Source organism: Rhinichthys klamathensis, unplaced genomic scaffold, assembly GCF_029890125.1.
Source record: "Rhinichthys klamathensis goyatoka isolate OS25496 unplaced genomic scaffold, OSU_Roscu_1.1 h1tg000006l_1, whole genome shotgun sequence".
Lineage (NCBI taxonomy): Eukaryota > Metazoa > Chordata > Actinopteri > Cypriniformes > Leuciscidae > Rhinichthys > Rhinichthys klamathensis.
Genome location: NW_026606559.1, coordinates 3,807,185 through 3,879,273, shown reverse-complemented (window position 1 = coordinate 3,879,273; position 72,089 = coordinate 3,807,185). Strand labels below are relative to the sequence as shown.

The 72,089-nt window shown below is 43.3% G+C and overlaps 2 protein-coding genes across 3 annotated transcripts; both read left to right on the top strand.

Moving 5' to 3' along the window:
• Positions 1-33,619: 33,619 nt before the first annotated feature.
• colec10 (collectin sub-family member 10 (C-type lectin)) lies at positions 33,620-39,990 on the top strand. Its single transcript, XM_056257711.1, has 6 exons — positions 33,620-33,895; positions 35,017-35,088; positions 37,482-37,553; positions 38,454-38,507; positions 38,624-38,719; positions 39,368-39,990. Exons 1-6 carry the CDS (start codon positions 33,781-33,783, stop codon positions 39,763-39,765), a joined length of 807 nt encoding a protein of 268 aa, XP_056113686.1. The 5' UTR covers positions 33,620-33,780; the 3' UTR covers positions 39,766-39,990.
• Positions 39,991-46,509: 6,519 nt separating this feature from the next.
• Positions 46,510-61,467, top strand: mal2 (mal, T cell differentiation protein 2). Of its 2 annotated transcripts, none has more exons than XM_056257710.1 (4): positions 46,510-46,760; positions 47,109-47,216; positions 53,666-53,839; positions 61,160-61,467. In XM_056257710.1, exons 1-4 carry the CDS (start codon positions 46,647-46,649, stop codon positions 61,229-61,231), a joined length of 468 nt encoding a protein of 155 aa, XP_056113685.1. In that variant the 5' UTR covers positions 46,510-46,646; the 3' UTR covers positions 61,232-61,467. The 2 variants fall into 2 exon arrangements, with proteins under 2 accessions (XP_056113685.1, XP_056113684.1); XM_056257709.1 differs by having other exon boundaries at positions 46,518-46,760; positions 47,046-47,216.
• Positions 61,468-72,089: the final 10,622 nt, after the last annotated feature.

Genomic DNA, 72,089 nt, shown 5'->3' with positions numbered 1-72,089 from the left:
TCCTGAGCTGATTAAGACTTTTTATCAATGTTCCATCGAGAGCGTTTTAACATACTGTATGACTGCATGGTATGCCAACTGTACAGAGAAGGACAGGAAATCCCTCAACCGAATAACAAAATCTGCTGAAAAAATCATTGGACTTCCACTGCATCCACTGGACGATATCTTTAAGATCCGATAGCTACGCAGAGCACATAATATTCTGCAGGATGAGACACACCCCTCAAACCATCTTTTCTCCCTGCTTCCATCTGGCAGGCGGTATCGGGCTCTTGGAGCACGCACTTCCAGGCTGAAGAACAGTTTTTTCCTCAGGGCCATCACAGAACTGAACAATCATGCTCCTCCACCCCCCCAGTCGCACAGCCGCACTTTCTAGATAGGGATTTTATGCAATGGAACGTGTTTTAATATATTTTTATTTATTTACTTTTTGAGTGTGTTTATGAAAGTGAGTGTTGTTTTAGAGGTTGCACAAGCAAATTTCGTTGTATGGTACAACTGTACAATGACAATTAAAGTCTATCTATCAAATATACAGCTGAGTATCATCGGCATAACAGTGAAAACTAATTCCATGTTTCCTAATGATATCTCCTAATGGTAGCATGTACAGAGTGAACAGCAACGGTCCTAGTACTGAGCCTTGTGGTACGCTATACTGAACTTGTGATCGATAAGACATCTCTTCATTTATTGCTACAAACTGATAACGGTCAGATAAGTATGATTTAAACCATGCTAATGCAATTCCACTAATGCCAACATAATTTTCGAGTCTATTTAAAAGAATGTTGATCAAGCAACACTAATAGAGAGATACAACCGCGATCGGATGATAAGAGCAAATCATTTGTAACTCTGAGAGTTAGTGTAACTCTGAGAGCTGTATCGGTACTACACGGTCTGAATCCTGACTGAAAATCCTCGCAGATATCATTTCTTTCAAGAAAGCAACACAGTTTTGAGGATACTGCTTTTTCTAATATCTTTGATAGAAAATGCAGATTCGAGATCGGCCTGTAATTGACTAATTTTGTATGATCAAGTTGCGTTTTTTTAACAAGCGGTTTTATCATAGCCAGCTTAAAGGTTTTTGGTACATATCCTAGAGACAAAGACGAATTAATGATAGTAAGAAGAGGATCTATGACATCTGGAAGCATCTCTTTCAGTAGCTTAGTCGGTATAGGGTCTAACATACAAGTTGTCAATTTAGATGAATTATCGAGTTTAGAAAATTCTTCCTCTCCTATGGCAACAAATGAATCAAATTTTTCCTCAGGGAGACTACAATGAACTGCCTGATGCGATACTTTGGTAGATGGTTGCATAGTTATAATTTTGTCCCTGACATTATCGATCTTATAAGTGAAGTTCATAAAGTCATTACTGCTGTGCTGCTTGGACACTTCTGGGCTTGAAGCTTTCTTTTTCGTTAGTTTAGCCACTGTTTCAAATAAATACCTAGGATTATGTTTATTTTCTTCTAATAGGGTTGAAAAATAAGCAGATCTAGCAGCTTTTAAGGCCTCTCTGTAAGCAAAAGATTTCACGGATAGATTAAATGATTCACTACATTTAATAGATTAAATGATTCACTACATTTAATGAACAACCGACATGAGTCAATTTTATTTGTGCAAGCCCTGTACTGTGTTTGCGTGTAGAAATGAACACTGGGCTGTGGGCATTTTTATTACACTCATAACACCATCAGCTGTGGCCGGAATACCAGAAATTACACTCTTTATGTGATTTATCTGGGTCGCCGTAAAAACGGTGTTTGTGTGCAGGCAAGCGGGCCGTGGTACCGGCTTGTTTACTGCAGAATAAACGGGAACAGTCGCATTTTCTGGAACCCCACGAAAAGTTTCGGTGGAAGTCTGGCCGCGGAGAGACTTGAACACCGTCGTTTTCCTAGGAGGGCTAGGAAGACTTTGAGGCCTCGGGCTTTATCTCAATCTTCGGCCGGGGCCCACGCAGAGGGGGGCGGCGGCCGGCAGAGCGAGAGCGTGGTCTCTGGTCCCGGGCTTGACGGCGCTGTGAAGCGGCGGCGGGCGGAGGCTGTGGCTGAGAGCTTCGAGCAGACGGCTGTTTTGGGCGACTTGCTGCGGAGCTAGAGCGCTTCGGAAGGAAGTGCTTCATAGCCTGTGACGTCTTCTGAACCTCGGCGAATCTATCCGTGAAATCTTTGACGGATGATCCGAAGAGGCCAGCTGGGGAGATGGGCGCGTCGAGGAACACAGAGCGCTCCGAGTCCGGCATCTCAGATAGCGTCAGCCAAAGGTGTCTCTCAGCAGCGGTGAGAGAAGTCATGGTCTGCCCAATGGCCTGTGCAGCGGATTTCGCGGCGCGAAGAGCCAGGTCCATAGCGCTCCTTAAATCCAGGACTTCGTGACTTCTTCGTGGAGCTCAGGAAGAAAAGGCGGGGCCTAGAAGGCGGTGGGGCGCGGTCCCTTTGCAGGAAACATCCATCCAGCCGGTTGCGCGCGGGCTGCTTGGGCGCCTCCCACTCAAGGCCGAGGCTCGCCACGGCCTGTGAGAGCAGACGCATCACTTCCCTGACGATTCTCGGGCAGAGGGGGGGAGTTCCATAGAGCTCGCCCAATCCTCACTGTCCGACGCCAGGATAGAGCAGCTGGACTCCTCCAGAGATGCAGCTGCCTCGTCGTCGTCAATGGCGGAAGCGGCGGCGGACGGCGGCCGTTGTTTGTCCGTGAGCGACCCGAGTGAAGCTGGCGGGTGAACCGGCGAGCTGTTGCGGGCTGGAGAAGGCTCGGGGACCCGCTGAGTACGGCGCTTTTTACGGCGCGGCACTGTAGCGGGTGGAAGTGCAGTCTCGGCGAAGGATGCCAGGCGAGTCCTCAGAGTCACCATTGGTAGTAGCTTGCAGTGATGGCAGCCGCCGTCAGCGAGGAAACGCAAATGACATGCCGGTCCCCGCCGCTGATTGGGGCTCGGCACGAGCCGCAGGAAAGAGGCATCATAAAAAGACGCTAGCTCTTTTAGAGAGGATAGTAAGAGAGAGAGAGTGTGAGTCGCAGCGGCGAACACACACTAGGCAGAGTAAAAGGATATAACGCCGGAAAGCGTAGCAGGTACGGCGACTGAAGGCGGCGAGATGAAGGCCAGCGGCTTCAGATGCAGAGGCTCGTCCCGCAGAAGGCTTTTCTCAGACGGCACGGCTTCTTCACTCCGGATCCAGCGATGCGTGAGCTTCGCTGAAGAGATGAAAAATCAGATTATATCAGCCCATCGAGCTATATTTATCGGCCCAGGCCACGCCTGCTTTGGCGGGAGGTGACGTAGTGGGCGCAAAGCTCCCCCATTGGATCTGACGTCACCAAGGGCCTCTCTCGATAGGCTGCTGCAGTTGCCGCAGGACAGCTAATAGGCACGCGAGCCGTCTTGCCTATGTCTGCATGCTGCCGCAACGCGTTTTACATTAATTCAAAATTAAAGATAATTTTTGGCTTCAATATCTCGTAGAAAAGAGGTTTTCACCTAGCATAAGATATTACGCAGTACGGGAGAACCTCTCGTAAGAGAACAAAAATATTCGCAATAAAATATCGTTTTACTGAATAATTAAGTAAACCTAATTTCTTAATTTATCTTTGTAAAGAAACCTCATTGCTTAACTGGCTACTCTCTGCTGTCTCAGACGACAACATCTTTTCCTGTTGGCCACCGTGTCACGATTCCTGTCTTGTGTTTTCCTTGTCTTGTGTGGACTTTTGTTATTTCCTGTTCTGTGCCATGTTTTGTAGTCCTTTGTAGTTTTTCTTGTTTATTAGTCTCTCCATGTGTTTCTAATTAGCCCCGTCCCCTTGTTATCTTGTTTAGCTTGTTTGTCTGTGTATTTAAACCTCTGTGCTTCAGTTGTTGGTTGTCGGTCATTATTGTGTGTAGCTGTTTCTTGCTCCTGTCCTGAGTTCCGTGTCCTGAGTTCATGTTCTGTTGGTTTGCCCTGGATTACCTGTTTGTTTATTAAATTAATGCTTGCACTTGGATTCTCTACGCTTCACTCCTGCCTCAACGTTACATAGCGTAACTTCTGTTGGTTGCAATTCGCAACCAACAATCATAATTGTTTTCAATCATTTGAAAACAATCATAGTTTTAATATTAATTTGAAAATAATTAAACTGTTGTGTAATCTATTATAATAGACACAGCCAATTTTACTAGGAATAATTATCTCAATTTAATTGGAGTCATACACACATTACGTAAAGTTTGTCTGAGTTGTGCATTAATTTGAATGGTGACAGCTATTATGCAGGTGGTTTGATGCAGCCTACTTTTCAAATCTCAAAATGCTTTTATGATGCAAAATTAATTTAAAAACAGTAAATTATGTCTTAAGGGATTAAGAAACTTTAATTAATGTTGTCTCGTAAAGCAAATCTGCTTAAGGTAAAATTAAATGAATTGCTAATTACATTACTCTTGACATTGAAAAGTGTAAAGCCTGCACAAATACTAGAAATGGTGAGAAATCATTATTATATCTATTAGAACTTTACATTGACATTAAATTGCTCTTTTGCGCCAGCCAATCGCTTTATTGCTGATCATGGTTTTGAGTACTGATATATTTGCCCTTTCCAATGAACATGAGAACGAGCAGTTAATCTCAGACAACCTAATCCAGATATTTTGGACTTGTTTCAGTTTGATTATTAAACATACTCTTTTGTATGGCACTTAAATCTTCGCCGTTGCCTGCTCACTCCCTACATTACACTTGGATAATTTATTAAGTGTTCACGAGTTTACATGTTAATGAAATCTGATGTAATATTATAATGCGTATTTGGCTTGCTGTCCGGAGGGAGGGCTCCGAGCTCAGAATTCGGCCCGACCCCAGAGTACTCCCCCCATGACCTTAGAGATCATAGGTATCTATGAGCGGACCCAGCCGAATGTGGGGTGAAGGGGTGGTGGTGGGATGCTGAGAAATTAGTCATGAGACAGGAGGTAAGGGAAGGCTTTATTTATACTGGCTTCTTCTTGTGCTGATTGGATGATTACCTGAACATGCTCCTCCCGAACTTTGTTACATAAAACTTCATTTAATGTAAAATACTGCCTCATCAATGAAGCTTTTTCCCCCGCAAATTTCTTCTCCCATATAGATGTTTTGAATGTGCTAAACAATAAGTTTGTATGATATAATATATAGACTTTAGACACTGTACTGTGCAATTTTTTTTCCAAATTTTCTATTTTTATTTATACAGATGTGAGATACCAGCCCACATGGACTAATATTCTACATGAATGTGGTGAAGGGGAGCTCACTGACTGGAAGCAGGTTTTTTTCCCTCCAGTGCTAAAAAAAACCCCATCAAACACCTTGGAAATGGATGTGATGTTCACTTATTAATTTGAACAGGATTTGTTTCCAGGTGTGACTTTCAAAATGTGCCTTTGACCCTCATCTATATTTGGATTATATTGCTAACTATACTGTAAATAAACAAACAAACAAAAATGTTGTCCTCACATTCTTTTTTGTAGTTCCCTTTCAGTCACATTCCTCATTGAAATGCCAATTAGGGGAGGGCTCTTTACAGGCCCGTCGCCAAGGGGAGACATTGATGACAAAACGTGCCCCCCTAATCGTATGGTAATTTAGCAAACCAACGATTGAGAGCAAAAGAGCGTAATTCTGTTAATTTGGCCATTCACGTATTCCATAAAAAAACATCTTCAGCAGCATTTAGCTCACAGGAACACTACCCAGATAGTAGGGATGTCCCGATACGATCACGCGATCGGAAATCGGGCCCGATCACGTGGTTTCAGACTCGATCGGAATCGGACGTTACCTCCCGATCAGGACTCGGATATATGTAAATTAGGGGTGTAACGGTACATGTATTCGTAATTATTGAACTTGTTGCTTCCGAGGCTTTGAACGAGGCTTCCGGTTCGGTACGCATACAAACCGAACGATTCCTAGGACCATTTTTCCTGCAGACAAAATCTGCGCTGGCGCGATCACCACAACGTTGCGCAACATCAAATGGCAAACGTAATGAAAGCGGAACGAAACTGCGCTACTCATTATATTTTGCTTAACGGACCATTTATCAGTTCGGACCAGCAACATCTGTGCAGCGCGAGATCAAGCGACACTGTGCTAAGAGATCCAGTGAAGAAAACATTTGAATTCGCCACTGAAGTAATAACATCGCTGCGAGATCTAGTGAGAAGCATTCAAATTTCTCCGTTATTAACCGTAGATCTCTATTAGATCAAACAGCACTGACGTGGGAACCAGGAGAAACATTGTGCCGTGAATGAACATGGATTTAATGTTGCACTTCAAAACTCAAATATTATATAAATATATATTTAAATGTTATGTTTAATGTGATGACCAAAACATTATTTGTTCATCCTTCAAAGATTACCCTCATTTATAAACCTGAAAGTTTCAAGATGTAGGAAAATATTTAAAATATTTATTTTATTAAAATATTTAAACTTATTTAAAAATAGTTTTTCTTTTAATAAATAGGACATTTCTCTGGCATTTCTTTCTTTTTGCTGTATCATATCGAACCGCAAATTTTGTGAACTGTTACACCCCTAATGTATATATATATTCTCATTCTTTTTTTATACACTTTTAATACATTTTTATTTTTTGTTTACATGCCTGCCGGGTATTTTAAGTTGAGGTGCTATTTGTTTTTATATTAGACTTTTTCTATATTCACTGTTGCACTAAAGTCCAAAAGTGAAGATTTTATGTTATTTATTACTTAATTGTTCAAGCTACCTCACAGAAGTGCTCTGTTTGTTAACAGAGTTGTTGAATGTTAAAATAAGGTGAATTAAATTAAAAATAAGGAACATCCTGGATCTGTTTTTTCTCTCTTCTTTATTCTTTTTTTATGTATTATATAAGTATCGGATCGGGACTCGGTATCGGTAGATACTCAAAATCAAATGACTCGGATTCGGACTCGAGGGCAAAAAAACCTGATCGGGACATCCCTACCAGATAGCATGTAATCATTGAAACAATGTTGAGTCAGTGATGATGCGTCAACGCTAATTGCATTGAATTAATGTTAGAAAGTGATGTTGCTTTAGTATCACATCTTGCACGCTCAGTTGATGGTGAGGCTATGTTGAGATTTCAACCAAAAATCAATGGTAATAGTATTCAACATTACAAAGTGATATTTTATCAACATCACTTTTGCACCCTCAGTTAATGTTGAAACAATGGTGAATAAAAAAATCAATGGTAATGCTATTGAATCAACATTACACTATGGTTGATTCTACATCACCGATGCTGAATTATTATTGAAATAAAAAATAATCAATGGTAATATTGATGAATCAACGTTACACTATGATTTATTTTACATCACCGATGCGGAATCAATATTGAAATTAACAATAATAATCAATGGTAATATCAACGTTACACTATGATGTTGAATCTAATGTACATCACTGCTGCTGAATCAACACTGAAATTGACAAAAATAATCTTTGGTAATATTGTTTGATTAATGTTACAATGATTCTAAATCACTTTTGTTGAAACACTGAAAATACAACTGAAAAGGAATGTCAAACAATGTTGCCATCTGATGTACCAAGTTAACGTTGAAACAACATTATTATTTCAACTACACTTCAATGGTGAGTCAACAAATTTCTGACCATTTCAAAGTTTGGGGAAAACCTTTTAAAATATAAATGACACCTTTCCAGCAGTTGAGTCAATTTATTTTATTGAATTAATCAATGACAAAAATATATTAAAAGATCATTCTTTAAAAAAGAAAGGGGGAGAAATAAGACAAAAGCATTTCAACCTTTAAAAATAAAATTGGCTGCAAAAGTCTGATCTCATAACTACAGGTGGTCCAACGGTTCAGGTTTTTAAAAATCTATCTTGCATCAGACTACTGCCTCTTTTCCTTTAGGTTCTCTGAAATCTGAAAAAGAAAGCATGATGTTACTTAAGAACAAGTCAATTCATGTTAATATACTAAACACAATATGAATCACTTTAAAAAAAAAGTTGCTGAACACAAAATAATCTAACTACGATTATAGTATTGTTAATTTCTGTTTATGTAATTAATTTTTCTAAAATCTATTAATGCTCCAATATCAAAAGAAAGCATGGCAGGGGTGTCCGATTTTATCTCCAGTCCAAATTAAATTAAAAGCTAAACTCTTCATGAAGAGGAACAAACACCTCCGAGCTATAGCCATTAACTACATCTCAGTTCATTTTCTGTGAAACTACATAGCATTCAAGTAACAAGTTTATCTTGTAGAATAAAAGAGTTTAGGTTTTTTCAATGAAAATATCTTTAAAGGGATAGTTCACTATGAAATGAAAATTCTGTCATCATTTACTCACCCTCAAGTTGTTCCAAACCTGTATGAGTTTATTTCTTCTGTTGAACACAAAAGAAGATGTTTTAAAGAATGTTGGTAACCAGGTGGCCATTGTTCACTTTCGAGCGAACTCACGATGCGTCGATGGCGCTTTGGGAACGCCTCCAGTGTGAATGCGTCTGAAGCATCTATGTCAACTAGTCCAATGGAAAGAATGAGCGTCACGGGCGGGTGACGTCATGACCAGGAAGAGATAAAGCTTATCCGGTGCAAACCGGCATTAGCTTCTGTTGGCTCAGCAAGCGATCTGTGTCAATCTGTCTGTTATATTTACTGTTGTCTGTCTGTTATATATATATCTAACACTATGGCGAAACAATTGCACAGACTCTGTGTTTCTCCCTGCTCGCGTTATTTAACGAGTGGGGACACACACAAGCTTTGTGTGATTTGTTTGGGAGTAGAGCATGCGGTGTCAGCCTTCGAGGGGGCTGATTGCCAACATTGTGAGAAGCTGGCCCCGTCCAGGCTGCAGTGCATACGCATTCTGAATTGCATAGTCGACTGGCTGATTCTAGCGGAATCAGAACAGTTAGCGGTTCGGCATCGAGGTGTCGTCCTCGCTCATATGCAAAGGTTGGGGTTGAGGCTCAATACCAAGAAGGGTGTGCTTCCTCCAGTACAGAGGACCACTTTTCTTGGAGTGGTTTGGGATTCAGTTACGATGCGAGCCGTTCTGTCGCCCGCTCGTGCAGCTGTTATCCTTACTGCCACAAAAGAGCTAAGGCTAGGCCAGTCACGCACTGTGAAACAGTCCTAGGGACTGTTAGGCCTCAGGGCAGCAGCGTCCAATGTGATACCCTTTGGCCTGCTGTACGTGAGACCTTTGCAGTGGTGGCTCAGGACCAGAGGGTTCTCCCCGAGGGGAAACCCACTCCGTACGATCAAGATCACGCGGCAGTATCCCCGCGCCTTGGTTATTATGGAGAAAACACTGGTTCTTGTCCCAGGTTCCGGTGTCGGGAGCTCTTTGCCATTGAGTTGCTATCTCGACAGATGCTTCCCTCCCCGGCTGGGGAGCGGTATTGGAAGGCCGCTCAGCTCAGGGCTTGTGGAGGAGTCATCATCTCTCTTGACACATGAATTGCCTAGAGATGATGGTCGTCTTCAATGCGTTGAGACATCTCCTCCCAGACCTAAGAGGCCATCATGTGTTGCTCTGGACAGACAACACGCTGGTGGCCTCTTATTTTTGGCCCCTCAGGAAAATACGCTCTCTGAGGGCAGTGTATATTCCAGGGGGCCAGAAAAAGGGAGCAGACACCCTGTCGAGGCAGGGGCTGAGGCCAGGGGACTGGCTCCACCCCGAGGCGGTGGAGCAAATATAGGAGATTTATTACCAGGCACAAGTGGATCGGTTTGCGTCTCAGTACACGACGCGCTGTCCACTTTGGTTCTCCCTCACTCAACCAGCCCCCTTGGGGCTGGATGCTATGGTGCAGACGTGGCAGAGGCTGCGTCTGTACATAATTTCCCCTGTTGCTCTGCTCCCAGAAGTTCTGGAGATAATCCGTCAGGATGGAATAAGCCTACTGCTAGTAGCACCACGCTGGCCGAGCCAAATTTGGTTTGCGGACCTAATTCTTCTCCTCGACGGCCCTCCCTTGGAGGTCCCGGTCAGGAGAGACCTTCCCTCTCAGGCAGGGGGCGCAATATCGCACCCCCGGCAGGGGATTTGGAAACTGTGGGTTTGGTCCCTGAGGGGGCTCAACTCATAGAGAGTGGTCTCTCAACCAAGGTTGTTGAGCTCCCGCTACGAGGAAACTTTATGCACTAAAATGGAGAGTTTTCACTTCTTGGTGTCACCAGCATCAGTGGGATCCAGTTAACTGTTCAGTGAACACAGTACTTGAGTTTCTGCAAGAGCGCTTTACGTCAGGTTTATGTCCATCCACGCTCAAGGTATACGTGGCGGCCATAGCGGCTTTCCACGCCCTGGTGGGTGGTACATCGTTGGGTCGAGACCCCCTGATCACACGTTTCCTTCGTGGCACATTGAGGCTGAGGCCTGCAATTCGCACTAGGGTGCTGGCTTTGGAGCTTGCAATAGTTTTAGAAGGCCTGTCTAGGGCTCCATTCGAACCCTTAGATTCAGTGTCAGAGAAATTTCTTACTTTTAAGACTATCTTTCTGCTAGCTATTTCGTCCCTCAAAAGAGTCGGAGACCTTCAGGCCCTTTCGGTTTCCCCCACTTGCCTTGAGTTTGCACCGGGGATGGTCAAGGCATTTTTATATCCAAAACAGGGATACGTCCCTAAGGTGCCGACCATGATTCCGAGGCCTATTGTGCTGCAGGCTTTCTGTCCTCCTTCTTTTACCTCTTCGGACCAGGAAAAGCTGAACCTCTTGTGTCCAGTGCGAGCACTAGACACTTATGTTCATCGGACTTCTTCGTGGAGAAAATCCGACCAGCTATTTGTTTGCTTTGGATCACCCAAGAAAGGTCTTCCTGCTTCTAAGCAGATGGTCAGTAAGTGGATAGTCGAGGCTATTTCACTTGCTTACGAGTACTCTGACCAGCCGTGTCCTTTGGCGGTCAGAGCTCACTCTACGAAGGGTATGGCGGCCTCTAAAGCCTTATTATTTGGGGTTTCTCTCCAAGACGTTTGTGACGCGGCGGGCTGGTCCTCACCGCTCACATTCGTGAGGTTTTACAGCTTGGACCTGGATGCTGCCCCAGGGTCCCAGGTGCTTAGTGTTTAGTTGACAACAGGCTGAGACTCAGGTACTTGAAAGTTTGGCGTTTCGGGTATTCTCGTTCCCAAAGCGTCATCGACGCATCGCGAGATCCCTTGAAAGGGAACGTCTCAGGTTACGTCTGTAACCATAGTTCCCTGAGACAGGGAACGAGACGATGCGTCGCCCTGCCATACTTCCTGCATCCCTGCGATCGACTTGCTTCGGCAATTTTCAAAGCTAATACTGGTTTGCACCGGATGCGCTTTATCTCTTCCTGGTCATGACGTCACCTGCCTTCACTCCTACTAAAAGAGCAATGTGCTCTGTAAGCACGGATGGATGCAAGACATGGGCTCTGTTTGCAGTGTAACATTCTTGCTCATGTTCATGTCTCATGCACTTCAAGAAATCTGTTAATGATGTTAGAACTTTATTCAGGAAATTCCTAATAAACTTTACTAAAGCAAGATGCATTTTTTTAAGAATGTAGAAAAATAGATGCTTAATTCAAACACTTTAATAACGTTTTAATGTATCTAATTACAGTCAGTAACAACACAAATCAAATGCAAATAAGCATGCAAAACAAAGGAACAGCAGATAAATAAGTTAGATATCAGCCAGCAGCCATATCACCCTGTAGCCCAAGACTGGTTGCCCACTGAAGCTAAGCAGGGCTGAGCCTGGTTAGTACCTGAATGGGAGACCTTCTGAGAAAACCAGGTTGCTGCTGGAAGAGGTGTTAGTGAGGCCAGCAGGGGGTGCTCACCCTGTGGTCTGTGTGGGTCCTAATGCCCCAGTATAGTGACGGGGACACTATACTGTCAAAGAGCACCGTCCTTCGGATGAGACGTTAAACCGAGGTCCTGACTCTCTGTGGTCATTAAAAATCCCGGCATCCTGGCCAAATTTGACAGTGGCCTCTGTCCATCATGGCCTCCTAATAATCCCCATATATATATATACACTGATTGGCTTCATCACTCTGTCTCCTCTCCACCAGTAATCTGGTGTGTGGTGAGCGTTCTGGCGCAATATGGCTGCCGTCGCATCATCCAAGTGGATGCTGCACATTGATGGTGGTTGAGGAGATTCCCCTTTCCATGTGAAGCGCTTTGAGTGCCTAGAAAAGCGCTATATAAATGTAATTAATTATTATTATTATTATTATTAGACGCACCATTGTTTGAAACTGCTAGAGAAGTACTGTATGTCAGGTGATTCAAGACTACTGTATAGGATGCACCTTTGTTTCCCCTAATGAGGAAGCATCAATTAGACTACTGTGAAGTGCACATGCAAAACCAAAATGGGCTTTTACCAATCAGTGGCCAATTTCATTTTTCCACAGACTTGCTAAAATCATGAAGGCCCACCCCTAAACCAAGCCCCCAGTGTATTAAAGCAAATCGGGTAAAGCGGTTGAAAATGCCCATTGTGGTTTGAAAAAGCCCCACTGACTGAAAAACACCCACTAGTGTTCTGCAGAGATATATGCCTGAATGATCTTGTGCTCATCAACTACAAATCACTGTTAGTTCAATGTCACTAGGGGCTTTCGCACCGAAGGAACCTTTTCATAGTTCCTAGAACTATTGGCGGAAGTTTCTGGTTTTTGGCGTGTTCGCACAGCAGGAACTAGGAACAATTTTAGTTCTAGGAACTCCTTTTAGAGGAACTAATTTAGCTCCTACTTCAGAGTAGGGTCTAAACCAGCACCATAGGAACTATCTGTGAAGTTAGTGTATGCTGATTGGCTGCACGCACGTGAATTGCATTAGCATGGTTTAAATCATAAGAACTCGGAGAGATCCTGTTGAACAAAGTCGGGGAAGATCGAAGGAAAGCCTGGAAGGAGCTGTTAGAAAAGACCAATATGACCAACAACTACAGGAAGGCATGGGCCACAATCCGCCGCCTCGGCGAAGACCATACCACACCGCCCACACTCACAACAGTCACAGCAAACTCAGTTGCAGCACAGCTGGTGGCAAACGGCCGCAGCCAAAAACGGCGCAGACCCACAGGAGAATACCGCTGGACAGCGGTACCGGACCACCCACAACCAGCCAGAGCACTCACCAAGCCTTTCGATCCACAAGAACTTGAAGCTGCAATGAGCATGCTGAAACCTGGAAAAGCAGCAGGAATCGATGATGTACTGGCGGAAATGATACATCACCTGGGACCTAAAGCAAAGACTTGGCTCCTAGAAATGCTGAACTCATGCATGGCAGAGAAAATAATCCCACCGGTATGGAGAAAGGCCAAGACTGTCACAATTCTCAAACCTGGAAAGGTTCCATCATCCCCAAAGAGCTACAGACAAATTTCCCTCCTCTGCATCACCTACAAGCTCTACAAGAGGCTATTACTCCAACGCCTTATGCCACTTATACTGTAGACTCTAAGCTTACTAAAGATCAATCTGGTTTCCGTACTGGCCGCTCCTGTACTGGACAGCTACTGAACCTCACCCAACACATTGAGGATGGTTTTGAGTGCAAACTCATCACCGGAGCAGCTTTCATAGACCTCACTGCTGCCTACGATACTGTCCAGCACCGCACCATGATTAGGAAACTTTTTGACATGACTGGTGACCTCGACCTCTGTCAAATCATCAAAAGCCTCCTCAACAACAGGCGCTTCTTTGTACAACTAAATGACAAGAAGAGCAAATGGAAAGCCCAAAAGAATGCTCTTCCACAAGGCAGCATACTGGCCGCCCTTCTCTTCAACATATACACTAATGACCAACCACTTCACTCACAATGCCGCCATTTTATCTATGCGGACGATCTCTGCATCACCACCTAACAGGAGAACTTCCAGAAGATTGAGCCTGTCATGGAAAGTGCCCTCCAAGAGACGACAACCTACAACAATAACAACCACCTGAAACCCAACCCATCAAAAACCCAACTATGCAGCTTCCATCTTAAAAATCGAGATGCAAAAAAAGAACTGAGCATCTCATGGGATGGATACAAACTCTCCAACCACCCTCACCCCTTGTACCTGGGAGTCACACTCGACAGGACACTTTCTTTCAAGACTCACCTTCAGAACACCAAAGCCAAAATCAACACTCGTAATAACATCCTGCGCGAACTGGTAAACTCTAATTGGGGCGCCGATCCACCAACCATCCATGCAACTGCCCTAGCCCTGTGCTTCTCCACAGCCGAATACGCATGCTCAAGCTGGAGCCACTCCCACCATACCAAACTACCAAACACAGCCCTCAACGACACCTGCCGCATTATCATGGGGTGTATAAAGACAACACCAGTCCGGTGCCTCTACGCCCCCCCCCCCCCCCCCCCCCCCCCCAGATGATCCATCGTCGGCCAAGACGAGAGGAGAGCACAGGAGTTAGACACCAGGCACCCCTGCAAGCTCTAGCTAGCTACACATTGCACCCCCACCCCGTCTGAAATCGAGAGCCAGTTTCCTGCTGACAGTCCCACCTCTCCAGACAACCAAAGAAATAGCAAGGACCAACATTTGGAAAGATGAATGGAACCAGCTAAACACACGAGCCCTGGACTGGATGGAGAGAGGAATCACCCCGACTGAATGTCTTGCCAGCGGGCACGACCTCCCATGGCTAACCTGGAAGACCCTCAACAGATTACGAGTGGAACAGGGGAGGTGCAAAGCACTTATGAAAACATGGAACCACCAAACAGACGACACATGTAGCTGCGGAGCAGTACAGACAATGTCCCATCTACTGGAGTGTGAAAACGCCCCTCAGCTCAGTGCAGCGCCCAGGACCTGGCTGAACCGACCAAATCAGCTGTGACCTGCGCCAGATATTGGCAGAACGATATCTGAAATTGCAACGGACTCGAAGAAGAAGACCACAAGGATCACTACTTAAACCGTTGCTGTTCACTCTGTACATGCTACCCTTGGGAGATATCATTAGGAAGCATGGCATTAGTTTTCACTGTTATGCTAATAATACTCAGCTCTATATTTCTTCATGCCCTGACGAAACTTACCAATTAACAAACTTAACAAAATTAACGGAATGCATAGCTGATATAAAAAACTGGATGACTAGTCATTTTCTACTACTTAACTCTGAAAAAACAGAGATTCTAATTATTGGACGAAAAACTTCCTCACATAATAACCTAGAATACTGTCTAACAATTGATGGCTGCTCTGTCAAACCTTTGTCGTCGGTTAGGAACCTGGGTGTGCTCTTTGATACCAATCTTTTACATTTGAAAGTCACGTTTCTAGTATCTCTAAAACCGCATTCTTCCATAAAAATATATCTAAATTACGTCAAATGCTCTCAATGACAAATGCGGAACAATTAGTTCATGACATCAAGGCTAGATTATTGTAATGTTCTTATAGGTGGTTGCCCTGCACGCTTAATAAATAAACTACAGCTGGTCCAAAACGCAGCAGATAGAGTTCTTACTAGAACCAGGAAGTATGACCATATTAGCCCCGGTTCTATCAACACTGCATTGGCTCCCTATTAAACATCGTATACATTTTAAAATATTGCTGATTATTTACAAAGCACTAAATGGTTTAGCTCCCCAGTACTTGAGCGAGCTCTTAACGCATTATAGTCCTTCACGTCTATTGCAATCTCAAAATTCCGGCCAGTTGATAATACCAAGAATATCAAAATCGACTGTTGGCGGTAGATCCTTTTCCTATTTAGCACCAAAACTCTGGAACGTCTTCCTAACATTGTCCGGGAAGCAGACACACTCTGTCAGTTCAAATTTAGACTAAAAACACATCTCTTTGACCTAGCATGCACATTAACACATTATAAACTTCTATAATTCAATGTTAGGCTGCATAGATTAGGCCAGCCGGAACCGGCTGATGTACTCGTTACATCATAAGAAGAATGGCGTCTCCGCTAATATTAGTCTCTCTGAGGGGGCCAAGATTGCGTTCATCTGTGCAGACACGTTTTGAGCGTGTCGTCAGGCAACTAAGAGATTAACATGAAACTACTTCTGAAAACCCCGATAAATTTGATCGATTATTAGTTTAGTTGTTCTTCATCTACTGTGTGGTTTGTCAGGCCCATATGGGTAAGAAAAGAAACAGAGATAAGACTCAGGTTAGTACAGACATGGCGACTGACAAATGCAAAAGTGTCGACGAGATGGACACAGAAGAAGAATTTGCGACATCTTTTCCATGCACTCCGAGTAAAAGTCCACCGGGAAAAAAGGGGAAATTAAAGATGAACATTGATGAGAAAATTGATTCACTCATTACTGCTGTCGCTGAACTTACATCGAAGTGTGACGGCACATTTCAGAGAGTTGAGTCCATGGAGAAGGTCTTGGAAAGTACGGCTTCTTCTATTACCTCTCTTTCTACCATCTGTTACGTGAGAGCATGTCCCACAAAGAGAAGATTCTAAAACTCGAAAAAAAATGTTGCTGCATTGCAGCAAGAACATAAGCAACTGAAGGAGGTGTGTATGGGGATGCAGAACTACAAAAGAAGATGGGATCTCAGGATTTACGGGTTAAAGGAAAGTAATCCGGACAAGGAGAGTAACACACGAGATGTTGTTATCAAGATCCTCTCCAAAGTGTCTCCAAAGATTGCGCACAAACTTCCAGATGTCGTGGATTCGGTTCATAGACTGGGACAGGGAAGAGGTGATGGTCGCCCCAGAGTGATAATTATTCAGTTCGCCATGCGTCTTTATCGAGATACAGTGTGGAGAGATGCCAAAGACAACCACTAGAAAAAAAGCATGCCCACAGGTGAAACGTGCGAGAGAAGAGGGTAAGAAGGCCAGCTTTCGAGGAGGATTTGCCTACATTGAAGAGGTGCGCATCAGTGTTCCTGACATTACCTGAGCGGATGGTGCCCGTCAGCAGTTATGGATACATATCGGGGTCAACGCAAGTGTTGTGATTGATGTAATGTTTCATGCTTTCTCAGTTTTCACTTTCTCCAAAGGTACTTGTTCTATACTGGTTAATTAGTACATTTTTTGTAACGGCTGATTACAAGTTTGGTAAGTTCAAATTAATTTCTTTAAATGTTCGAGGCATTCGTGATGCTGTTAAAAGAAAAGCTATATTTATTTTTGGAAGACATACAGAAGCTCAAATGCTTTTTTTTCAAGAGACTCATTCTTGTGACTCTGATTCGAATTTTTGGAAAACCCAATGGGGAGATTATGCAACTTTTAGTCATGGATCCAATCACTCAGCAGGTCTTTAACAAATTCAAAGGGAATGTTTTGGAGTCTATTCGTTCAGATAATGGAAGATGGATTATACTGACTGTTAAACTGGACAATTCCACTTTAATAGTTTGCAATGTCTATGGATTTAATACTCGAGTACACAATTTAGAAATGTTTAAGAAGATTTGTGATACAATAACAGGTTTAAAGAAGAAGTATGTGGATAAGATGGATATGTAATTATTGGTGGTGATTTCAACGATGCTCCAGACGATTCTGTTGACCGCTTTCCACCCAAACATAGTTCACGAATTTCAGATTTATTTGATTTTATAACTGACATATTACAAGTTTTTGATGTGTGGAGATATTTGAATCCAAATTGCTGTGACTATACTTGGAATAAGAGCACTTTTTCTTTAAAATCAATAATAGATTACTGGTTGATTTCTTATGACTTATTCAACTATGTCTCAGAAACAAAAATTACTTGTGCCCCTCCATCAGATCACAAATTGATATCAATCTTTTTTGATGGGTGTAAGAGTAGTATTGTCACAGTGTCTGGTTGGTGTTCCCTTGTTGTCCACTTGAGGTCTCTTTTCCCTTACCGTCACTATTTCAGTATGAACTACAAGTCCCATCTTCCTGTGTTGTCACTGATTGTTCACTGTCCTCAGCTGTTTCTCGTCACCTTGTTTGTATCTGTGTATTTATACCCTGTCTGGTTCAGTGTTGTGCACGGAGTCCTTGTATTATGTCCCCACACTTCCGTACTCTGTTCTGCCTTGTTTCCTGTGTGTTTCTTATATTTTTGGATTGCCTTATTGGACTTTTGACCCCGGCCTTGACTGTTTGTGAGTACGGATTACCCCTTAATAAATATTACTTTTGGATCTCTCATTTTCTGTGTGTGTGTCGTGACAGAAGGACTCCGTCACCTTAAGATCCAGCATGATGGGGGTTCGTATCCTTCCTCCTAACACGGAGAAGGAGAGGAAGGGGCGAGTCCAAAATTTGATGGGCCTACGCCAGCAGGGCCAGCCGGTGGGTTCTCTGGCTCAGACTTTTTGGACTTTTTCGACAGGTTTGGACTACAATGATTCTGCATTGAAGGATTTTTTTAATGTCTGCCTTGATGACCCATTACCTGGGTGGGAGATGAAGGGGCTGGAGATTCTGGACTTTTGGGGATTCACCAGGTACCTTCATCATCGGAGCCAGTGGGATACGCCAGTTACGCCTGTGTCTCGTGATGAGATGGCCGCCATGCCCTTGCCGGAGGTTGTAACTCCTTCGGAGGCAGTGGGCTCGATGCCACCGTCTCGCCATCATAGGAGGAGGAGGAAAGGGGCTGTTAATGTCACGTCTGCCGATCCGGAGACTGTTCACGTCACGTCTGCCGGTCCGGAGACTGTTCACGTCACGTCTGCCGATCCGGAGACTGTTCACGTCACGTCTGCCGATCCGGAGATTGTTCACGTCCTGGAGGCCGTCCCCCGAGCAACCTGATCTGCCAGCCCCGCTTAAGCTGTTCGCCCTGCCGACCCCGCTCGAGCCCGAGCTGCTCGCCCTGCCGGCTCCGCCCGAGCTGCTCGCCCTGCTGGTTCCGTGGCCGCCCGAAGGGTCTTCTCCGCCGTGGCCGCCCGAAAGGTCTGCTTCGCTCTGGCCGACGGCTAAGTCGTCACCCCTTGTTCCGGTTCCCATTCATGGACCTGGACCCCCATCCCTCCTCCGGATCCTCCACCGTTCCACCTCCCTCCTGGACTCTTGTTTTGTTTTCTGTCGTGGAGCGTCTGGTAGCCGCTCCGTAGAGGGGGGGTTATGTCACAGTGTCTGGTTGGTGTTCCCTTGTTGTCCACTTGAGGTCTCTTTTCCCTTACCGTCACTATTTCAGTATGAACTACAAGTCCCATCTTCCTGTGTTGTCACTGATTGTTCACTGTCCTCAGCTGTTTCTCGTCACCTTGTTTGTATCTGTGTATTTATACCCTGTCTGGTTCAGTGTTGTGCACGGAGTCCTTGTATTATGTCCCCACACTTCCGTAATCTGTTCTGCCTTGTTTCCCTTGTGTTTCTTATGTTTTTGGATTGCCTTATTGGACATTTGACCCTGACCTGGACTGTTTGTGAGTACGGATTATCCCTTAATAAATATTGCTTTTGGATCTCTCATTTTCTGTGTGTGTGTCGTGACATTATTCGTGGATACTGGACATTTAACAACAGTCTACTTTCTGACAATTGTTTTGTGGAACAAATTAAATTGATAGCAAATATTTTTGAAAATAATAATTAAAATTTTGTCTAAAAGTGGGAGTTATTTAAGTTTAAAGTCAGGGTAATTGCTATGAGAAGAGGTAAAGAATTAAAGAAAAATAAACTTAGGAAGATTACAGAGATAACAGAGCAAACAAAATACTCTATCCGAAGATGACAAGTCTAAATTAGATCTTCTTAATTTAGAAATAGATAATCTATATATAGAATTAGCTAAGGTTGCTTATGTGAGATCAAGAGCCAAATGGTTTGAGGAAGGGGAAAGAAATACTAGTTATTTCTTTTCTCTTGAAAAAAGAAATTATCCAAGAAACGTCTCGGTTACGTATGTAACCCTCGTTCCCTGAGTACAGGGAACGGAGACGTGTCGTCGGGGAGTTCCCTGACGAATTGGGATCACGCTAGGGAGCCTATTGCCTTCGAGAGAATTAAAAACAAGCCAATGGAATTGGCATGCAAGATTTGCATTCCGCGACCCGCCTACCAGCGCGGGTATAAAAGGTGGAAGTAAACATTGCGCAATGCTTTTCGCTGAGGAGCCGAACAGTGTTCAGACCTCCGCGAAGGTACAACAACATGGCGAGGGGACGACACGTCACCGTTCCCTGTACTCAGGGAACGAGGGTTACATACGTAACCGAGACGTTCCCTTTCGTCCTGGGAACTCCGACGTGTCATCGGGGAGTTCCCTGACGAATTGGGATCCCTAACAAAACGCCATGGTGCTGGCCCCTTCCAGCGCCCAGCTAAGCTACCCAAAACAGTTTCACAAATACGGGAGCTAGCAAGGGAGTCACACTGCTGTTCCGCAAGATCCACACAGTGGAGATAGGATAACACTGGGAAAGCGTGCCCAACCCGTAAAAAAGGGGAAGGGAACGCTGCGGAAGCCAGGTACCTGATGAAGGCCTGGAATACACATATGTACTAGCCCAGGGGGATAGTGAAACATATGTCAGTCCCTGAGGTAGTCCCCTCCAAGGGGAGTGGGAGTGTACTCAACAGGGACGACAGAACAAGTCTGTCAAGGGGAAGACACGGCTGGACTGCACGTGGCCGAAGAGACCACTGGACATAACACCCACTCTACACAACAACTCCCTAGAGGTAGTAGACCTGGTGCCGGCGGTCCGCCACGCCTGAGGGGTGATGGAGGAACTCACAAGGCTAACCAACGTAGGGCGCCAACGGAGCGAAAGACGCACGAGTCCGGCTGAGGCACGGAGTGGCGTAGCAAGCCGACACAACCTATTCCCTCGCACCACTGGCCGTAGCGAGTACTCGGGAGGAAACAGGTTCCACACGTAGGCTATAGAATCTAGCGAACGTGTTCGGTGTCGCCCAGCCCGCAGCTCTACAAATGTCTGTCAGCGAGGTGCCTTGAGCCAACGCCCAGGAGGCGGCAACACCTCTCGTAGAGTGAGCACGCAACCTGGGAGGACAAGGCTCACCCGTAGCTTCATACACTTGGGTGATAGCATCCACTAACCAGTGAGCTAACATCTGCTTGGAGACGGCCTTCCCCTTCTGCTGGCCTCCGTAACAGACATAGAGCTGATCTGAGGTCCTGAAGCTTTGCGTTCTGTCAATGTAAACCCGCAGGGTGTGGACTGGACAGAGAAAAGCCAGGGCTGGGTCTGCCTCCTCCTGGGGCAGCGCTTGCAGGTTCACTACCTGATCCACGAAGGGAGTGGTAGGAACCTTGGGCACATATCCGAGCCAGGGTCTCAATATCACGTGAAAAAAGCCCGGCCCGAACTCTAGGCACGATTCGTCGACCGAAAAAGCCTGCAGATCCCCGACCCTCTTAAAAGAGGCCAATGCCAATAGGAGCGCTGTCTTAATGGACAGGATATTAAACTCCACTGTCAGCAAAGGCTCAAAGGGAGGACTTTGAAGAGCTCTCAGTACCAGAGCTAGGTCCCAAGAGGGTACAGAGTGCAAAACACGAGGTGTATTTAACCTCCTAGCACCCTTAAGGAATCTGATGACCAGGTCGTGCTTCCCCATGGACTTACCTTCTACTACATCGTGATGTGCGGCTATTGCGGCAACATACACCTTGAGGGTGGAGGGAGACAGCCTTCGCTCCAACCCATCTTGCAGGAAGGTAAGCACGACTCTGATCGGGCAACTTCGGGGGTCCTCCTGACGGGAGGAACACCACTCGACGAATAGGTTCCACTTCAACGCATAGAGGCGCCTCGTAGAGGTTTCCAGAGGTCTGGACGCGGGTGCCATAGAGTGCCCCGTCTCTGAGAAAGGAGGTCCTTCCTCAGAGGAATCGGCCAAGGAGGGGCTGTCGCGAGGAGCATGAGTTCTGTGAACCAAGTCCTGGTGGGCCAATACGGCGCCACTAACAGGACCTGCTCCTCGTCCTCCCTGACTTTGCACAGTGTCTGTGCAAGAAGGCTCACTGGGGGAAACGCATACTTGCGCAGGCTCCGGGGCCAGCTGTGAGCCAGGACGTCCGTGCCGAGGGTCTGTGCCGCTCTGCCACGCCCACCTCGGGACTCGATCGTGAAGACAGTGCTGGAGCGGTCTCATATGTAACAGGCCGAGCGGCGTTACTGCGGCTGCGGCTGCCATATGCCCCAGGAGCCTCTGAAATTGTTTCAGTGGAACTGCTGTCCTGCCTCGAAAAGACCTTAGGCAGGTGAGCACTGACTGGACGCGCTCCTCCGTGAGGCGCTCGGTCTGGGCGACCGAGTCCAACTCCATACCGAGATAAGAGATCCTCTGCACGGGGTAGAGTTTGCTCTTGTCCCAGTTGACCTGAAGCCCCAACCGGCTGAGGTGCCGGAGCACCATGTCCCTGTGATCGCACAACACCTCCCGCGAGTGAGCTAGAATGAGCCAGTCGTCGAGATAGTTGAGAATGCGAACGCCTTGTTCTCTCATGGGAACAATGGCCGCCTCCGCGACTTTCGTAAAGACACGGGGCGACAGGGCCAGCCCGAAGGGTAGGACCTTGTACTGATACGCTCGACCCTCGAAAGCAAACCGTAGAAACGGTCTGTGACGAGGAAGAATCGAGACGTGAAAGTACGCGTCCTTCTGGTCGATCGCTGCAAACCAATCCTGGGGACGGATGCACTCGAAAATGCGCTTCTGCGTTAGCATTTTGAACGGGAGTTTGTGCAGGGCCCGATTCAAAACTCGCAGGTCCAGGATTGGCCGTAACCCACCGCCTTTCTTGGGTACAATGAAGTAGGGGCTGTAAAACCCGGACCTCATCTCGGGCAGGAGGGACCGGCTCAATTGCGTCCTTCGCCAGCAGGACATCGATCTCTTTCCGCAGGACAGGGGCATCCAGTGACCGCACACGGGTGAAGTGGACGCCCCTGAACCTGGGAGGCCGGCGTGCAAACCGAACCAAATGGTGCGGATGAGCCATCGGGACGGACCCGGAAGCGCTAGCCAGGCTTCCAGGTACCGTCCCAAAAGGCCCACCCGAACCACCGGCGTACCCGCGGAGGGGCAGCGAGGTGGAAGGCAGGGACCCGGCTCCAGTGGCAATGTAGCCACTGGAAGCGGGGTCTGGGCGAGCTCGCCAGAGACCACACCACACGGTGATCCTCATTCGGCAGAGAGAGCTCGTAGGCTTTCTGCTGCGGGCTGCCCCGTGGCGAGGGGAGGGGAAGAGACGAGGCACGAGGCCCTGCCTCCTCGTGAGCTGGTCTCTGCCCCTCTGGGCCCAGCCGCCGACCGGAGCGACACAACCGGGGTAGTGTCGCTGCTATCCGCAGACTGGGAAGAGGGGAACGAGAGCGATGCTGCTCGGAGACAGCATCCACCGTCGTTCGGACCCTCTTGGGTGGAGGAGGCTGAGTGCCCGTCAGTCTCGACCGAGGATACTGCTCTTTTATTGACTCTTTGGGTACCGCGGAACAAAAACAGAACGAAACAAAATATTCTCCCGCCGGCCCTCCCCCGGGGGAAGGAGGTGTGCAGGGGCACACCTCCTTCGCGGCCGCCCGTTCGAGCATAGCGGCCATTTCCGGATCCGGCTCAGCCTGAACCACCACACCCGAAGGGGGCAGTCCCGCCGAGTCATCACCAGAAGATGACCGCTCTTCCTCCGATGCCGCGATCCACATCTGATCCTCAGGTGGCGCCCCGAAGGAGACAACTGGAACCGCCCGAGGGGGCTCCGGCCGCCCCACCGGAAGCGCCGATGGCAACGTGCAACTAGAGGCGTGAGGCGCCCGACAGTCTCTTTCACCAGTCGGAGCGTTCCTCACGGTGATCCTCATTCGCTCACCAACAGGAATCACCGAAGTAGCCGCCTGCCGAACTGAACCGGCAGACGAACTAGATCGAGGATTATCTGAAGGGACTCCCCCGTGTTTCAGGGTTCTCAGTCTCGAACGTAGCATCGCCAGAGTCATATTCCCGCAATGAGAACATGACTCGTCCACCAATGCTGCCTCAGCGTGCGCCAAGCCCAGACACGTGAAGCAGTGTTTGTGCCCATCAGCCTGAGGGAGAAGTCGACCGCATCCAGAAACGCACGGGTGAGACGACATCCTGAAAAGGACGCGAACACACCGTGATGCTCTTTTAGCAAGTTTTATTGGAAAGAAAAAATAAAATAAAAGAGAAGAAGAAGCACTCTGAAGCACCGAAGCACTGAGGGATCAGCGCGGCAGACACCTCTGGGAGAAACTGCAAGCCCTCCTGCTGCACTCAGTCGCGTCGATCACACAAGCGCCGTCACACCAGCAGCCACCAGAGAATCTTCTTCCACTCAGCTCGTCTCTCTCTCCAAAGGTAAGGAACAGCAGTATACAACTGAGAGGCTCCGAAGAAAAAAGCATTGCGCAATGTTTACTTCCGCCTTTTATACCCGCGCTGGTAGGCGGGTCGCGGAATGCAAATCTTGCATGCCAATTCCATTGGCTCGTTTTTAATTCTCTCGAAGGCAATAGGCTCCCTAGCGTGATCCCAATTCGTCAGGGAACTCCCCGACGACACGTCGGAGTTCCCAGGACGAAAGGGAACTCTATTTCATCTTTGACTATAAATTAAAGAATCTCTAATAATCCTTCAGATATAGCATCTTTTGTGTATTCCTTTTATGAAAAACTTTACACTTCCCATTCTGACAATGAAAAAATAAGCACTTATATACAAACAGTTAAACATTTTGTTCTAATGATTATAGTGAATATTGTGAAGATGATATTTCCAAAGCTGAGATCTCTAAAGCTCTTTTTTCAATGAAGAAAGGAAAATCCCCTGGATCAGACGGGTTAACTGTTGAATTTTATTGTGCCTTTTGGGATCTGAGAGAAAAGCCTTTATTTAGCATGTATAAAGAATATTTAGAACAGAAAGAAATGAGCACAACAATGAAACAAGGTATTATCAGTTTAATTCCAAAACCAGACAAAGACCTCTTGATCATTGACAACTGGAGACCAATAACTTTATTAAACATTGATTACAAAATTTTAGCCTTAGTTTATGCTACTAGATTAAAGAGTGGTTTAAATAAAATAATTGGAGAATCTCAAACTGGTTTTATGGCAAAGCGTCATATTAGTTCAAATATTAGGCTTATATTGGACCTGTTAGATTATAACCAATTTGTTAATTCAGATGCACTCATTTTATTCCTTGACTTTTACAAGGCGTTTAACACAATTGATCACCAATTTTTATTACAGAGTTTACATGCATTTGGTTTTGGAAATAAATTCATTCAGACTGTTAAAATGTTTTACAAAGGCATTAATAGTTCCGTTTTATTACAGAACAATACTTCTAGAAGATTCTCCATCAACAGAGGAGTGAGGCAGGATTGCCCAATTTCCCCATTTTTGTTTTTAATTGTTGTGGAACTATTGCGATTAGTATAATTAAAAATCCAAATTTACATGGTATAACATTATTTAATAGAGAAATAAAAATGTCACAATTGGCTGATGATACAACTTTATTTCTAAAAGATAAGACTCAAATTAAGAATCGACTCAAAACTAATCGAATTAGTTCAAACTTTTTCTGATACCTCGGGTCTCCAGTTAAATATTACAAAGTGTGAAATTCTCCCAGTACATGATTCTTCTGAACATTCAATGTTTAACATTCCAGTGAAAGAATATGTTAAATATTTAGGAATTTATATATCTAAAAATTTGACAATTAGACAGCATCTCAATTTTAATAACAAGATTAAAAAAAAAAAAAAAAAAGATTTTTGACAATTGGTTAAGAAGGGATTTATCTATTTTAGGCAGAATCTTATTAACAAAAGTAGAAGGTTTATCCATATTCATTTTTCCTGGGCTGTCTTTATTTGTTCAAGATTCTACTGGTAAAGAAATTAATAGATTATTAGTTGATTTTTGCTGGAAAAATAAGCACCACCATCTTAAAAAAACGTCCTCGGGTTACGACTGTAACCCTTGTTCCCTGAGAAGGGAACGAGAACTGCGTCGAATGACACTTTGGGGGAACGCCCCTCAGCGTAGCGCCTCTGAAGCATGAATGAAACTGAGCCGATCTCCGATTGGTGCAACGTCATGACGTAATGTGTGACGACACATAGGCGGAACTATAAAGGGACGCCGGCAAAACAAAATGTCAGCCTCTGTGATGAGGCAAGCGCTCCCAGGCAGGGGAAGGCGTGGCCAAGGGACGCAGTTCTCGTTCCCTTCTCAGGGAACAAGGGTTACAGTCGTAACCCGAGGACGTTCCCTTTCGAGGGAACTCCAACTGCGTCGAATGACACTTTGGGGGAACGAGTACCCACTACGCCACAACGTACCCTGCCTGCCCTAGTGTGAAGCTGCTCACAGGCACACTTAGGACGCGAGCACAAGAGAGCCGGGTGTCGACGGAATGTCCAGACTGTAAAACCTAATAAAGGTATGGGGGGGGTAGCCCATCCTGCTGCATCGCAGACCTCCTGGATGGGGGCCCCCGCGAGACAGGCTCTAGAGGACGCCATGCCTCTGGTGGAATGAGCCCTCACGGCCAAAGGTGAAGGCAAACCGCGCACCTGGTAGGCCGTGGAAATCGCATGGACAATCCAGTTGCTGATGGTCTGTTTCGAAGCCCCTTCCTGGGCGACCCGAAACACACCAGCAACTGGTCCGACTTCTGCCATGAAGAGGACCTCTGAATGTAAATACTCAGTGCTCTGACAGGGCAGAGCAAGTGAAGTCTCTCTTCATCTGCCGTCACGTGAGGTGGAGGATGAAAAGCCTGCAGAACCGTAGGCCGTGCCGCACTGGACGGCACTTTAGGCAAATAGCCGGGCCTAGGGTGAAGAATGGCCTTAATGTTGCCTGGAGCAAACTCCAGGCACCCGTTAGATATGGAGAGCGCCTGGAGATCTCCTACCCTCCTCAGAGAAGTAATGGCCAACAGAAAAGCCACCTTCAGCGACAAGTTCTTGGCCTCAGCCGACTCTAGCGGTTCGAAGGGGGCCTCAGCCAACCCTTCAAGAACCACTGCCAGGTCCCATGTGGGAACCCTGGTACGAGCCGCAGGTCTCATCCTCCATGCCCCACGGAGGAAACGTACGACCAACTGGTGTCTCCCCAGAGGCCCATCACTCAGAGGAGCGTGGAAAGCCGCAATGGCAGCCACGTACACCTTGAGTGTGGACGGGGTAAGACCAGTGGAGAAGCGATCTTGGAGGAACTCCAGCACTGAAGCCACTGGGCAGTTAACTGGGTCCACCTCACGCTCCCTACACCAAACGGTGAAGACGTTCCACTTTAAGCCGTACAATTTCCTCGTGGATGGAGCTCTAGAGCTGAGTATGGTCTCCACTACTCCAGCTGATAGGCCGGCCTCTAGGTACTGTGCCCCCTCAGGGGCCAGACCCACAGTTTCCATAACTCGGGCCGAGGGTGAAATATTGAGCCCTCTGCCTGTGTCAGCAGGTCCCTCCTGAGGGGAATCTCCCAAGGAGGGCCGTCCAGGAGCAAAATTATGTCGGAGAACCATACTCGGGCCGGCCACAACGGGGCTACCAACAGTAGACTGATCCCGTCACGACGGACTCTCTCTAGAACTCCCGGGAGCAGAGCGATCGGGGGAAATGCGTACAGACGTAGCCTCGGCCACGTCTGCACCATGGCATCCAACCCCAGCGGGGCTGGATGGGAGAGGGAAAACCACAGTGGACAGTGGGTCGTCTCTCGAGACGCGAACAAGTCCACTTCCACTGGGCCGAACCTCTGAGATATTGACTCCACCACCTCGGGGTGGAGTCTCCACTCCCCGGGCCTCAGCCCCTGTCTCGACAGGATGTCTGCTCCCTGATTTTGACTCCCCGGGATGAATGTTGCTCTTAGAGACAACAACTTCCCCTGGGACCACAGGAGGATCTGATGCGCCAGTCTGCATAGAGGGCGAGACCTCAGACCCCCCTGATGGTTTATATAGGCCACTACCGACATATTGTCTGACCTCACAAGGACATGATGACCTTTGAGGTCCGGCAGGAAGCTCCTCAGAGCTCGGAACACCGCCAACATCTCCAGGCAGTTTATGTGCCAGGAGGCATGATGGTCCTGCCATAGGCCTGTCGTAAAGCGGCCGTCCATGACCGCGCCCCAGCCCGTGAGGGAGGCGTCTGTCGAAACGGTTCTCCGGCGACATGACGCTCCCAACACTGGCCCTTGGGACAGAAACCAAGCTTTCTTCCACATAGATAGGGAACGAAGGCATCTGCGCGTAACCCTGATCATGCGGAACGGGTTTCCCCTCGGGGAGAACCCCTTGGTATTTAACCACTACTGAAGGGCCCTCATGTGCAGCAGGCCGAATGGAATGATACTGGACGCTGCTGCCATGAGCCCCAACACTCTCTGGAAGTGCTTTACAGTGATGGCTTGGCCTAGCCTTATCCCGGACACTGTGGTCAGGATGGACTCGATCCGCGCGGGAGACAATTGTGCCCGCATCGTGACCGAGTCCCACACCACTCCCAGGAACGTAGTTCTCTGGGCTGGTGTCAACACGCTCTTTTTCGTGTTGAGTCTCAACCCCAGGCTCTGGATGTGGGCGAGGACGACATCTCGATGCCGAACCGCCAGCTCCTGTGACTGTGCTAAAATCAGCCAGTCGTCGATATAATTGAGCACCCTGATGCCCTGAAGCCTCAGCGGTGCCAGAGCTGCATCCATACATTTGGTAAATGTGCAAGGGGAGAGAGCTAGGCCGAACGGAAGAACCCGATATTGGTACGCTTCGCCCCCGAAAGTGAACCTCAGGAACTTCCTGTGAGATGGAAGGATGGATATGTGGAAGTATGCGTCCTTTAGATCTATCGTGACAAACCAATCCTCGGACTGAATTTGACTCACGATAATGGGAATAGTGAGCATCTTGAACCTGAATCTCCTCAGAGAACGGTTCAGGTGCCTGAGATCTATTATTGGACGCAACCCCCCATCCTTCTTGGGAACTATGAAGTAGCGGCTGTAAAACCCGGACTCCCTGTCCGGTGGAGGAATACGATCTATAGCCTCCTTTGCCAGCAGGGAGTTTACTTCCTGTTCCAATACCCGACCCTGCACTGGGTCGACTACAGTCCAGACCACCCGTTGAATCTGGGTGGGCGGGAACTGAACTGCAGCCTGTACCCATTTTGAATGGTGCGCAGGGCCCAAGGAGAAATATTCGTCAGATTTTTCCATGCCTCGAAATATTTTACCAAGGCAACCAGGCTCTCGAGCCGGGTTTCGGGTATTAATCGGGATTCGTTCTCGGCCCCCTGAAGCGGAAGCGGACAGTGCAGCCTGCGTTCGCTGGATACCGATGTGTCCCGAAGCGTGTTTAACGGCGGGAGAGCAATATCGATTTCCTGCGGGCTCCGTGAAGGAGATGACCTCGGTCGTTCCACCATGGGTGGGGCCGCCCGCAGAGATCCTAGACCAGCTAGGACCTCTTTGACGAAGCCTTTTTAGCCTGCAGTTCGGCCCTCAGGTCGCCCTGCTTCGGCTGAGGCTTCGCCTGAGAGCGCTGTCTATGCCCCCAGGCTCCTTGAGGGGGGGCTCTAGACGAAACGCTCTGAATTTGAGCCTGTCTATAGGCGGAGGAGCTGGTGGATGACTGTGGCTGCGGCTGCCCACTGGGAGCAGACTTCTTAGACACCGAGCGGCGAGGGAGATATTGCTTGAAGGCCGCTGATTGTCTTTTCGCCTCCTGAAACCTGTCGACGACGGTATTAACGGCGTCGCCGAACAGGCCAGAAGGCGAAATCGGGGCATCAAGGAGGAAAGCCCTGTCTTTCTCCTTGATGCCCGTAAGGTTTAACCATAAATGTCTCTCCGAGACCACCATGCCATGCCGCCATGGAGCGACCGACCGCGCGGGCCGTCTCCTTGGTGACTCGGAGAGACAAATCAGCGACCTTCCTCAACTCCGAAATGTCTTCCGGAGTTGGGCCCTCGCCCTCATCGATGTCTTTAAGAAGGTCGGCCTGGTACGCTTGGAGCATAGCCATGGTGTGAAGACTCGCACCAGCCCGACCCGCAGCCATATAAGCCCTGCCCACTAGCGATGATGTGTCTCTACACGGCTTAGTGGGCAGCACCGGGGCTTTAAGGGATGACGCCAACTCAGGGGATAAATAATCCACCCGCGGCATCATCCCATAACCGTTCTCTCGTGCCCCCATGATGTTACTATAGTTCAAAACAGGGGGATTGGAAACACGAGAGGAATGCGGTTTCTTCCACGATTTACACAACTCGTTGTGCAAATCGGGAAAAAAACGGCAAGCCCCGGTGATGCGGTTGTTCCCTGTGCTGCAGGAAGCGCTCATCCAGCTTACTTTTAGTATGCGCTTCCTGCTTATCTTGTGGCCAGCTGATATTTAAATGGGCCACTGCACGGGAAACAACCTCCACCAACTCCTCATACGCGGGGACACGGGGCGGCGAGTCGTCCCCGAAATCCCCGCCCTCGATGCTGAGCACGTCTACCTCCTCAGAGGCAGACAGTTCAAACATCGGATCCTCGACTCGCGCAGAAGAAGCCGCGGGGCGGGCTTCTGCGCGAGGCTCGAGGACATCAGAACTGCCCGATGAATCCCGAGAAGGTGCCTCAGCAGCCTCGGGATCCCCGGACAGATCTCTTTGCGAGCCCCATGAAGAGCGTCGCCGCGTCGCCTTCACACTCGCCATTTCACTCTCACTCAGTAACAGACAACAATAAATAAGACAAACAGTCACAGATAGCGCTTGCTGACGAACAGAAAGCTGACATTTTGTTTTGCCGGCGTCCCTTTATAGTTCCGCCTATGTGTCGTCACACATTACGTCATGACGTTGCACCAATCGGAGATCGGCTCAGTTTCATTCATGCTTCAGAGGCGCTACGCTGAGGGGCGTTCCCCCAAAGTGTCATTCGACGCAGTTGGAGTTCCCTCGAAAGGGAACTTTATTAGTTGGAAAGAAATCTGAAGGAGGTTTTGAAATGCTGGATTATGTAGACATGAACAATACTTGTAAGATTAATTGGATCAAAAGGTGTGTTATTGATACTGATTCAATTTGGTCTTTTATTCCACATAATATTCCAATTTCTTTTAACTTGCAATTTTGTACCATCTAAATTACCTATAAAACTGTCTAAATTCCATGAGCAAGCACTCTTGGCCTGGAAATTGTGCTTCGTGCATATTTTTCTCCTCACAGGATGAAAATATGGAACAACGAATTGATTACAGTTAAAGGCAAGAGTTTATTTTTTGAGAAATGGTTGGATCACGGGTTAATGTATTTAAGTGATTTATTTGATTCATCTTTAAAAAATCACTCTTATGATTCTTTTTTGTCCAAATTCAATTTTCCTATAAAATTTTAAGAATTTTCTGTAGTAATTAAAACTATTCCCTCTGGGCTTATTAATTTAATGTGCAGCCACCTGACTTATTATAAAGTTGAAAATAAAGATTACGATCTCCTTATAAATGGTAAATATATTTTTTTATAAAAAATGTACTAACAAAGATATAAGACAAGTATTTAACGAAACAAAAGAGAGTTACTCCAAGAGGGAAATTTTACTGGAATTCCATTTTAAGAGATGTTAATTGGAGGAAAGCATGGCTGCTCCCTTACAAATTTTGTATTTCTAACAAAGTAAGAGAAATTCACCTGAAGATCTTACACAAAATATATCCAACTAATATGTGGCTTTCTAATTTTATGGATATTGGGAAAGAATGTTCCTTTTGTAACAACTGTGAGGAGTCTTTAAATTATCTGTTTGTTGATTGCCAGAGTGTAAAATCATTTTGGAAAGATTGTTTTTTTTTACTTTTTCAGTGAAAATTAATCTAACGATAACACTGAATGTGAAAGAAATTATTTGCTACTTTGAGAATGATGATAAAAATATTCACAATTTTGTAAATTTTATCATCTTGAATGGCAAATTTTTCATTCATAAATGTAGATTGTCAAAATCTCCTCCTTTATACAAGGTTTTTCTCTAACAAACTCACTCTGTTAATGAAGTCTCTTCTCCGCCGTGAAGAGAAAATTGTAAAGTTTATGTTTAAGTTTGTTTATGTCCATAAATTGGAGTTTATGTTACTCATGCCTGTTTTTTTTCTGTAATGTTATTTACATGTTCTAAAATATATATATATATATATATATATATATATATATATATATATATATATATATATATATATTAGTCTCTCTTTATCCCGAGGTTTACCGCAGTCCGTCGGATCCAGCCACCCATGTGTGCTGTTGGCTTTCATTAAAATTTCAATGCTGATCCAACACACTGATGAGTTCCCCAACACACTGATGTGTCCCCTGCACAAAATGATGGTTTGGATCAAAACTCAACATTGTATCAATGTCACCATGCTATCTGGGTAATCTCTACAACGGTAACTTTACATAACACATTAACTTTAGAAATATGAATCAGAAATTAGTCCGAGAGTGTGTAATGCTGGGCAAGGCTTACCGTCCCCTGGCCACAGACTTATAGTGTTGAATTTTCTCATTCAATTGCCTGATTCTGCGAGCCTGCTTCTATGGAAGTGACATTAGAATAAAATGTGATTTTTAACATTATAATTTAATTATTAAAAAAAATCCCTTCATCTAAATGGCATGAGACTTAATGTGGTGGTTGACACTGCTAGCTCTACAAAAAAAAGATAACATTTTTTAAAGATATCTGGTTGTATGTCAGAGTGAAAAAAAAGTCACACTCAGGATGTTCAGGGTCCCCCGGACAATAAAATGTGATTTTGTAAAATAATAATGTAATTAAAAAAAAAAAAAAAAAAAAAAAAAAAAAAGTAAAATCCCTCACTTTATTAATGTTTTTACTCTACATTTGTGCAGTGTTGGGGGGATTTAAGATTTTTTTTAAATTAATATAAATAAATTAAAAAAACATTTTTTCATAGACATAAATGGTAGACTATAAAAAAATGTTGTTACATAATTTGTCGGAACAATAAATATTGATAAAGTGTGTGATATTATATATATATATATATATATATATATATATATATATATATATATATATATATATATATATATATATATATATATATATATATATTATTTATTTATTTTTTAATTATTTTTTTTAATTACATTATTATTTTACAAAATCACATTTTATTGTGGGGGTGAGTGTGACTTTTTTCACTCTAACAAACAACCAGATATCTTTCAAATTATTTTGTTTGTTTGTAGAGCTAGCAAGTGTCAACCACCACACCAAGTCTCATGCCATTTAGATGAAGGGATTTTTTAATTTTTTATATAATTAAATTATAATGTTAAAAAATCACATTTTATTGTATGGGGTCTCTGGGGTCTCGAGTGTACACCCCAAATTAATAGCTTATAAGGGTTAAAGTATATATTTAAATCACCATTTTAAATCACAGTTTGTAAACACTAGATTCATTAAATGTAATAAACTATTTTGAAAATTAGTTAAACATTTCAACAAATGATAAACAAGCCATCTTCATGGTGGCAACACTTTTTTACACAACCAAATTCCTCACTTGCAGTGCAAGGAGATAGTCTGGACAGTGTTGTTTGAAAGCTAAACATAGATATGATAAGGTCTGGTAAACATATGTTAAACTCCCTTTTCACTCTCCTCTTGAGAACAGAACGAAGTTTCTAATTCAAGTCATGGATGTACACACTTTTAGCAGGAAACTTTTTTTATTTCTATTTCTTTGTAATGTATACCTTTATTGTACTACAACTGAAATTTGCTCTAACAGCATTCTCCCTGGATCAAAAGGTATTTGTGTTTTTTTTTATGAAAAAAGATTATTTTATCACCTTTTTAATCATCTTTTAATAGTTTTTAACAGGTTTTTTAATAGTACAGATTTTAGAACAGCCAGTTTGTCGTTTATTATTATTATGATTATTATTTGCTCTGGTCAAACATTATCATTATTAGTTTGGATAAATAACCTTCACTTTGCGAAATGAATTGCTATGATAATTCATGTGGTAACATCTAAATTAATGTAAATGTTATTTAACATTAATGTTAAATAACATTTATTCTCCAAACTGCTCCAAACCTGCCAAACAGCAGGGTGCCAATGATGCTGGAGCCTATTTCGGAGTCTTGAGCCAAAGGCAAGGAAACACCCTGGATGGATGGCCTGTCCATGGCAGGGCATTACAGTATCAACCTGAATAACTTAGGTTACACTAACAAATCTAAATTGAAGGGCAAGATCAGTTAGAAATAGCTCTTTAAGGTGACACTTATAGATGACCACTTTTTACATTGTTGGCTCCCAGCTGGTTTGTTGTTGTCATACTGGGTAGATGAAATCGCCAATTTAATGTGCTACATTAGCTTCTCATATGACAGAAAACCTGCTGGTAAACCCAACAGTGTGCCTTTGTTAAAAAGTGGTTCTGTCATTGAAAGGATCACAGTGTCAGCAAAGGAAATTGTCTGGAACATTAACGTGTCAGTGATTATTCCATTATGGCAAACAGCAAGCATTTAAAGAGCTGATGCTATTTCTGGATATGAGGTGTGTGTGTGTGTGTGTGTGTGTGTGTGTGTGTGTGTGTGTGTGTGTGTGTGTGTGTGTGTGTGTGTGTGTGTGTGTGTGTGTGTGTGTGTGTGTGTGTGTGTGTGTGTGTGTGTTATGATATATACAGTTTGTTTGTTTCATAAAAAAAAAAAAAAAAAAAAAAAAGAGAAACAAAGAGGAAATGTCTCTCCCCGCAGCTCATACTTTTGGCAATGCCAATAAACTCACCCTTCTTGATATTGAATAACTGTCTGTATTTAAACAGCTGCGATGTAACTGAGAAGCGTGTTTGGGTAAGACCTGTCTGTACATTTTCTGTTGAGAGGCCCCAATCTCTAACTTTGTCTTCATCTAACAGGTGATCCAGGTGACGTGGGAACAAACGGTGAAGAGGGCAGAGTGGGGAAAACCGGTCCACCTGGCCAGCGAGGTCTCTGAGTCGTTGTTGGTTTGTTATTTAATGAATCAGTGATAGATTAAAGGGAAGTTGGTTAAAGCATGTCTGTTTACTGTTCATAGCCAAAAATATCCAGTAAACTCAAATCAGCTGCTTTAATAAAACTTTCTAATGCAGTTGCTCTTTCTGTGCTGGTAATGGATTTTAATTTTTTTTCAATTTAATTAATATTTATTTTGTATAGCACTTTTTCAAACAGATTGTTTCAGGTAAATACATGTTGGCCATAATGAACAGGCAATCTAGCAATAAATAAAGAATTGTCCATTTATCTCTTTTAGCCCCAAATGAGCAGCCAAAGAAAAAAACACACATATTTGGTGAGGTGTTGGAGAAAAATCTTGAAAAGAATCAGTCTCATCTGGGTCCCATACTCATCTGGCAACAAAATAATGTCAAGTCACGTGTTCAGTTAAACAGATGTAAAATTATGCTGCCTTTCGACACATTATTAAATACAGCTTTTCACATAAGTAAATACAGCTTTTGAATATAATGATTGCAATATAAGGAAAATATTATGGAGTTTTACAAATCCATTCCGTTTTTGAATACTCTAGTATCCTTAGTATGGGAATCCCAAAATAGGAAAGCAAAGGAGAAGGATTAGCGTAGCTGCTAATCATATTATTTCAGACACTTCAGACATAACTGTAATAAATAATAATAAATTATGTAATAAATTATGAGATGTGTTATGTGAATGCTTGGCTAAAGAGTTGTGTCTTAATCTAGATTTAAGAGAATATTATCTGAACCACACATATTTTCAGAAAGGACTTTCAGAGTTTAGAAAACAAATGCAAAAAAAAAGTAAATTTACTTTAAAATCCTATCGGTACAATAAGTAGTCCAGAATTTTGTGAACTTGTATGAGTCTTGTGGAATATGTATTTTTATCAAATTGAGCTGCATTACACTGATCAAGCTGTTGGAATTTCCTGCTAGACAGTAGCTTCTTATGTACCACTCTAAAGAAGTGGTAGCATATGTACTACTGTACTAAGTTTGACCTGAAGTTAGCTGTTTGATGTGTCCTTGCCCTCACTGGGCATCAGAGTGTAGCTGGAAGACTGTCTGTTTCTGCCAGACCACATCTTCCCTTGAGGGAAGTCACGTCAGGGGCAGGCAGACATGTTAATTGAGGCCAGGGGCAGCGGTGTCGCCGTGTTCAAAGATGGAAGTGTAGAGTTCTGCAGCAGACAAGCCTCTTCCAGGCTGTTAATCGTACAAGGACGCCTGCAATTGCAATCACAGGAAGACATGACCTCTTTTCCACACATAAACGTACTTTACTAAAAATAAAATGAAAAAAGCCAAAATGCCAGGAAGGCTCTCAGCCTGTTTTTTCACTCTACAGAGTGACCACAGAGGCATTAAGTTTTTGAATGGCTGTTTACTGCAAATTTTAGTTGTATTTTTAGCTATGCATCTAAATGTAACATATCTGCAAAATGCTACACGACAGCTAAATGTTCATCAGAAAAAAAGGAAACTGAGAACTGATGGGGTTGACTGGCAAAACCATGCTAGACTCTGCTTTAATTCATTTTAAACAAGTACAGGAAATTATCTTTCCAGTTTTTAATCAACCTCACACCCTCAAAGCAAAAACGAAATCATTCACAAGGATAGAAAGAGAAAAAGTTCCCAAGTTTAAAAACTAAGTATTGCAGTATGTCATTTTGAGACATTCAGATGGTTCAGTTCCTCTTCTCCACATAATTTTGTTTAGACACAAGGATGGTTCCTGTACGCCACAAATCATTTCATAAATGCTGTCTGAGGTTTTCCAGCATAGTTTGCCATATAACTGAAATATTTTAATAAATGGAGCAATCACTGCTGATGGCAAACAGCAACTGAAACACTTTACTCTGTAAAAAAGATATGAGTATGAGAACATATTTATGGGAATGTCAGTGCCACTCAGCCAAAATGATTAATCACAGAGATGATATTAAATGACAGTACAGAAATGAAAGCAATTGCATCCTATTAATGCTTTGGCAGTTGTATCCTATTATTGCTTTGCAAAACTCAGGAATGCCTATACCATTTCCAGATGGATATTTAATTAGGAACTTTGGTCCAAATCTGTCACAAGCAGTCCCAAAAACAGCTGTCTCAAACCTTTTAACGAGCTGGAAAATGTAATTTAATCAGTTTTATATCAAAGACTACTGACACAATATAATTTCGCCACACACAAAATGCAATGATTGAGGCTAAAAGAGTATGCACATAACAAGACTTATTGTGCTTTGATAGTGTGCTTTTGATTCCATTGGAAAAGTATTGTGAGACAATTTTCATGAATTTTGGCAGAGTCAGATAACCAGTAACTTTGTTTTCTTCTTCCATAGGCCTGACCGGTGAATATGGAGAAAAAGGAGAGAAGGGCCAAATTGGAAAGATGGGCCCTAGGGGAACGAGAGGTTAGACTCTAAACAGAGATTGAATGCTGTTTGTTTATGTATACTATGTTTACATATTATGTATGCTATATTGATAACACTGTGTCTGGGAATCATCAACAGAAGGCGACTTTCCTTTCCACCCATGTTGTGCAGTATTTTCTAATTTGTCTATGCCCTAGTTCATGGGGGCATGCCTAGTCTATGCCCTAGTCTATGCCCTATTCACAAGTTCATGTTCAAACATTCCTTCCAGACAGGGAACAACACACTTAAATACAACTAAAAAGAATCTTGTTTAATGGTAATGATTACTTGTGGTTGATCTGTAAAGTATGTTGAAAATGTGCAGAGCACTTGTTGACTGAAGGCTAAAATGCAGTGCTCAATGATCTAATTAGGTAATGTGAATGTCTTAATGCCCTTCTAGACAGTGAAGGTATTTATTGCCCTACATCAATATTTTACAACAATACTGTACCAGTAAAATTCCAGAAAATTTGGCCCTCCGGGAAAAGAAATAACTGATACATAATTTGAAATTATTCTCTGAACATAATTGCATAATTGAAAAGAAAAAAGAAAAGGAAAAAAAAAAATAGATTTACTTCCCATGTGTTTATTTTTATAACAGGACACAAAACACTAATGTTTCAAAAGGAAAATCATGGTTAGTTGGAAACAGACATAATTTGCTTTGCAGATAAGGGGAAAACCAGTGTGAAGTAACAATATTTACTTCACTTACTTGATGTGCACTGCTGCCATCTACTGGTTATTCACTCTTATTACTGGATTCTATAAATCATTGATATGTGCTTGCAATATTAATAATTAGAGGCTAATGTTTAGTTATTAGACTGTATGTTTAAATGAAATGTCAGAGGTTAAATTGTAACTGTTAATCTGTTACTGTGACAGGTGACAAAGGACAACAAGGAATTGATGGTCTCCCAGGGTTAAAAGGAAAGCCTGGTAAATGTCAAAGCATCTATGTGTTTTCCGTTCTGTCTGAATGCATTTCATAAGAAGAGCATTTTTATTATTGTTTATGATAACACCGCCTAAAGGCTGCACAATTTGTGTAACAGGTACGACCTGTGACTGTGGGAGGTACAGAAAGGTTGTCAGACAGATGGACATCAATATAAGCAAACTGAGAAATGCGGTCAAGTTTCTTAAGAACGGTGTGACTTGTGTGTTTAATTAATCGAATTTGCTTGTGTGATCTTGATATTGTTTTAATGTTCTCCATTGTGATAATCATGCCATTTCCATGATATTAGACAACATAAGAAACAATACACAAACCTTAAAGTATAAACCCTCATAAACCTTCACACAAATGGTGCAATTGATTAAAAAAACATTGATTTCATTATATACTAATTACTCTAAAAAATGCATTACAATTTGTTGATTGGCCTAACTTCATGAATAATTTTTATTTCACAACACCTGCCAAATAGTGAATAGTTAAAAATGTTAAGAATAGTTTTTAAATAGTTAAAAATGCTTAATAAATATATTTATTGACTCAAAACCATATTCATGATTTATATCATGATGCAGCAAAAATAGACTGTCAACATCAACATCATTTTTAGTAGTTGTATAAAGTCAACCTCTTTTTGTAAAATAGATTTTTGTATGATTAAAAAATGTGTGGTTTTTTTTTTTTTTTTTTTTTTTTTTGCTCCCTTGCAAAATGAATAGTAGATGAGCTGAGACAACAGCTCCATTCCATATTGCATGTCACAATTATTTCCACTGAAAACATGGACAAATGTTTACAAGACACTAACCTGTACTATGTTTTGTCAATTTCTTTAAAGTGGTTCTAGGTATTAGGGAGACTGAAAACATGTTTTACCTGCTGGTGACAGAGGCACGGAGGTATGAAGACTCACTTCTAAACTGCAAGTTGCGTGGGGGGTCTCTTGCTATGCCCAGAACTACAGAGACAAACACCTTGCTGGCCAACTATATCAGAGAAGCTGATCTTACTCATGTGTTCATAGGACTACAGGTAGGAGTGACAGAGGTGGGGTATGTGTATGTTGATGGTAACCCCCTCTTGAATACCACAGTCTGGGCTCTGCAGGGGCCACACAGCAGTAAAGGTGCCTGTATGCAGCTTGGTAGTACCGGAGGCTGGAGCCAGGTAGATTGTGGAGCCACACAGTACTACATATGCGAGTTTGTCAAAAACAAAAACACTTCAGCAACTTAAGTCTTGTGATGGTTTAATGGCCACAGAGGAAAAGAGTTTGTATTTTTATATCATCATTCAAAATATGCTATGGTAATGTACGAGTAAATGTCATATATCTTGTCTCATGTTGGCAAATGTATTTAGATTTTTTGGAAAAATGTTTTGATGTTTCTGATTTTATGAAAATTATCCACCACCCTTTAAATCACTTAAATAAAATAAAAAGTAAATAGGATAACAAGGGGCCTGTCAGTGTGTCTATGCATCTTTCTTTAATTAAATAACGGTTGAGGGAACTTTTCACTCTAAATCCGTCACTGTTAGATCTCACTGTTTTTTACAGCAAAATACTGGCAATACTGCCAGCAAGTGATTGTAAAAACTAATTACAATAAGCTACTGCAATAGCTGAATATGGTTATTTTCTGATTACTGTACAATGTAAAATATAAAATTATAAATCAACAACTGTTTGATTATAATTAATTTGCAGACTCAAGACTCACTTCTTATAATTCACGAATACTGTTGCTTCATCATTAACAAAATATAATAAAAAAACAAGTGATTTATTATTGACATAAGGTAATCAGTATCTCTGTACAGAAAACGTCTCAGGTTACGAATGTAACCCTGGTTCCCTGATAGGGAATGAGACGCTGCGTTTGAGACGCGGTGGGAACGCTCTGCGTGATTGCGTCATGAAGCACGTGTAAAATCAGTCCAATGGAAGCCCGATACGTCATAGGTGACGTCATAGACCAGGAAACTATAAAGCACCCCTGAAAACAGACCGCAACAGCTTCTGAAAGGCCTGAAGCAAGTCGATCAGGGCATGCAGGAAGTATGGCAGATAAACGCTGCGTCTCGTTCCCTATCAGGGAACCAGGGTTACATACGTAACCTGAGACGTTCCCTTTCAAGGGAACTCGAGCTGCGTTTGAGACGCGGTGGGAACCCCATACCCACTATGCCATAGTGACAAATGCCCGTTCTGTGTGAAGTCCTGCGCACACTAAGAAGCAAGCAACCTCGCCCCTGGAGTGGAGAGGTCATAAAACCTGACAAATGTATGCGGAGATGACCATCCTGCCGCATTACAAATATCAAGAAGGGAAACACCCGAAATGAAGGCCGTAGAGGCCGCCATACTCCTTGTAGAATGGGCCTGTACAGCCATAGGTGAAGGCTGACCGGCCGCTTCATAAGCCAATGATATAGCCTCGACTATCCATTTGCTCATCACCTGTTTAGATGCAGGGCACCCTCTCTTGAGTGACCCGAAGCAGACAAATAATTGTTCAGACTTACACCACAGGGCAGCTCTGTGAACGTAGGCATCTAATGCCCGAACTGGACATAACAGGTTCAGTTGTTCCTGATCTGGGGTATTAAAAGGTGGAGGATAAAAGGCCTGCAGCACTATTGGGCCCCCAACATTAACTGGGACCTTAGGAATATAACCCAGTCTAGGGTAGAGAAATGCCTTCACCATACCGGGTGCAAATTCCAAACATGAAGGAGCAACCGACAGGGCATGCAAATCTCCAATTCTCTTGATAGATGAAATAGCGAGGAGAAATAAAGCTTTCAAGGTGAGGAATTTTTCTGAAACCTCTTCAATAGGCTCGAAGGGAGCCAAAGCCAGACCCTCAAGTACAATGGCCAAATCCCAAGCCGGTGCTCTAGAGCACAGTGCAGGTCTCAACCTTGCGTCACAGAGAAAACGAGTAATTAAAGGATCTTTCCCGATAGAAGTACCCCCCAGAGGGGTGTGGTAGGCCGATATAGCCGCCACATAAACTTTTAAGGTGGAAGGAGATAATCCAGTAGAGAAACGGTCTTGCAGGAAATCAAGAACTGAACCAACAGGGCAGTTAACAGGATCTAACTGATGCTCACCACACCAGGTGGAGAATGAATTTCAGTGCATAAAGTTTTCTCGTGGAAGGAGCTCTGGATTGGAGAATGGTCTCAACGACCTCAGTCGAGAGACCGGATTCTATGAGCCGGGCCCCCTCAGAGACCAGGCCCACAGTTTCCACAACTCCGGCCGAGGGTGAAATATCGTGCCCCCTGCCTGGGACAGCAGGTCCCTCCTGAGTGGAATCTCCATGGGAGAGCCGTTTAGCAGAGACACCAAGTCCGAGAACCAAACTCGGGTCGGCCAGTAAAGGGGCTATTAGTAGCAGACGAGCCCCTTCCCGGCGAACCCTCTCCAGAACCCCTGGAAGCATAGATATCGGGTGGAATGCATACAGGTGCAGCCTCAGCCACACCTGCACCATCGCATCCAGTCCGAGAGGAGTTGGGTGCATGAGGGAGGGTTGAATCTGACGATGCGAAAAGGTCTACATGAGCTCGGCCAAATCTCTCCCACAGGAGCTCCACCACCTCGGGGTGAAGTCTCCACTCCCTGGGCCTCAGCCCCTGCCTCGACAGGATATCCGCTCCCACATTCTGACGCCCCGGAATTTACACTGCTCTGAGAGATAGCAACTTCCCCTGGGCCCATAGGAGGATCTGATGGGCCTTCTTGCAAAGGTGACGTGACCTCAGACTCCCCTGATGGTTGATATAGGAGACCACCGATGTGTTGTCCGTGCGGACCAACACATGATGGCCTCTCAGGTCTGGCAGGAAATATTTGAGAGCTCGAAATACCGCCATCATCTCCAAATAACTTAAATGCCAGAAATGTTGATGGTCCTGCCAAAGACCTTGTGCGGAGCGGCCACTCATGACCACCCCCCATCCCGTGAGGGAAGCATCCGTCGAAAGCGTGACGCGTCGACAAGAAGCCCCCAGCACTGGGCCCTGGGCGAGGAACCAAGGTTTCTTCCACATGACCAAGGCACGAAGGCATAGCCGCGTGACCTTGATCTTGCGGAACGGATTTCCCCTCGGAGAAAACCCCTTGGTTCTGAGCCACCACTGCAGGGGTCTCATGTACAGCAGGCCAAAAGTAATTACGTTGGACGCCGCTGCCATGAGTCCCAACAGTCTCTGAAACTGTTTCACAGTGAGTGACTGGCCTAGTTTTACATTCTTTACGGCTATGAGAATCGCAGAAATACGAGCAGGAGACAGACGTGCCTGCATTGTGGTCGAATCCCAAATTACACCTAGAAAAGTGGTCTTCTGAGCAGGGAGGAGAACACTCTTTTTGACGTTGAGCCGCAACCCCAAACCCTTTATGTGGGACAGAACGACATCTCGATGCCGAACTGCCAACTGCTCTGACTGAGCTAAAATCAACCAATCGTCGATGTAATTTAATACGCGAATGCCCTGGAGTCTCAAAGGAGCCAGAGCTGCATCCACGCATTTTGTAAAGGTGTGGGGTGATAAACCTAGGCCAAATGGAAGAACCCGATACTGGTATGCTTTGCCCCCGAAAGCGAACCTCAGGAACTTCCTGTGATGAGGATGGATAGATACATGGAAGTACGCGTCCTTCAAGTCTATTGTGACAAACCAGTCCTCGGACTGAATCTGTGATACAATCTGTTTGAGTGTAAGCATTCTGAACTTGAGTTTCTGAACTCTGCTGTTTAAATGGCGCAGATCTAGAATAGGACGCAACCCTCCATCCTTCTTTGGAACAATGAAGTAACAGCTGTAAAACCCTGACTCTCTGCTGAGAGGAGGCACCCCCTCTATAGCTCCTTTATGAAGAAGTGTCAGTACTTCCTGCTCCATAACCAGAGCCTGCTGTGAGTCCACCACTGTGGGAAGGACCCCTTGAAATCTGGGCGGACGAGAACCGAACTGAATTCTGTAACCCTTTTCTATTATGTGCAGGACCCATATAGAAATATTTGGCAGAAGTTTCCACGCTGCCAGAAATTCTGATAAGGGAACCAGTCTCTCGAGACTGGCCTCTGCATTTGATTGAACAATCATTTCGGCGCCCTGAAGCGGCGAACTGGCAGGGAACAACCGAACTGACCGTTCTACAACCCTCCTCAGAGGATTGCACGGGGACGCTGACACCTCGGTGCCCTGAAACGGCGAACCGGCAGTGAACAACCGACGTGGCAGCGCTGCGACTCTCCTCGGAGAATCGATTCCTCGGAATCGTTCCTCCCTGGAGGGGACCACCCTCAGAAGCCTGACAGACTCGGCGTCAGGACTTCTTCTTAGTCCAAGCTCTCTTGAAAATGACAGTCCTCAGATCCTGTCTACCCCCAACAGGCTTGGACTGCGAACGCCACTTGGGAACCCCGGATTGCGGAGGACCCCGAGCGGCGACGCTCTGTTTCTGCTGGAACCTGTGTGCGGAGCTCGTAGACGGACGAGGCTGCTCAGACTTTATATTACGCACAGCCTCGGGGACACTGGACCGGCGAGGAAGAAACCTCTGAAACGCAGCCGCTTGTTTTTTGTTTTCTTGAAACCTATCGACAACACAATTTATAGTGTCGCCGAACAGACTTGTAGGAGAAAGCGGTGCGTCCAGAAGAACAGACCTATCTTTGTCTTTAATATCTGACAGATTTAACCATAAATGACGCTCCGTGGCCATCAGGGCTGCCATAGAACGGCCCACAGATTTGGCCGTCTCCTTGGTGGCCTGGAGAGATAGGTCTGTTGTGCGACGCATCAGCACTAACTTCCTCACAATCCTCCATGTCCCTCAGCAGGTCCGCCTGGTATGCTTGTAAAATTGACATGGTGTGTAAGCATGCCGCGGCCTGACCTGCTGCCGAATACGCTTTACCCACCAGCAATGATGTATTCTTTAATGGTTTGGTGGGTAACGTCGGGGCTTTCAGTGATGACGATGACTCGGGGGAGAGATAGCTCGCAAGCGTCTCTTCCACACGAGGCATCGTCAAGTAACCATAGTGATCAATCCCTTTAACTTTACTATAATTACTAGTCTGTGGATTATGCACTCTGAAAAACGCCGGTTTTTATCCACGATCTCGACACCTCGGTGTGGAGATCGGGAAAAAATGGGAGTTCCCGACGAGGAGGTCGTGATCTAGATGGTAAATAACGTTCATCTAAAAGACTCTTTCTAGATTCCACATCAATATCATCAGCTGGCCAGTCGATATTTAATTTAGCAACAGCACGGGATAAGACCTCCATAAGCTCCTCATCAGCAGGGGTATGAGCTGGCGAAGACTCAAATTCCCCCATATCAACGACATCCAGTTCCTCAGAACTGGATGGCCGCAACATTGGTGCCTCAACATGGAGAGGAGAAACCGCCGAGCGAGCTCCTTCCTGGGCTGAGACACCGGATCCAGCAGGTAAGGGCTGAGAAAGGGCGGGGCCCGTCTCAAACCCCGCTACTAGATCCATCTGCGAACCCCAAGATGCACGCCGCCACTGTGCCTCGGCAGCAGCGGGACCCGCACCTCGGGGAACGCGAACCGAACCATCCTCCTCAAAGAACGCCCGGCGAGAGCGGAGAGTTTTCATGGACAAACTCATGCAATGCTCACAGTCAGCCCCCTCGAGGACCGACTGGGCATGCTCCACTCCCAAACAAGCAACACACATCTGATGTGTGTCCCCACCCGTAATAAAACGAGGGCAGGGAACAACACAACGTTTGTAATCTTGCTTGCTCGCCATACTGATAAATCAATGAATATAAAGTGCTTGACAGACAACAATAAATAGACAAGGACAGATTCACAGAGAGCGCTTGCTGAAGGCAACAGAAGCTGTCGCGGTCTTTTTTCAGGGGTGCTTTATAGTTTCCTGGTCTATGACGTCACCTATGACGTATCGGGCTTCCATTGGACTGATTTTACACGTGCTTCATGACGCAATCACGCAGAGCGTTCCCACGCAGAACGTTCCCAGAGCGTTCCCATTCGCAACACAGCTCAAACGCAGCTCGAGTTCCCTTGAAAGGGAACACTTATTTTCCCAGCAGATAACTAGAATCGCATGCTTGCTTCATCATGGCATTGTCACATGTGAAGCAAAGGTACTTTTTGTAAGTAGCTCTGATAAATGCTAAATACCTGAACAAACTTCAAATTTTCTGTGCACATTAGCAGTATTCAGTGTATATCTCTCATCATTGTACAAACTAAACAGAGTCACTAAAGCAGTGGTCTTATCCATGAAACTAGGCTATAATTTATGAAAATAGGCCTATGCACTTCACCTCTATTCATGGATGGTGAATGTTTTCTATCAACAATGACCTTTTTAGAAAGCCTTTTACCCCTTTCAAGATTCCACTTCAACTGTTAGTATATTGATTTCATTCAGTACCTGAATTCAAATAAAACAAATCATTTTGAACTCCATTAATGAATTTTATAACTCCACAAAGCACTGGAAGAAATGTACATTATTTATTTATAGTTTATTTGCTAGGGACAGATACAGTGAACATAGATTATGTTCTCGAAGCAATCCCATGTCAGTATCATAGTGTTTATAGCCAAGGCTAATTCGCAACACAGCACATTCGCGTTTATCTGGGCTTTTTTTCTGGGCTTTTCTTTATAATCATTTTAGGGTGTAACATAATATTTACTCAGGTATGTTGAACCTAAGCATATGCATTAATCATTAACCAAAGTTGTGAAACCATTCAGTCATTTTTGTACGTGGCCAAACAGAAGAAGAAAAATCATATGGTGCAAGGAAAATAAAAATTGAGAGGCACGTTTTAAATACCTTCATTTTAAATAGGTATTTAAATAGGCCTACCTCCTTTTTTAAAGGAGGTATTCATTCACAGTAAATGAAACTGCATGCCCTCAGTCCCAGGGATTTGGCTGAACTGTGGGAGTGAGAAAGGACCGAACAAAATGGGAGTGGCCACACACCTGTCAGACCTGTTCCTGATACATGACTCCAGCAGAATTCTCATATGCATTAGTCTTTTGTTCAACCTGTGCTTGTGGAGCTGAATAAGGATGGCGGAAACACCGAACCCGGCCACTACCTCCTTCCCAGCACCTACTATTTCTCTACCCCTCGGAGTGGAAATACTGAGGACGTATTCCGGGGCCCTGATTTGTTTGGAAATTGTAAGTGTTGTTGTTGTTTGTAGCTATTTCAAGACTTACTGGGTTAAACTTCTGTAACTCACAAAGGTGTGTCCCTTGTAGTATTATGGCAGTACACACCTTGATAACTAAAACATGGCCAAAAAATGGAAGTCATAATAATATGGCTGTTATGATTATTTATACTTTATAGTCTGAGAGAGAACACAGTAATACAATATTAATTATGTCTGTACACACCAATTATGCGACACAATCTTTGAGGTCTTTGAATTCATAAATTTCTTCTTTTTTTTCAAACACTAGGTGTTTGGAGGATTGGTGTGGATATTAGTAGCATCGACGAATGTGTCCGTGCCATTGTTGCAGGGATGGGTGATGTTTGTGTCAGTAACCATGTTCATCTGTTCATCTGTATACCTCACCCTGTTTCTGCTGGGCCTGGCTGACAAGATTAACACTGACTGGAATTTCATGGTGAGTGTGTATTTCTTTACAAATGCACAGTGCTCAGACTAGCTCTAACACATACATGGAGTTGACACTGTAGTGTAGATTATTGTACACAAATTTCCAGGACAATCCTCCAAGTAGAGCTTGGGGTTAAGCACCTGCCTCAAGGTCACAGTGTTGGTAGAGCAGGAAATAACACTATTTTCAAGATTTAAGGTCATTTTTCAGGTTATTTTATATGCTGGGAATTCACTTTTAATAAAACTACATCTTTATTTGTGTAAAATAAAGGTCACTTTATAAACATTTCAGAATTTTTTATTATTACATAGCTATTACACTACATTAAAATAATGATTTGATCTCTGATTTCTGGTGTTGCTGTAACAAGAAATACCTGTGAATAAAACATCAAATTACCTTTTGGCAGTGTTTACACACTGTTATGTTTTTTTCTTTGTTGTGCTCAAAAATCAACACACATTATGTTTAATTTCATTAAATGTTAGAAAGATAAATGGCAAGAAAATAAAAATCACAATTCAAACAAGTACCGTTGTACAATGTCAATGTCAGAAAAGTGAAAAAGTGGGGGATTTTCAAACTCTAATCTTACATTTAGCATTTAAAGCTGGCCCCCAGAAACAAGGATAAGGAAGAAAAAGAAGAAATAAAAGAAGTTTCAATATAGTCCTGCTTTGCAAGCTGTAGAATAGGCCTTTGGCTCAGATAAATCTAATAGCAAGACTTAGGTGTCAAAGAATAAGCATTGTGCCAGTTTTCAATAGTGGCCATGGCCTCAACTCCAGTGCTGAGTAATGTCTACTCTATAACCATGATAAATGTTCATGGTCTACCACTTTAAGTAACAATTAGTTCACTGAAGTTGAATGTGGAACCACTGTGCAGTTTATTTAATTAAATAAACCAAACTAACAAAAATAAACCATGGTATAAACATTAGCAAACTTGTCTAAACCTTGGCATTAACAAACTTGACAAACTCACAGACAGAGGGATTACAAGAAACAAAACTAGACAAGAAACAAAGTAACATGAGAGCCATAAAAACACATGGATTTATCACATAAGACATGAGAGTAATCAGCCAATGAGAAGAGAACATGACTAGAATAAACTAATAGGTATGTTCGACTTCATGCGGCGCTGCACAGACCGTTCAGCAAGATTTGCTGTTTGCAGTCGGGGGGGGATTGAAAATTTACTGTTATAAAAACATGAATTTGTGAGTATTAGTGGAATTAGTGTCGAATAATAAACTCGAAACACACGTCATTATTGTCAGTGGTGAATCCGACCAATCATGAAACAGCTGTGTCGACATCAGAGCTTGTGCAGCACTCTGGAGAATCTGCGGTGGCTTAGTCAGCCGTCTGCTCTCGAATTGCTCTCGCGGTACTTTGATGTTATACATCACAGTGACGTGGCGTCTCAAGTCAGACAAAATTTCGAACCGGCATGCAAACTTGTCTAAAACTTGGCATAATTTCAAACCAGATGCTGATCGGTCTGCACAGCACCACATGAAGTCGAACACACCTAATAACATAACACGTAGAGCAAAGGAAGCACATGACATGATCACACGAAGAACAGGGAAATCACATGACATGACCAGAAACATGACAAAACTGGGAATATAGATATGTCAATTACAAAATAAAAGACATGGTTTCCATGTCTTTTATTTTGTAATTGACATATCTAAAAGTGATTCAAAACCCAAAACCAAATGTGACATATTCCCCCCTCAAAAATATGTCTCCAGACGCCCTGGCAAACACCCACACAAAAACACACAAAACAGTTCAGGAGGGTGGTGGATTGGAGGAGGTCCAGGGGGAGGAATGGAGGGCCAGGCCCGTGAAGAGGAAGAGGGCGCGTGGACTAGAGCTTGGATCATGGAGTATGGGCAGGCCAGGGATGTGGAGCAAAGGCTGGCCTGGATCATGGAGCCATTTTGGCATGCATGAAACATCCGGCAGATGACTACACTATGCAGGATCTGGTGGCCACGGTGGATCCAGCAGGGATAGGTACCACCAGAGTGGAGCTGGTGGTTGTGGTTTTCACCAAAGCAGCACAGATTACCTTGTGAACTCAGGGGGCCATGGTGGAACAAAGGCCAGGGCAGTCCTCCTAAAAGTCTGTGAAAGGACTTTGTGGTCGTGACATGGGTCATAAACAGTGCTTGTACGGCCCAGGTAGATGACTCAGAAAGAGCTGTTGCCGCCGCCGCGGAAGGAGCTTTGCATATCGCTGCCGCCTCGGGAGGAGTGAGCCCCACACACCTGTCATAGCGGTGGTCATTACAGGAAGTACCGTGGACAGAGGTATGATCTCAGGAACTACCAGACCAAGACTTAGAACCACTGGACATGGACTTGATTGCTGCTCGAACTGACCTCAACCGTGGATTGAGGTCAATCCATTACACTAGTGGTCAGTCTCGTCCATCCCGAGCCTGGTCCATTAGCTAAGGAGGTTCGTGGAGAAAAGCTCCACGGCTAATGGAGCTTGTGACGTATAGCACTCCCCCCCAAGGAAATCTTCAGGAGAGACTTTCATGGTGGTAACTTGAAGTGTGGTGGCATATTGCGGGGTCCCTTAACTCAGGTTCCCGACTGGAGTGGGTGTGATTGGAGAGGAGGGGCCCTAAAGAGGAGAATTGGCGGCATGTGATGAGGCACACCTGAAGATAATGAAGCCTCATCACCGCCACTGTTAAATGCTGAGCGCGCCTCTCCTCGAGAGATCAGTCTCTTCCCCGTGCATGCACGCTGGTGTCCTCGTGGGTCCAGGAAGGGAGCGCCATCCAATATATGAGTCGCCGAACCCGCGGTCCGGAATGGAGAATCATGCGTGACGCTGCTGACGGGCTAGGATGCCGGGCCGCTATTCCCCTCAGTTGTCGGGGCCTAGAGAGGACAAGCTGCTATGCCGAAACCGACACCCCTCGCACCTCAGACCAAAGAGAGAGAGAAGCGCGTGTGACCACCGGTCACTGCCCCCTTACCTGGACCCATCCCATCTCTTCTGTTTATTCCAATGTTGTTTTCGTCAACGATGACGATAACGAAATGATTTCGTTGACGCACTTTTTTTTATGACGATAACGCGACGATGACGAGCTAAAAATGGCTCTAAGGTGACTAAAACATGACGAGACGTTTTCGTTGACAAGACGAGACGGAACAAAAATGACTATAAGTCTGACGTTCGCAATGCATGTCATTTCTGCTTATTTTGCGTGAAATCTGTCTGTTTTGAGCTAAAAAAGTATCAGCAATGCTGCCGTTTCCTATCATTGTTTACCCATGCCGCGCGCGCACAAGATTCCTCACAGAGGAATAAAAACTTTAGTCGGAGGCAGCTCTTATTCCACATATTCTCGAACCAGCAGGCCATTCTGTGTTGAGCGCGCGACCCTGAGCTGAATGAGCGAGCGGAGGAATATTCAGAAATGCGCTCTCCGCTCACATGCTCTGATCGGAACAAAGGAATATTAAAGTAATTAATCATTAGTTTATATCTTATACACTGCCCATACACTACCCATCATTTTAATCCCATATCAAACACAGTATGTTATGTCTATTTTATCTATTTAAAATATATATATATATATATATATATATCACGTTTTAAGTAGGCTAAAGGCAGAGAGCTGTGTGCATTCTTCTTCCCTTTGCCACATCATATCTCTGTGATATGGGCTTTTCAGCTGTTTCAGTTTCACTGAAAACAAAGTACAGATCTCAGCTGAACATTGAGCATGACTTTTGAGAAATTGTGCAATTCAAAACAGGCTCATTGCAGCCACTAATGCAGGGATAATAGCTGTCTTGCCAAATGGATTTCTATTCTTTTCTTTTTTTAACAGATTGCAAAGTGGCACTTTTATTTCTTTTCTATTTTTGAACTTGATACCAATTTTGACACAGCCGCATTTTATTTTCTCTATTTTTTAAAGACTTTTTTTTTTTTACTAAAATTGACTAAAACTTGATTAAAACCTTTTTGCGTTTTCGGCGACTAAAACTTGATTAAAACCTTTTTTTGTTTTCGTCGACTAAAACTTGACTAAAACTATTACGTTTTTAAGTGACTAAAATGTGACTAAAACTAAAAAGCATTTTCGTCCAAAAGACTAAGACTAAGACTAAAACTAAAAGGGCTGCCAAAAACAACACTGGTTTATTCAGCTACAGCGATGATGGCCAATAGGGATTTCCTGGAATGATGTTCTTCTGCGGCGGGGCATATTTGGCATGTCTGCGTCAGGGGCATCGGACAGGGGGTAATAATGGAACTGAGTAACAGGGGCCCTTGGCGAGGGGGGCCCACAAAGATATATAGATAATCAATAATATATTAAAATGACAAAATCACATAGTTATAATAATATGCTATCGGTAGGAATAAAAATTCACAAGACTCAATTTTCCATCCGTAAAACTGAGAAATGTTCTTTATTTGCCTAGCAGCTTGTGCCCTCCCATGTTAGCGATCCCCCTATTAAAAGCAGAAATGGTTTGGTCTTGTAGTCCAGCGGTTAAAATCAGCTTGTGGCATGGAAAGGAGCCTCGCACTACAAAAAGCCTAAATCAGGTTATCAAAAAAGAAAAGACTGGAAAGAAAGCTGCAGGAGGGCAGACAACTTTTGACTAGTGTTTTTGGGGGGAGGAAGAATGGTGAGGCTTGCGAGAGAAAACTGTGTAACTTATTACTTATCGATTTACCTCAGTGATAGTCTTGTCAAAAGTAGCCTACTGGTACTTTATACAAAGTAAATTATTAAATTGTGTCTCACGGCAGTACATACAATCATCAATCAATTGGTAGTTAAAAGATCAGGTGAAGAGTAATAGCAACAAGAAATAAAGACATTCAACAAAAGAAGATAGAGTGAAGAATGTTGGAAACCAGACAATTGACGGTAGCCATTGACTTCCATGTTATTTTTTTTCCTACCATGGAAGTCAATGGCTACCGTCAACTGTCTGGTTTCCAACATTCTTCATCTTTTGTGTTTAAAACCTGTTTTCTTTAGCATATTGATCTCTATTCTTAGGTTGGTCTTACTATTTTATATTTAACTCTGATACTGTTTTGGCACTCCTGTTTTTCCATTCTCAAGAAAGTTCCAAAGAGGGGTTATATTATTACTGTTAATAATTCACTTATTTAATTTATTTTTTATTTTATAATGAATAAAATGGTTAAAATTAGTCTGTTTTTAAATTTCTTGCTATGTTATTGCAATTGGTACTCTCAATTTAACCTTGTGAAAATAAAAAAAAATAGTGATAATAAAGCAGTCTTGGGTGTTGGGTGTTGTAAGGGGCCCATCCATTGGCTCTGTGACCGGGGCCCAACATTTGGTGCTAAACCCCTGATCTGCGTGAGAGCGCCCTCTGGCATTCAGATGGAGCAGCATTTACTACCGACTAGTCTCGCGTAGCCAGCCCTTCAGACTGACGGCTGAAGGTCTGGAATTCATAGCAGCTTTCTTTGGCCAAGGCCCGCCCATAAGGCCGTTTGACCGACATGTCAAACAACCAATTACAGTTCGTTTCGTTCAGCGTCACGTTTCGGGGCGTGGAAATGTCCCCACAACAACAGACCGGCGTGCAACAAGTCAGTCAGCATAGAAAATCAAAGAAGGAGAAGAAAACTTCAAGAGTCTATGCCGTGAACCTCGCATACTTTTGAGAATCCTACGTTTAGCTGATCTTGATAAATGCTCATTGTCACTCATGTAAACACAACAGTTTTTCTTCCGCAATCACACGTCTGCGCTTTGTTTCCGGGCGGACCGAAAATAAACGCAACACTCGCGCCCCCCGGAAATCCGATAAAATTCAACCAATCAGATGACGGCTTCGACTTTCCTGAAGTGTTTCCAGTTAAGTGTACCATATGCATCAGACATTTAGCCAACGTTCCGTGGGCGTGACGTCTGAGGCTGAGACTAACTACCGACCAGCCGCACTGCACGGACAAGCTGCGCGTAAAATAATCACAGCCTTTGCCAAATCGCGTGCGGTTTCTTTGCGATTAATTGTGCAGCCCTAAACAGAACAGAGAAACAAATGACAAGAATAAACCAATAACAACATAATACATAGGAACAGGGGAATCACATGACATAGCCAGGAACATGACAAATCTAGGAACATATAGCTATGACAATTACAAAATAAAAGACATGAAAACCTAAGTGATTCAAGGTCCAAAACCAAATGTGACAACAACCATAGTAACTGAGGTTAATAATAGTGCAGTGATGTATATATAATTATGTTGCTCATTTTAGTCTGTGAATACATTTAAAACTGATTTTAAAAAGCTAAAGTAATTATTAATCTGACAGGATTCTCTGAAATACAGTCTTTTGATCTGGTGATCTGTACACATCATAAGCATTATAAATTGTCTTCCATTTACAGGATATGTTCTACCATTTCATCGCTTTGCTGTTTTATTTTGGTGCATTCTTGTTGGAGGCTACAGTTTCATCTGCGGGTACATATGTAAACAGCACCACCTGTATACGCAGACCCCGTGGCAATATAATGACATTTCTGGACTATCGGGAATACAGCATTAATGTTGCTGCTGCGGTGAGTTGTTAACACTACCTTTATTAGGGCCCGAGCACCGATGGTGTGAGGACCCTCTTGGAATTGCTCCGTTTATTATTATTATTATTCTCCGAAATGAATCGCATTTTTTTCCCTTGCTTTTTCATTGTACCCCTTTAGCGTAATTTTTTGATGAGCAGGTTACACCATTGCTCTCAGTTACCTTATGCATCAGATCAAGATGCATTTAATTCTTTGTTTGTATCTGTAAAAGTAGAAATAATTTAACAAATATTTATACTTTTATATATTTTAAAATTTTATTTAGATATTTCAAAATTAACCCATCCTAAACCTTAACCATTTCTCAACAATATAAAACACATAACAGGCAAATAAATGTACATTCATTTGTATTGTCAAGTATTTTGTTACAACGTGGATGCAGCAGAGACAAAACAGGATTTAAGTGCAGCAGCTTTATTCAAAAACAAACTCAAAACTTCACAAAACAAACTGACAACATGACATATTTATAGCAAAAACTGACCAAAAACAGGATAAAAGTATTACAAAAAACTGATGTTGCATTCCAAGAAGTCATTCGATACGAACCTTAGCATGACGCAATCACGGGACACACGAAAGCTGATACCATTTTACAATCAAATAAACAAATAAATGACAAATGTGACATTTTTTTCTAGCAGCAATTTTTGAATGTGTGCACATGGTAGTGATCGCTTTGGTACTGTTCCTAACACAAACCAATTGTTTGGTACTTGTACTTTTTTAAATATGCTGTGAGTGACAGTACTTGAATCTGGATAATTTCTACAGTTTGGTGGATTATATGTTCATGAAACAATATATGTCCATGAAACTACTTCATAATTTACATAAAATGTTTTCTCCCAAGACAAAAAAAAAAAAGTTTTATAAATGACCTGTTCATTCCAAAATCCACCAAGCCTGTTATATACTGTGTTTTATTTTATATAATATATAAATGGGTAGGTTTGGGTAAGGGGTTGTGTTATGTGCTCAAAAATATCTAAATTGTTTAATGGAAATAAAATTATTGTGGCTGTTTAAATTGAAAGTCATACCTCAATCAACACATATGTCATAATGGCAAAATTATAACCCAATATATAATTTCAACATGACAATAAAATGTCCATGCCCATCGTGTCTGTGTGTTATGCAAAGGTTTATCATTGAAAACAATGCGAAAGCCTGCATGTCAAAAAATGACACTAAAGGGGTACACAGTTCTTTAAAAAGTGATAAGCTAGTTTGTTATCTTTTAGTTCTACTCACTGTCCAGTATTTTCTTTGTTTTTGCAAAGTTGTTATGTTTTGCTATGGGAAATGGTTTTGTATATTTGTATTTGTTTCACCTTTTTTTTAGATTAAAGGGAGTTCACCCGAAAATGAAAATTCTGTCATTATTTACTCACCTTCAAGTTGTTCCAAAGCTCTATGTTTTTCTTTCTTCTGCTAAACTCAGAAGAAGATATTTCGAAGAATATGGGTAACCAAACAGTTGACAGTAACTATTGACTTCCATAGTATGTAAAAGAAAAAAAAGAAAAAAACTATCAATGGCTACTGTCAACTGTTTGGTTACTCTTTGGGTGAACTATCCCTTTAATAATAAAATGGCTGATATTAAAGGACAAGTTCGTTATTTTACACTTAAAGCCCTGTTTTAAGATCGTATCTGATGAAATAGAACGGTTAAGATTGAAATTTGGACACGTGCTGCTGGCCCGAGAATTTTCGGTTTCTGTGGTAGCACACTTGGTAGCACCTCCACAATGGTTGCATAGATGCACTGGAACAATCCTTCCTAAAACGCATTAAACTTTAGTTTACAAAGACGTGAAACTCACCGAGTGGTCTGGGTGTTCACTGATAGGCTCACACAAAAATCGCTGCAAAAGATGCTTTCCAACAGGTTTTATCGTAGTTTTTGTCCAACTCCATTGACTTGTATTGGATGTGCTGTGAGGCTCCGCCGCCGGAAACGGAAATGGGGTTGTTTGTATTCTTCTGCTTCTTCTGTGTATTCAATGAAATGCCAGTGTTTTGCTTGCAATTGGCAAAGGTGCATTATCGCCACCAACTGGGCTGGAGTGTCTATTATTCAAGCTCTCAACGGAAGAATGTACGGGTGTGAGGCGTTTGAAAAAATAGGTCCACAGTTTTACAACGAATGGTAAAACACCTGTTGGAAAGCATCTTTTGCAGCGATTTTTGTGTGAGCATATCAGTGAACACCCCTGACCACACGGTGAGTTTCACGTCTTTTTAAACTAAAGTTTAATCCGTTTTAGGAAGGATTGTTCCAGTTCACCTATGCAACCATTGTGGAGGTGGAGGGGGAGGGGGAGGGGTTGGGGGGGGGGGGGGGGGGTTGGGGGGGTGTGCTACCACAGAAACCGAAAATTCTCGGGGCAGCAGCATGTGTCCAAATTTCAATCTTAACTGTTCTATTTCATCAGAAACGATCTTAAAACAGGGCTTTAAGTGTAAAATACAGAACTTGTCCTTTAAGATCCAACTCTCCCTGCTCCATATTTCTTTGCCTGCTCGAGGTGTTGCTGTTTTGGACTGGTAAGGATGCTTATACAGAGTAATGATTTGGACACACCATTGAGTCACAATGTTTACAACTTTCAAGGGCTACTTATCAGTGGCTACTTATACCTGCTAAAAAAAAAATAAGGGAACACTTAAATCACACATTGGATATGAATGAATGAAATATTAAATTTTTAAATCTTTATTTATCATTCTATAATTTGTTAAGAACAAAATTATGTCAACAACAGTCAATGGAAACCAACATCATCAACACATTGAGGGCTGGATTCAAAATCATACCAAGAATCAATGTTAAAAACTGAATTGCAGGCTGATCCAACTTGCATGAAGTTAATCACAGCAACTCATAATGTAAGTCAGTAGTGTGTATGACCCCTACGTGCCTGTATACGCTCACAACAGCGTCTGGGCATGCTCCTGATGAGATGACGGGTGGTGTCCTGGGGGATCTCCTCCCAGACCTGTATCAGGTCATCAGTGAACAGTGGACCTGGACACTCTGGTGTGCTAATTGGCAGCTTCGGATGCTCCGATACATAATGTCCCAGAGGTTCCCTTTTGAAAGGGAACTTGCTCTGCGTCGAAACGCATTGGGGAACGCCTCAGGTGTGACAGGTGTCTGAAACTGCTATTGAATCACGGCAATCCTATTGACCTGCGACAGCCCATGATGTCATCATCGTGCGAAGTATAAAAGGGCCGCCTTGCAAACATGACAATCATCTTTTCGTCTTCAGGGACGTGTTCTGTTTGTAAACGCTGAAGGATTACGGTAAGAGAAATTTAAAAATGAAACGCACGGGGAAGGCTGATTGTTTTTAGAAGTGTGCTGACCCGTGCCCAAGATATTTGACGCCGGGTGACACACGTCAGAAACAAATTGTGCGTTTTCTTTCTGGGTGAAGAGCAAGCACAGGCGGTTCTCGAGGGAGCCGCCTGTGCAAACATGAGCGTTTTTCTTTGAGAACGCTCCGCTCTCGTCTGGCCCTCTTCTCAAGTGAGGAGGGCTCAGCATCTGGACCTCGTGGTTCAGGTCCCGCTCGTGCTGAGGCAGAGCGGCGACTTGCATCATGGGGTTCCCAGAAGGAGCTCGCCGATTGCCTTGAGAGGGGTGTAAACCTCTCAGACAATTCGTCGGCTGACAAGGGTGAGTTGCAGGTGGATGAGGAAGACTATTCTCCTACTGTTCCTGCAGCGAGTGCTCTTCAGGACAAGCAGGAGATGGCTGATGAGGGTAGTTAATCAGGTAGATCCTGAAACCTCTCAGCCATCCTGCCCTGTGTATGCTGAGCTGGTGGATGTTATGGAACGTGCCGCTGGCAGGCTGCAGCTACCGTGGCTTGGCAATCGGTTTCTCCCTGGCCATAGACCACCACCTCAGGCGAGCATTCCAATCCTTCCTGATCTTCTCACGGAGATCGAGAGGGGATGGAAGAACCCATACTCTGCCCGGATCCACCGACATCAGCAGGCTAGCTTCGCTGATGTTGAGGGGATCAGAGAGCATGGGTATGTGTCGTTTGTGAACTATCTCGTGTCTGGGCGGGTCTCGACACTGACTGAAAGCTCCAACCCTGCCATCCAAACCACTGAAGACTATAGCACATTTGAATAGCAGAGCATATACGGCAGTGGGTCAGGCCGGTGCTGCCCTGCACACCATGCCAGTGTTGCAGGCGTACCAGGCCGATCTGCTGGGGGATCTCGACCAGGGGGCAGGGATGTCCCCTGATGTGGTTGCTGAGCTGCGACGCACCACAGATCTTGCTCTCCAGGCCACTAAACATACTGCCGCCACGGTCAGTCGGTCGATGGCGGCGATGGTGGCCACGGAGAGGCATCTGTGGTTAAACCTGGTTGACATCGCCGTTTTCGCCCTCTGAACTTTTTGGCACCTCCGTGGAGGCGGTGGTTGGAAAGTTCAGGGAGGCGAAGGCGTCCTCAGCTGCGTTCCGAGGACCGTAGACAGGGCCATAGAGCCAGTGTCGCCTCTCATGCTTCTCTCCTCTCCATGGAGGATCAGGTCACAGAAGAGGCACGACTCCCGCAAGAAGAGGGATCTGAGGGAGGTGATCCAGCACAAACGCACGCAGCGTCAGTGATGGATCATCTCCCCGGAGGGTGTTTTACATCTCAGCCCTCTCCTCTCTTCCCGACTCCACAGGCGTTTCTTACATCAGGCCTGGGCCCATGATGAGAACGATGTTCTGATGGCCCGCCTCGGCTTGGTTAGTGAGAGCACCTCTTTCAGGCATGTAAAGTGTAGACCCCATGTTCATAGAGAACCGTCTGGTGGAGTCTTCACTCCGCACGCAGCAGGCGAGCTGAGTGGTCTTCTCTAAGAAACATTTTTTTGTGTGCAACCAACACTAAAATGTTTTTCTCTACAGACCTTTAGTTCCCTGTATAGAGTTATGAGGTCATGTTATTGTACATTAAGGTAAGGTAAGGCAAACTTGGATATTAGGGCCCTGTTAGGTGGCTAGAACGATATAAAGAAGCACCAATTATATGGGCGTCTTTTGTGAGTATGTGATGGCTTCCTTTTTGTGTATTCACGGGGTGTGCCACCGCTCATTCTAGTTGTAAGGAACTATGTTAATAGCTTAGGCTTCCTCTCATGATGAGAGCTATTTGAGGCCGCCGCTCATTCATATAAATAGAATGTTAGCAGAGCGCTAAGTGGCAGAACGTCATTCTAGAAAGAATGGAAGTGTTCTATGCTGCCGCTTGTTTTATTTCTGACACATCTGTGTTAGCCCTTGGGCTATTAGCCACCTCGGGGTAGAGTAGTTTGTATCCTCCAAAAAAAAAAAAAAAGATCTTATGTCCAGCCCACGGGGCCGTCTGGCATTGTTTGGTCCTGATTACATCACTCCCCTGAGCTCTCTTTGGATTTTCATACAGGCTGAGCGTTTTTTGCAGCCCTCATATGAGACATCTCTGTCTTGAGGCTATGGCTCCTCCGAGCCCTCAGGCAGATCTATGCTTACAGGCTGGCCCTCACCAGGGCCACCGTAGTAGCTGGCCTAGGCTATACTAGGGATACTGAAGGTGTTCTGCTAAAGAATTTCTCTGGCCTACTACCTACTAGGCCTCACCAGTCCTCCCTGAAGGCGAAGTTTCCACATGTGGTGGTTGTCATGACCGCCATGAGCCTCACCAGGCCTCCCTGTAAGTGGTTTCCAAGTGATGCTGGGTTCGGGCAGCTAGTGGCCGCTTGCTATCAGTTCAGCTGGCCTTAGCAGGCATCTTCTGAAGGCGAGCTTGCGCCCTGGCTCGACTAAAGTATTCATTCTCTGCAACAGGTTCCCTCCCGGAACCTCTTTTTATCCTGCCTACAGCCTGGTTTGCCTACCAGGCGGACCATGTGCTCCCCTCACTGACAGTCAATATGAGTATGCGGACTCCTGAGTCTGGTCAGGCGGTTGTAGGCCTCTCGTGAGGCCTCCCAGTTAGATCAGCCCTTAGGCCTTCTCAAGCCTCAGTGTTTTGAAACACAAACGCTGGGTAGATCCATGGATCGAGCAGAGAAACTCCCCTCGCTGGCAAGGGTTGTAAGCGCTATGCTGAGTCATGTTCTCCAGGATACCCCGTCTCAGAGATCTGGGCCGAGTGGTTAACTGTCAGCTTTGCAGTCCCTCGGGTTGGATGCCTTATCTAAAGGCAAGTGTCCAGAGGCTCTGTCGTCGGACAGACAGGAAGTTGGCCAGGCTGAAGTATCCAATGTAAGTGACGCCAGGTCAGGCCTTCCTGGTGGCATTTCGGGTGAGTATGTTCCCCTGAATAATGATTGGCTGGGACTCCTTCGGGTTACCTACCTACCCCAGAAGGGACCCCTTCTAATTTGAAGCTGTGGTTCCAGGCCCTTGAGCAGGCCCAGGTAGGCCTTTTGGTGAACTATGTTTATGGAGGTTTTCCTGTGAGGCTTATAGCCTGGGCTATGACCGTAGGGAATGCTGTCACTGATAGCCCAGTGTGACCTGAGGGTGAGTGGTTCTAGCGTTTCATTTGAATTTGCTGGTTCTGACAGTTGTCACTGCCACTTGGCATGCACTCCCCTTAGCATGGTGGCGTTGGTATATCGTTCCCCAATGCGTTTCGATTCCCTTTCGAAAGGGAACGTCTAGGTTATGACTGTAACCTCTGTTCCCTGAGAACAGGGAACGAGACACTGCGTCTCCTTGTCATGCCTCGGGGCCTGCCTACCAAACAGTACCTTCAGACGATAAGGTGATTGTCATGTTTGCAAGGCGGCCCTTTTATACTTCCGGGTCACACGATGATGACATCATGGGCTGTCGCAGGTCAATAGGATTGCCGTGATTCGATAGCAGTTTCAGACACCTGTCACGCCTGAGGCATTCCCCAATGCGTTTCAACGCAGTGTCTCGTTCCCTGTTCTCAGGGAACAGAGGTTACAGTCGTAACCTAGATGTTCTCAATTGGATTTAGATCTGGGGAACGTCAGGGCCAGTCAATAGCATCAATGTCTTTCGCCAATGCCTTTTGTCATTCGTCACTTAGTTAAGCTCTACTTTGTGCCAAAATAACATTTGTTACTCTGCCTGTTTAAGTTTGAAAAGTGTTCAATAAGAACCATCCTATGCAACCTTCACCATTCACATTCTAAAACAGAAACAAAATTTTTATATTTATGTGAGCCATGCTTGCATTTGCTTTCAAGTGATTAAAATACTAAACACTTACAGTATGTAAATAATTCTGCTATTTCTCTCTCCACAGATATTTGCCTTTATAGTGACTTTGTGTTATGGCTGCAGTATGTTCATGGGCTTCAGGAGATGGAGAAAATAGCTCACAAAAAGTGGAGCATATGTGACCCATTCATAACACGAATGTCTTCAAATGTCAACTGTACTATTATGGACATTACACAAGGTGATAATGGTACCACTGGTTTACCACAATGTTTCCAAGGTCTTTATTCACATTAAAGTAAAGAGTCATTTTAACAGCTGTAAAATATTTAAAATATTTGGTGATTTGGCCAAAAATGATATACAATCATATTTAAAATTTACTTGTTTTAAGATGTTATCCTTAAACTTCACTGGTGCTCAGAGAGATACAATATTTCACCAGTCAGTGCTAGATTTTGATTTTACCTTATTGGTAATATTTCTATATATATTGTCAGTCCCAAAAACAAATTGTAAATCCTTTTTCACCTGTATTACCCTAGTGAAAAATAAATATACTAAAATGTATTTGAAATATATTTATTTTATGCTAAGTATACTACAAATACATTTACATATTTATGTACTTAATATAAATACCCTGCAATTGTACTTTTGGTATACTAAATGGGTATACTTAAAGTCTTCTAAATCGGAACAAATAATTTTGTACTTAATGCACTTTAGTTATCCAGAAAGAGTGCTGAGGACCAACTAAAGATATACTTAAGTATATTTGATTGTGCTAAAGCGGAACTATTTCAAGTATACTTTAGGTACACTTTAAACAGTCAAGTCAAGTCAACTCACCTTCATTTATATAGCGCTTTTTATAATACCGATTGTTTCGAAACAGCTTTACAGTGATAATAGGAAATTAATGCAACAAAGATTGTTGTGGCTGTACACCAGTTCCTAGAAGAAAATCATTGTCCAGCTTTAGTAAGTTTTTGATTGATTCATTTCCGTTGTAAAAATGATTAGTTATTAACTTAGGGGCCGCTTACACAACACCGTTTTCAATTGAAAACAGAAAACTTTTAATGCGTTCTGACCGTTCATTTACACGACAGCAGTGTTTTGGTGGCCTGAGAACGCAAACTTTGAAGTAGGTTTTTTTAAAACGAGTTTTGAAAACAATACCGTTATCATCTCTGTGTAAACTTCTAAAACGTGAATCTGTGAAAACGGTGATGGCGAATTCGTATTACGTGTGTTTAATCTATAGGCATGTGGGTAACATTTTAGAATACTGTTCCTTCATTAATGAATAACTGCACAGGAACAAATGAGTAACGCATTAACACTCAGTAACAACTATTAACTAACAAGAAAATCTGCTTAACCAATTAGTAGCGCTCAGTTGAATGTGGTAGTTCACTATTAGCTAATTAGTAACTACCATTTTTTTCATACCTCTCTGAGAACTATAGTTCTCATAGAGGGAGACTATAGTTTCATGAGAAACTATAGTTTCTCATGAAACTATAGTTCTCAGAGAGGTAGAGCAACCTCAGTGTAGATACTATCAGTACCCACAATATACTGTTAAAGTCATGCCAGTTACAGAGGCGTCAATTAAATGTATTAGAGTGAATCATTTACCCTGTTGATAAAGATTTGTTTGTATCAATTACTATTTTCAAAGGCAAATATTAAACAATTTGTTTCACTTTTTTATTAATTGCAAGTTTTTAAACCTTTATATGTTTAAAAAGTCTGTAATTTCCCAAACCAGTTAAACCTTTACCCTGACAGTGTGGTGTCGGTTTGCTTGATTGGAAATCATGACTGCAAAGGGTTAACTGTCATGCTGGTCTAAATGATTCCAACATGGCAAAATTTGGGTGACCTAAGAATTGTTTTTTGGCAGAACAATAAGATTGAACAAACACAGGAAACTCCAGGGAAAAAAGTGTAGTTTATACATTTGTATGCTTTTTAAAAAATATAAATATATCCAGGTAGCCTAAGATACTCATCACAGTGTTTAAACAGAGGTTGTTATGAAATTAACAGGTTCATAATTAACATAAATAATGCAGAGTTTATAATGAAAGGTAACAGTAACCTACTAGTAATGACTCAAGTGTTACTACATCCTTCTAAAGAAACTACTAATTATTTGGATGAAACATGATAACTACCTTGGGGTGGCAGTGGCTCAGTGGTTCATGTAGGTTGTCTACAAACCAGAAGGTTGGTGGTTCAATCAGTTTCACCTGACCAAGTGTCGAGGTGTCCATGAGCAAGACACCTAACCCCAGCTGCTCCCGACGAGCTGGATGGCGCCTTGCATGGCTGACACTGCCGTCAGTGAGTGAATGGGTGAATCGGTGAATGTGAGGCAAAAATGTAAAGCGCTTTGGTGGCCATTGGGTCTGTGAAAGCGGTATATAAAATGCAGTCCATTTACCTAATATTGACTGAAGTCATTGCAAGCTTTTAAGATTTTGAATAGTAATTCCTTCCGATGTATTTGGTAACACTTCAGTCATTACTAGTGTGTTCCCATGATCTTCACTTTAGAATACTGATCCAAATAATTAGTAAATCCTTTAGAAAGATGTAGTAACACTTGAGTTATTACTATCCAAAACCTAACAAAAACCTTGAAAGCTTACAATGTCTTCAGTCAATATTAGGTAGCCTAGTTATTGTTTAGCTAATAGTGAACTACCACATTTGACTGAGTGCTGTTACTAACTAAGACTGAGTTTCTTGTTAGTTAATAGTAGTTACTAGAATGTTACTCATTTGTTCCTGTATTGTTATTTATTAATGAAAGTACAGTATATTCTAAAGTGAACCCAGGGTCCTAACTGATGACGAAGACATGACAGAGCAGCCATCAAGTGTTAGACAGTTTTCTAGGTTATTACGTGCAGAGGTTTGTTGTCCAATAATAAGAAACTCTGTTTTTTTCCGAATTAAGTAATAGTAAATTACTAGTCATCCAATTTTTTACACACTATCAGCTATGCATTCTGTTAATTTTGTGAACCATGCCATGCAATGCAATTCCACTAACGCCAACATCATTTTCGAGTCTATTCAAAAGAATATTGATCCAGTAACACTAATAGAGAGATACAACCACGATCGGATGATAAGAGCAAATCATTTGTGACTATAATGAGAGCAGTCTCAGTACTATGATACGGTCTGATAGGAAATCCTCGCAGATACCATTTCTTTCTAAAAGGAACATATTTGTGAGGATACTGCCTTTTCTAGTATCTTTGACAGAAACTGTAGATCTGAGATCGGCCTGTAATTGACTAATTCTCTTGAATCAAGTTGCAGTTTTTTAATAAGAGGTTTAATTTCACTAGGTCACTAGGTTTAATCCTTGTGACTAAGAGGAATGCATGATATTAAGAAGAGAATCTATGACCTCTGGAAGCATCTCTTTCAGTAGCTTATAGGGTCTAACATACATGTTGTCGATTTAGATGATTTAAAGAGTTTAGACAATTCTTCCTCTCCTAGCAATGAATTATTTTTTACTCGGGACACTACAATGCACTGTCTGAAGCGATAGTTGTATGGTTATAATTTTCTCCCTATATTATCAGTCTTGCAAGTAAAGAAGTTCATAAAGTCATTACTGCTGTGCTGTTTGGAAACGTCAGAAGTTGAAGCTTTATTTCTCGTTTATTTAGCCACTGTATCAAATAGGTTGTGTTTATTTTCTTCTAAGAGAGAATTTATATCTTGCATTTAAAGTCTGATATTATGCAGAGATCCTTACTAATAGTGATATTAAACACATTTTAGGCTTAATATTAAGAAATGTGCATTGTGCAATAAAGAAGAACTCCAAATAAAGTTTAAATATAATATTTATATCAGTAAGTCTCAAGCAATATGCCAGTATATATGTTAATGGATTTGTAGTATGAAATAAATGTATTTTAAATACATTTTGGTATAGGTTTTTTTCCACTATAGCCAATACTGTAACAACAGCAAGGCAAAAGCTATTTTTATGACAAATGTGCTTAAGTTAGATGCAACTGTGTATGTAATAAGCATAATATATATATATATATATATATATTTTTTTTTTGTACCTAACTCATGTTACATTTTATAATAGCTTTTATAAACCATACATTTTTTTGTAATAGCCTGTGGAAGTTTCTGTTTTGGTGAAATGTGGCCACTAGAGGGCATCCTTTTCATGAATTATAAAAATTAAAATGCAACTGCCTAGTTCTTTCATTGAAAGATTTTTTTAGAGCAACCTCAGTGTAGATACTATCAGTACCCACAATATACTGTTAAAGTCATGCCAGTTACAGAGGCGTCAATTAAATGTATTAGAGTGAATCATTTACTCTGTTGATAAAGATTTGTTTGTATCAATTACTATTTTCAAAGGCAAATATTAAACAATTTGTTTCACTTTTTTATTAATTGCAAGTTTTTAAACCTTTATATGTTTAAAAAGTCTGTAATTTCCCAAACCAGTTAAACCTTTACCCTGACAGTGTGGTGTCGGTTTGCTTGATTGGAAATCATGACTGCAAAGGGTTAACTGTCATGCTGGTCTAAATGATTCCAACATGGCAAAATTTGGGTGACCTAAGAATTGTTTTTTGGGAGAACAATAAGATTGAACAAACACAGGAAACTCCAGGGAAAAAAGTGTAGTTTATACATTTGTATGCTTTTTTAAAAATATAAATATATCCAGGTAGCCTAATATACTCATCACAGTGTTTAAACAGAGGTTGTTATGAAATGTTATGCAAGTGTCTTAACAATTTAATCAAATTGTTGGTGGTAGTTGGGTCTGTATCTGTTGAATCTTAAGAAAATATGGTCATGTTTCACTCTTTACAAAATACATATTGCCATTAATTTATACTGATTTAAATAACAATATAAACATTGGTAACGATTTAAAGAGTTTAGACAACTCTTCCTCTCCTAGCAATGAATTAATTAATTATTATGATTGTAACGTACTGTGTAATTAAAGCAATTTTACAGTGTAACTTTCTGTAATTATAGTGTACCTATCAAGTACTTACATGTAAGTATAAGGGAACAATATGTAAAGTTTGGGGAATAAAGGGGTAACAACCAGGAGAATAAAAAAAATTATTTATACTGTAAGTATTATAGAACTAAGGGGAACTTATTCTACTATTATGATATAACAGTCTTACATGTGGGTGCAATTTAGCGAGAACATACACTGCGTAACTTTTTGTAATAATGGTGCACCAATACATACTGTATAGGCTTTTTAAAAATGACAGGGTACATATGCATTTATACTGTAATCTTTTTAACAAAAGTGCTTAAATTTTTGCTTAAATATTGGGGAAAGATACTCGTTTCATGTAGTGGTGCTTGTTACCCTCTTGTTTCATGTAGTTACAGGGTAATAACAATAAAATTACATACACAATCTTATATCATTGACTCGGAAACCTTTACTTGAAAAACAACTTAATTCAAAACAGATTTACAACACTTATTTTTCGGTTAAAACTGCTTTTTAAATCAACAATTCATTTCAAATGCTTAAGTCTTGACAGAAAGTAGCACATTTTGTCCCCCTTTTTTTCTCTTGCTTGGCTTTTTCCTTTTGAAAATGCAGTACACCCAGAAATACGTCCTCACCATTTACTCATCTTTTACCCTCATGCCATCCAAGATGTATACATCTTGCCTTCTCCAGATTAACACAAATGAAGGTTTTGATAAAAATAAAAAATACATCTCTGGGAATACATATAATGCAAGGCTCGTGAGTTTTGGAAAAAGGTGGAGCATCAAACAGCACACACTGCAATAACTGCAGTAATCCATACGACCCCAATGGATGGATCAATGTCTTCTGAAGGGAAATGATAGGTGTTTGTAAGAAAAATTACAATATTTTGAACTTTTTAAACTGTAGACTATCGCTTCAGACCAACTGTAATAAGTTGTTTTTCAAATAATGGTTTCCGAGTCAGTGATATTAGATTGTGTGTATGTATTTTTATTGTACTTACCCTGTAACATGGAACAAGAGGGTAACAAACACCACTTTAATTTACGGCCCGCAATGTCACACTTACCCTGTAACTACATGGAACAAGAGGATATTTCCCAGTATTTAAATTTAAAAAAATATATATTTTAGCTTTACTTGCCTTGAAACATGCAAGCCCAAACTTAAACATCTGCACTTTTGCTATCAAAAAAAAAACTGTATAAATGCATAGATAGCCTATGTACACTGTAATTTTAAAAAAGCCTATGTATTGGTACACAATTATTACAAAAAGGTACATAGTGTATGTTCTCGCCAAATTGCACCCACATGTAAGATTCTTATATCATAATAGTAGAATCCCTTAGTACCCCTTAGTTCTATAATACTTACAGTATAAATATTTTTTTTAATTCTCTTGGTTTTAAATGACCCCTTTATTCCCCAAACTTTACATATTGTTCCCTTATACTTACATGCAAGTACTTTATAGGTACACTATAATTACCGAAAGTTATGCTGTAAATTCGTCTTAATTATGCAGTACTTTCCGAGCTGTAATCTAAAGCGTTACCAAAACATTTATACATCAGTTCTTACTGTTATTTTATTTTGTAGTCGTTAAAATTTAATTAGATTTACAATTTACCAAAAATAACTGCATTGAATTTAAGTGAATAAACCCAAAAGTGAAACATTGTATTGTATTGTAATAACAGCAGTTTGGGAAGAAATTTAATTGTAAAACTCTGATCATGTTAATATAATCTCTACCTTGTAAAGTATTCCAGTACTGTCAAGAGGTATTTTTACTTCAGCCTGTCAATGGCTTTTTCAACATCTAAGACAACGTAGCACATGGTGAACCAATTCCAGCAGCGTGAATAAACAATATTTTATTATAACGTATATTATTAGCTGCCAGTAACGTAACCAGTATGATCCCTGTGCACCAGTTTAGTCATAAAAAAAGGCAAAATGGGAGGCTAAAACTTTCACTCCTTTATTTAAAATAAACCGCTCTATGATTCCCACTGTCAAGTGTTTTACTTCTTTAGCTGTGCTTTAACCCTTACTTGATAGGGATGTACCAATCATGAACATTAAACTGTTTCACTCAATAACCAGGCCTCAATTGGATCTTTGCCCTTTTTTCTTTTATTTGTCTTCACCTCTTGAAGCCCAGACATTACAGGTGAAAAACCTTCAAAACCAGAAAACACCAACAATTTACTTTTTTGCACGTTTGAGGTAAAACAGACACATAGCTCAAAAGTGATTAATTATCAAACTTAGCACTAGACATATATATAAAAGTAAATACACAGATCTCTTCATGAACTATTTAAGTTTAAATTCATTCACAAACATTAAATTACTATTTAAATTACAGGAGGCACAATGAATTGCATGAGTATTTAAATATTCAAACAGTGAATTTAACTCATTTTTTACCCATACAAAATATTTTCAGTACATATTCACTCCCATTAAAATTGTACAAACTACTATTTTAACATTTAAATATTTTTAATTTCCATTTTAGGCAAATATTATATAAAAATAGGACCATGCACGATTTTAAACCATGTCTTTCCAAATCAACAATATCCCAAATGTCGGAGCACATATCAGAACTAAATCACTAAATGAAGTGATTTCGTAAATACCACGTGAGTGTCTACAACACACAAATACTACAGCACGCAAACATAAGTGTCTTCTTCCACCCGCACCTCAACGCCTCATCAGCGTGCAACAAAGTCTGATTAATGTGGCGATCTTACCGGCTGTCTGTTCAGTCTTTTGATTTGGTACCGATATCTGCACAGCTTCAGTGAAGTCTGATTAGAAAGCCGCTTTCCTTTCTCGCGCTGTACTGGCGTTGTTGCTGGTACTAGCTGACACATTGAATCTGAAATGTGCGTGTCTTTCCTGCTTGATTGCCCACAGGTGAGTGATAATTTGTTCCGCCTGATCGCTGACGAAAAGGGGCGTTCGCCGCGACACCTCCCACTCAACCTTTTTGTTCTTGGATGGAAAGGTTGCAGAACTTTAAGCGAACTTAATCACTACAGAGACTGCTCCTCTACAGGCAAAAGGACTACAAGTCGTCTGACATCTCTGCGCAATATCACTCCATTAGACCTCTTAGCCTGGTCACTAGAAACTAAGGACTGGGTCGCCGGCTCTTGATACTGGACTGAGTGACAATTTCCTGGTGTGACAAGAATCTCAACATCTCTCACAATGCCCTTTGAGTCTGAAGCTACGGAGACGACTCTGCCAAGCCTAAACTGACCCCGCAGAGCGTTCTGGTCGCAAAGCCAAACGACATCCCCAACAGCGACATTTCTTTCCGTAGTGTGCCATTTGGTTCTAATGAAAAGACTTGGGCCAGCAAGCTGGCACCACGCTTTCCAAAACTCGTTAACCTGGGCTTGAACTTCACGAAGGCGCTTGTAGGGGTAGTTGTTAAAGTTAAAAGACTTGAAGTCGCCACTGTGAGATGCTCGCCCTAAGAGAAGCGAGTTTGGTGTTACATACTCAATGCGGTCCTCGCGACTCTGGATTCTTGCATCAATTGGCCGCTCATTAGCCAGATTAGCTGCCAAATGGAGGGTTGTCAGGAACTCACTGAAAGTAAGGTTTGCCGATTTGCTTAAACTTTGAAGAGCTCTCTTAGCAACCCTAACGCCAGCTTCAGCAGCTCCATTTCGATGTGGTGAATCAGCAGGGAGCACTTTCCACGTCCAGCTTGTCCCATTTTTTGCAGCATACTCCTCCAGACTTACTGTATCTTGGCTTCGCAGAAAGGTATACAAGTCCTTCAGAAAAGATCTTGCCCCAATAAAATTAGTCCCAGGGTCTGACCAAACCTTAAGGGGATGTCCCCTGATGGCAACGAATCTTTGGTAGGCCATTAAGAAGCTCTCTGTGGACATACTACTGGCAAGATCTACGTGTAGAGCCCGACTTGCCATACAGCAGAAGATGATGCCCCAGACCTTCATGGACACTCTTCTTTTGATGTCATCTTTCACCAGGTATGGTCCAAACAAGTCAACAGAAGTAAACTGGAACGGCGCAGCAGGTCTTGACCTTTCTACTGGTAGATCACCCATTACTTGTTGACATACTTGAGCTCTAGCCTTCCGACAGTGCATGCACTGGTTGACAACTTTCTGGGCCAGCCTTCTACCTTGTATGACCCAAGCCTTTTGCCGCATCCTTAACAGAGTTCCAGCAACCCCTTCATGCCCTTCCTGATGACTTTGGCGTGCCAGTAGAGTCCCCAGCCAGGTGTCAAAGGGAATTAGGGGAACAGCCCAGCAGTCTTCCTTGAAATACTGTATTCGGCCTCCGCACAGTAACAACCCACTAGTTTCATCCTTGTACACGACCAGCCGGTCTGTTGTGGTGCTGGGGAAAGTAACTCCTTCTTGAGCTGCTAGATACAAATCTCGGAAGGCGTCCTCCCTTTCGGCCATAGTAACAATGCCAACCAACGGGACTGCCTCCCACTTTAATCTTCCCCTGGCTCTGCCTTGAAGAAACTTCTTTGCCGCTCTCCAGACCAGCACTAGTGACTTTATCAGTTTCACTAGGGTACTGAACCGCTTGATATCCAGAAGGCTTGTAGCTGCAACCCCAATGGGTGGCCTATGCAGATTCATGGAGGGCTCCTTCTTTGCTCCAACCCGGGTAAGAGCAGCAACAAAAGCCTTCTTCTGGATGCGTGTGAGGTTCTCTCTTGCTTCAACAGCAACATCCTTGGCGGACTTCACTGGCCACTCACTCTGCGGGAGACTTAAGAACTTAGGACCCAGCTGCCACTCTGTGCCTTCGTCCAACTCCTTGGGGCTTGCCCCTCTGGAAATAATATCCGCTATGTTGAGTGGCCCAGGAACCCACCACCAGTCTTGGACGTTTGTGCTGCCTTGAATTTCCCCAATTCTGTTAGCAAAGAATGTCTGGTAGCCGTAGCTTTCACGTTGGACCGCTCCCAGGACTGTCTGGCTGTCAACCAGGTGGTACCACGTCTCTACATGAATTCTGCAGTGCTTCTGGAAATGCTTCTTCAGACGGGCAGCATAGACAGCTCCACAAACTTCAGCCTTGACAGCATCCCCCTTATGGTCTAAAGGCGTCAGTTTGGCCTTCGATTCGACCAGCCGTATGATCACATCATGTGGCAATTTCCAACGTAGATACAATACAGCGCCGTATGAGCGCTCACTGCCATCAGAGAATGTGATACCGCAGGGCTCGGCGGCAGGGTCAGAAGGTGTTAAAGCCCTGGTGAATCTCAACCGACCGAGCTCAGCATAATCTTCAAGGAGGCAGATGGCGTTTTCCCGGAGGTCCTCAGACAAAGGTACGTCCCATGTGTTTTCTGATGGACTATATTTGACCTTCGCTTCTTGAAAAGCTCTCCTCACCAAGATAGCTCCCTTCTGCTTAACGGGTGTCGCAAGACCGAGGGGATCATACAACCCAGAAACCTGACTTAGGAGCTCTCTACGGGTAAGTGGATTTGGCACCTGCGCCCTTACTTCTTCTTTCAACAGGTTTTCTCCCAACCTCATTTTCTTTTTGGAGAAGTTCACAGCTACCATCAAGCGAAGTTTGTCACCTTCTGGATCATAACCAAGGCCCAGAGCTTTATTGTTCTCTTCGGAGAGTTGATTTGGAAGGACCATCACCGAGGGTTCTTTCCTCCCCAGGTCTCTGGGTTCTGGCCTCCCACTTTGGCCAGAGTAAACCCACGGCTTCAAGTAAAATCCGCCGGCTTCCAAGATTTGCACAATATTGGCTGTTATTTGCTTGAGCTTGCCCAGGTCATTGTGCGAGGTCAGGATGTCATCTACATACGCATCTTGTTCCAGCACACGGCGCTCTTCTGCAAAATGGTTGAACATTGGCAGATTTGCTGTCTCACGCATGGCAACTTGCGCAATGCACCCAGCTGGTT

Coding starts and splice junctions, on each gene's coding strand:
- colec10 (XM_056257711.1), top strand. CDS start 33,781: ATGGATGTACACACTTTTAGCAGGAAACTTTTTTTATTTCTATTTCTT. Junction 37,554..38,453: donor GGGCCCTAGGGGAACGAGAG/GTTAGACTCTAA, acceptor TTACTGTGACAG/GTGACAAAGGACAACAAGGA. Junction 38,720..39,367: donor GGTCAAGTTTCTTAAGAACG/GTGTGACTTGTG, acceptor ATTTCTTTAAAG/TGGTTCTAGGTATTAGGGAG.
- mal2 (XM_056257709.1), top strand. CDS start 46,647: ATGGCGGAAACACCGAACCCGGCCACTACCTCCTTCCCAGCACCTACT. Junction 46,761..47,045: donor CCCTGATTTGTTTGGAAATT/GTAAGTGTTGTT, acceptor TTCAAACACTAG/GTGTTTGGAGGATTGGTGTG. Junction 53,840..61,159: donor GCATTAATGTTGCTGCTGCG/GTGAGTTGTTAA, acceptor CTCTCTCCACAG/ATATTTGCCTTTATAGTGAC.